General features: G+C 34.8%; 3 protein-coding genes and 1 pseudogene across 6 annotated transcripts; 1 reads left to right on the top strand and 3 right to left on the bottom strand.

Moving 5' to 3' along the window:
* Positions 1-1,164: 1,164 nt before the first annotated feature.
* NRPB12 (DNA directed RNA polymerase, 7 kDa subunit) lies at positions 1,165-7,784 on the bottom strand. 3 transcript variants are annotated; one of them, XM_086439038.1, is made up of 5 exons: positions 7,685-7,784; positions 6,977-7,097; positions 5,235-5,318; positions 4,982-5,074; positions 1,165-1,524 (listed from the first exon to the last, which is right to left on the bottom strand). In XM_086439038.1, the coding sequence occupies exons 3-5, from the start codon at positions 5,272-5,274 to the stop codon at positions 1,502-1,504; spliced, it is 156 nt and encodes a 51-aa protein (XP_086295164.1). In that variant the 5' UTR covers positions 5,275-5,318; positions 6,977-7,097; positions 7,685-7,784; the 3' UTR covers positions 1,165-1,501. The 3 variants fall into 3 exon arrangements, with proteins under 3 accessions (XP_086295164.1, XP_086295163.1, XP_086295165.1); XM_086439037.1 differs by lacking the exon at positions 7,685-7,784 and adding an exon at positions 7,200-7,359; XM_086439039.1 differs by lacking the exons at positions 6,977-7,097; positions 7,685-7,784 and adding an exon at positions 5,494-5,556.
* Positions 7,785-15,866: 8,082 nt separating this feature from the next.
* LOC147403444 (E3 ubiquitin protein ligase DRIP2-like) lies at positions 15,867-32,839 on the top strand. 2 transcript variants are annotated; one of them, XR_015177489.1, is made up of 9 exons: positions 15,867-16,106; positions 16,198-16,434; positions 18,287-18,386; positions 21,259-21,592; positions 22,106-22,554; positions 22,812-22,862; positions 30,173-30,245; positions 30,424-30,521; positions 32,308-32,445. XR_015177489.1 is itself a non-coding variant. In XM_086439032.1 (8 exons), exons 2-8 carry the CDS (start codon positions 16,320-16,322, stop codon positions 32,488-32,490), a joined length of 1,305 nt encoding a protein of 434 aa, XP_086295158.1. In that variant the 5' UTR covers positions 15,869-16,106; positions 16,198-16,319; the 3' UTR covers positions 32,491-32,839. The 2 variants fall into 2 exon arrangements, 1 of the variants encoding a protein (XP_086295158.1); XM_086439032.1 differs by lacking the exon at positions 30,424-30,521 and having other exon boundaries at positions 15,869-16,106; positions 32,308-32,839.
* Positions 32,840-36,519: 3,680 nt separating this feature from the next.
* On the bottom strand, positions 36,520-37,757 carry LOC147403443 (PRA1 family protein F3 pseudogene; annotated as a pseudogene).
* Positions 37,758-40,398: 2,641 nt separating this feature from the next.
* LOC147403442 (putative sugar phosphate/phosphate translocator At3g17430) lies at positions 40,399-64,009 on the bottom strand. The gene is made up of 10 exons (XM_086439031.1): positions 63,828-64,009; positions 62,068-62,362; positions 53,931-54,038; positions 49,677-49,708; positions 49,545-49,595; positions 47,342-47,403; positions 46,984-47,245; positions 41,549-41,814; positions 41,349-41,443; positions 40,399-40,972 (listed from the first exon to the last, which is right to left on the bottom strand). Exons 2-10 carry the CDS (start codon positions 62,149-62,151, stop codon positions 40,799-40,801), a joined length of 1,134 nt encoding a protein of 377 aa, XP_086295157.1. The 5' UTR covers positions 62,152-62,362; positions 63,828-64,009; the 3' UTR covers positions 40,399-40,798.
* Between the last annotated feature and the right edge of the window lie 718 nt (positions 64,010-64,727).

Genomic DNA, 64,727 nt, shown 5'->3' with positions numbered 1-64,727 from the left:
ATGCAACATATAGGTTTGTCCGGTAAATCTCTCTAAAGCTGGATGTAAACTTCAAGAATTGGATTTAGGAATCAACTTGCTCGAATCCAGTTTGAACCACCGAATCAGTCTCCCCCAGGCCCTAACATGATTGGCATAAATTGGGATTTAAAAATAATAATAATAATAATAATAATCATTTTATTATAAGTTAAATAAATAGATGCTACACACAAAAAATTTTGATAAAGGAATTTAAAGTCATTGGTGCAATCTTATCGTTCTTTTTTTTTTGTAAGTTAATATAAGGTGGTTGATCAGTATTGAACCTAAGTTGTAGGAATTGGGATTAACACTCCACACATCTCACCAACTTGACTACATGCAAAGAAAAAAAAGGAAAAAAATCAAATGATGTAAAATGAAAGAGCGTGAGAAGTCATGGATTTTTGTTTTTTAATTTATGAAAAATTGCTTAATGAACCTCTACTGAGGGATTTATTTATAAACACCCCATAATTTTCCTTGGTAACCTTTTTTTTAAAAAAATTTTCCGATGACCTCAAAGTTGCTTTGCAATGTGTCAAACCAACTAATCTATGGGTCTAAACCCTACTTCAGTAACTAGAAAATCTAGTTAATTAACATTTTTTCTTTCTTGATGTCCCTTCACCCCACTTTCAATTGGCTGAAATCGATGATTCAAATTGTTAAGATAGACAATTCAAATCATTACAATAATCAATCCCGATATTTGAAAATGAATCACTGAGATCAATTATTTAAATGTCAAGATCAATGATTTGAATGGTTGATCTTAACGATTTGAATGGTTGATTTCAACTCACAGTATATCCACAAATTCTGTGTCACTCCATGAGTAAGAGAAGCCATCTCACTTGCACTTTCATGCCACCCAAGTGCCTCAGCCTACGAAAATACTGTGAGAGACCACCAAGAGCCAATAAACCCAGCTATTTATAATCCAACGATTCTCATTCTTATCAGTTGTAGGTGAAACACTTTGTTTGACCCATTGATACATGCCCGAGAAGAAGAATCAAGCAATCATTTTGACAAAAAATTTGATTGAGCAACTGATAGATTAGAAGTTCCAAACTAGTGAGGTTCTACCTTGCAAGATCATCCTCACCTTAAATCAGCACACTAAGTCACATCTCCGTGTAAGTTCCAACAAATCTACGTAAATATTTATATGAAAAGCATTCAAATACATGAGTTGATGCCAGAATAGTGTAATACCAACTTGGCTGTTTTCGATAACTGAAATATTAAGTGTTCATAGACCTCAAATTTTAAGACACCACACACAAGCTGCCTTTCCAAATATAGACCATATGGTTTTATATTAAGTGTTGTGTAGAAGTCTTCTAGCTACATATACCATCTGCATGACTGCAATAGACAAAATAAACTATCATGGGCTTAGTAGGACTGGGCATACTCAATAAAACTATTGTTCAAGAAAATTTGTATGCTCCAGCCTATCCCAATCTCTTCTTTAGCGTGCTTCATACTGAACAACTGCAACAAATATAAGGGGAAATTGTCAATGAAATGTTTAACAAGTGTAGTAAAAAAAAAACAAATACAGTTAAAGTTGGGAAGGCAGGTAAAAATAAAACAGTGCAGATAGGGAGCAGGGATAACTATAACGAAACCATGAATCAAAACTAATCAATAAGGAGCTTTGTAGGAGGCATCTGAGATGCAAAGAGGTTTCACACTGATGTATAGCACCCAGTGTCTTCAACAAATCTTTCCTCATTACCTCCCAACAATTATTGAAGAAAGAAAAGAAAAGCCAATCAAGACTAGTAGCTTTGTCACCTTATACCTCTTCAATTACATTCAAGATTTGTTTTATGATTAGATCATCCAACCAAGAGCGCTAGTCTAAACTAATATAATTGAACTCCAACCATCCTGCTTGAGTCTGAAAATGTGACACTCTGTACAACTCAATAGATTTTAACCCCCTTATCTTTGATTTCACCATCATATAAAATCTACTCATGACCAATTTGGAAAAGAAAATTTCCGTTGCTCCCCAAGTTCATGATACAATGGATGAAGTTGGCATTCTTGTCCCCATCCAACCATCTGATTCTAGATTTCTACCTTCAACCAATTTCCTACCCTCTTAGCTAATTTATGATATTTTACTTTCTAGTCTGTCATTTTCCTTCGATACTATAACTCAATCAAGCTCCTTTCCTCCTATCTATATACTAAAAAAAATGTCCTCAAAAAACAACTCTATTTTGCCATCCTTCCAAGCTCTTCTTTGTTCCATTTCTTAATCCTTGTTTGAGAGCTTTTAGTGTCCTAAAAATCCCAACAGCTCTGCGCTATTTTAAATAGAACATAATGAGATTTTAAGCATCACTTGGGATGTTAACCTCAGAATAAATTTTAATGTAGTCTCCTCTTAGCTATACACCCATTTTCCCCATGGATGCCAACAAGTGATTGCAGTTTACAAGATTTGATTTCCCTGCTATTTTTTTTAGGGGCCCAAAATCACTTCAAATGTGACATTTTTCGCCTAGACTGATTCCAGTGAGAAGTTCTGACAATTGATCATTTGTTTAGTCATCGTGAAATCATTATCATCTTGTTTTTGTAAAGCCAATGATGAATCCATTAGCCATCTTTTGCTAAATCATGATTTAGCTAGAGTTATATGGGATTCTTTCTTCAAATGTTTAGGGATTTGTACGACTTTGCATTGGTCAATATTTTCCCTATTTCATAGTTAGAAGTTAGACACCATTGCTTTCAAATGTATAAGTAATCTAACCTAGTTAAAGGGTAGGATGCTATTTTTCAAGGACTTTATATTCAGACGGAATCCAACAATATTGGGTAGGGTATTCCTTTTTACCTCTTTTGAGGTCTCTTACATGTCTCCTTGACCTCCTCGGCTCTCTTTTATATCTTTGCTTTCTAATAAAAATTATAAGAGTCCTGATAATATGACTCGCCAGTTGGCATATTCAATCAACTCCCTGATTTGGACAAGTTCGGGAACCGTAGATCTGTATGCCTCAGGATACACTTTACGGGGAAGTGCAATCATGTATCCAGAGGAGTAGAGATCTACGGTTGCCGGACTTGTCACGTCAGGCAGTCAATTGAGTATGCCAACTGGCAAGTCATATTATCACGACTCAACTTATAATTGTCAAAAAAAAATAAAAATTGTGGTAATGTGCAAATCATGATGATGATGGTAATATAAGCTATAAAGTATAAAGGGCAGGTTATTTGTGAATGTGGTTCACGATAGTTAAGAGAAATAGGATTCCTGTAAGAATGAAATAATTCTAAAATTCTAACCATATAACCTATTGATCTCACCAAAAAACTTTGAACCAATTGTTGGTAGATATGTAAGGATGGTCTCCATGATTAGGAAAATGTTATTAAAATTAAAAAAATCATCCCTCAATGTAGTGTAAAAAAAAAAACTAGGCAGTGCCTAGGTAACAAAGGTCCTTCAGGCAAATTGACAAGAATAATAAACAAAAAAAAGATTAAAGAAGGAAGGTATAAAGCACATAGTCATAGAATGATAAAGTAAAAATGGAAGGGAAAATTTAAATGCAGAAGCCCAGTAAGAAAGCTACAAAGAAAAGAGGATTATTTGCATATTTCATAGAAAATCCCTACATTGAAACTAGAAAAAGGGAAAAAGAAAGTAATCCGTTCACAAGTTATTTACCAATCCAGGGAGAAACAATCTTTGTGTTGTACATAAAATCTCTCTATCATGAAGACAGAGACTAGCCGCCAATTCTAGTCCTAGGTAAGAAAGAGATATGCAAGTTCACTCAAGAAAGGTGGTTAACAAAGTAGGAGCGAATGGTTGGACCCTATCAATTAAGCCTGAGAGAAAGAATAGGGCGAGAACAATCAAAACTATAAATAGAAGTGAGAGAAGATTGTTTGTGAGCTGAACACAAACTCTCCTAAAACTGGAAAAATGAGATACGTATCACTTCAAAACATAAACAAAGGTGAGAACTAAGTTAAAAGTAATCTATTGAAACTATTTATAGATAAGGTTAAAGTGAACGGAAGAAAGAAACTGGTTGAATCTATTCAAACTATTTATAAAAATTCTACTTGTGTATAGAGTACAAACTATATTGAGTTGCACGTAACACTTAGCACCCAGGTGACCACCATGGTTTTAAAACTTGTTTTGACGTCTCGTCCGTGAACGAGACCGAATTGTCTCGGACGAGTTTTTCGATACATTTGAGTCGTCTCATACAAAAATGAGAAAAATGAACCATGGTTTTAAATCTCGTCCGATATATTTGACTTGTCTATCCGTCTCATTGGTGGACAATACCGAGATGTACGGACGAGATTTAAAACCACGGTGACCACCTGATGATTGGCACATGCCGAAGGGCTGACCTCAACCAAGTTTTAACTACAATGCCCTCAAATCATCTCCATGGTAGCCCTACCAAAACATGTAAAAAATAGTGCATGGCAAAACAGTCTACAAATATCCCTATCATCCCAAAAAATATAATATTAGGTAACAATAACCTTTTTGAACTTCAACACTACATCTAAGAAACATGCAACTTCAAAAATAAAGTGAGACATATATTCTAGTAAGTATTTCTTAAAAATCCGTAACCCAAATTTCGCACATTTAAAAGGATAATTACCACCCTTTTTAGTTCTAGGGGAGTATGATCATGTGAACAAGAAAATCTCTAGTGGACTAAACGTGTATTGTACGTCTTTTACTCAAAAACTCAAGACCATTTCTCAACCATGAATCATATGAGTTCTGAAGAATCTGTCAAACTCGTCATATAATACACAAATTTATAAGCGAGTTCATCAAAGGGGCTACGGTCAAATCATAAAGTGACAAATTTTTTGCCTTGAAACTATATGGCAGAACCAATAAATATATAAAATAGATAAATTAATCAATTAGATTGCTTACTTCTGCGGGTACGCTTCTTGTACAAGATGCGGTAACCACATTCTCGGCACTGAATCACATCACCTGGTTTCAAAGTGTTCTCCATTCCACATTCTAATCATCCAAACAAGATACTTCAGAACAAGAGAAATGGACCACCAAAAAACATTTTAAAAAAACTCATTGACTTGGAACTACGGACATGAATATATACAAATTAATAACAAGAAATTCACTTTAATCAAAGAAAAATAAATTAAAAGATCAATATTACCTCCGCAGATGTAGCTTACTGGTTCAGGTTGAGGATCCATTTATGGAAAAACAGAAATTAGGGTTTTTGCACCTTGAACAAAAACTGATCAAGAAGAATGAATTAGAGCTTATCAAGGACAGTTCGTCCAAAGAAATCTACACAGGAATAATGAAATTTAAACAGAGCAATCGAAAAAGTAGAAAAAATCTCGATCTAATATTCAAGAATTTTAATTTTAAGAAAAAATAAGAGGATCAATATATGGAAATCTTCTCACCTTTGAAGAGGAGAGAATAAAGTCTTGAGCTTTAGGGTTTAGTTGTTGGGTATTTATTTATTTATTTATAGAGGACTAGTAACATTACGACTAATATTCTTTTAGAAAATACTTAAAACAACTATATTGCAAAATTAGTTATATTTTTTAATGTTTACAAAAATAGTTATATAGCCGATTTCGTAAGAACAATTTGACGAATTTACCTTTATACCCTTATACTCTGTTTGGATTGAGAGAAGAGAAAGGAAGAGAAACTCATTAAGAGAAGAGAAGACTAGTTTCTCTTCACCCTATTTAGATTGAAAGAGGAGAAGAGAAAGAACCAAGTTTCTCTTGTTTGGTTATGATTCATAAGAGAAGAGAAGATAAATTATTCTTGTCAAATGACTATTATACCCTTCATGGTCTAAAAAACAAAGTTCTACTTGTACAATGATACAAAATATAAACACCTAAACTCATTTATAAAGAACATGATAAATATTCATCTTCCAACCAAATATCATACCAACAATAGTATTTTTAATCCAAATAACTATTATACCCTTCATAGTCTAAAGAACAAAATTCTACTTGTATAATAATACAAAATATAATAAACACCTAAACTTATTTATAAAGAACATGATAAATATTCATCGAGAGCCGTTCGGCATCAATTTGTTTATCAGACGTTTTATCCTACAAACCATAGTCGTTCGATCGGGCGTAATCCAACGAACGAGATGACTTCAAAATCAAAAAACCATGTTTACTTAATAACTTTACAAAATTGTAAATGCTTCTCTACGCGACCTCTCTCTCTCTCTCTCTCTCTCTCTCTCTCTCTCTCTCTCCACATGCCGAGACATTTCGAAACTATATGAAACTTTAAACCATGGTACTGACTAAATCATATAATGGACTCAAAAAGCATGGCTTGGTAACTATGATCCATATTCATCATTCTCTTTAGTAATCATCTTTAAACTGTTTTGTCATGTGATAAAATTAGATAATATTTGCTGATTAGCTCAAATAAAATCCAAAAACTAAAATTCTCCAATCAAATAAAACTCAAAAACCTTCCAACTAAACCACTTAACACATTCTTAACCAAGGTGGAAACTTTCACATCGCAGAGTTTTCTGACAGAACTCTCCGCTTATAAATTTCTCCAAACCAAGCAAAACCTAAATTCGACAAAACTAGACTACATTAAACTCATAAAAATATTCAATTTACAGAGACAATCAAACTAAGTAAAACTAGCTTCTAATAAGAAAGAACAATAACCATAAATTCTCGAAGCAAAATTCAAGCCAAAAGAAAACTCAAACAAAACCCAAATTCGGATTGTCTCCTTAGTTTCTCATAGATGTCTTCACCTTCCACAATATTCACATGATTTACGATTATCTGAACCAATAATTAACCTCTAATTCACAATAACTGTAAAATCGAGGAACTTCAAACAATTCTATCATTCTAAGAAACAAACCTTTTCGCCTCTTTCAATATAGTTCACGGCAACTAGCTCTTTGGTCTGCTTATCTCGCATCAACCTCGCCACACCAAAATTACCTCTTGATGACCTTGAGATCGAAGATGATGACTTCCAACTGTTAAAAAAAAAAAATCGCGTGTGAGGGTTTGAAAGGTGTGTGCCGTTGAAAAGGGTTTCTTGAAGAAAATCGGAAGAATGAGAGAGAGAGAGAGGATACCCCAGGTCGTCTCCTACTCGAGTTCGGATCCTTCGCTCTACACCACTAGGGGTTAATTTATTTGTTTACTTGGGGTGTAACTAGCTAGGGCTGTCAACGGATAGATATCCTATCGGATATTACTATATCCGAATTCGAATCCGAAAAAAAATGATGATATCCAAATTCGAATTCGAATCCGATCGGATATCACTAGCAAACATTCGAATTCGAATTCGAAAAATGTATCGGATATTCGATAATATCCGATTCGAAAAAAAAAATTTGTTATAAAATACCATCATTCCCAATCGGTAAAAAAAACAAATCGATTTTCATTTTGTTTTTCTTCTGACTATTTCAGTCTTTAAATCAGATAAAATAGGGTTTTATTGTGTGTGTGTGAGAGAGAAGGGGTGTGTATCTTTGGAAGCTTGTCGGTCACGATGGTTATGGTCCGTCATTCGGATTTTACCGAGAGAGAAAGAGAGAAAGAAAATGTGTACCTGGATGTCGCCGGGCGGAGAAGATGATGGGTATGGAACTCACAGTCGAAACCCCCCCCCCTCACCGATCGTTAATGGCTACTGGATCTTGTGTGGTGAGCATGGTTTTAAAACTCGTCCGAGACCGAGACGTATCGCCCGAGTTAACTCGGTATCGGCTGTGAACGAGACCAACTCACAATGAGTTATGAGACGAACGCGTCTCGTGAGTTATGCGAGTCGTCTCGGACGATATTTTCGCAAAACTCGTCCAAGACAAACGAGATATTACAGATTTTACATTAACTCGCGAGACAAACGAGTTGTATCGGACGAGATTTTCAAAATCTCGTCCGAGTTAACCGAGACAACCGAGTTTTGTGAAAAAAAAGTTAAAAATGAAAATTTCTATTTTATTTTTACAAGCAATAGCTATTGAGTGATATTATTACTTTCTTGTGATAAATACTTAAATGTATTTTGATAATTTGTTTTATTTTTTCTTTAGAAGTTTTTTGATGAAAATTTCATTAGAAATATATACTAATCTTTAGGAAACATGTGTTTTATTTAATGGATAGCATTCAATGACTAACTTTTTGGCAAAACATTTTTCAAAACATGAGTTAGAAGTTTTGGAATGGGCTGATTTTTGGTGAGGATGATCTCTATGGTGAGGAGATCATCCTCACAAAAAATCAGCCCATTCCAAAACTTCTAACCCTTGTTTACAAGTTGAAAAATCGTGGACCGTCCATTTTTTGTAAACTATTTTTATGGGGTTAGAAGTTTTGGATTGGGCTGATTTTTGGTGATGATAATCTCCTCACCGTAGAGATCATCTTCACCAAAAATCAGCCCATTCCAAAACTTCTAACTCATGTTTTGAAAAATGTTTTGTCAAAAAGTTAGTCATTGAACGGGATCCTTATTTAATTACCTTGAATTTGATTGATAGGTATATTATAATTTTTTTTTAATTTTATATTTTTTGAGGGGTTCATTTTTTTTAATAGGAATCAATTCTGAATTTTTCCTGAATTTTTCAGATTTTTTCAGATTTTTTAAATGGTTAAAAATCATTGTTTTAATGTTGAACGAGACGACTCGACGAGACGAGACGTATCGTCCGAGTCAACTCGGTATCAGAGGTGAACGAGACGAGACCAAATACCGAGTTTAAAAACCATGGTGGTGAGACGTGAGAGAAGATAAAGTTAAAAAGTTTTGTTTTGTTGTATAACATGCATACACGACACTTATATATACATATATAAAAGTTTTGTTGTAAAACATGAATACATAATATGTATATTATATCGGACCGGATATTATCGAATCGGATTTTGCAATATCCGAATTCGTATCCGAAAGTCATTCGAATTATAAAATAACATCCGAATCCGAATCCGATATCCGAAAATTTCGGATAATATCCAGATTTTCGAATTCGAATTCGGATTTCGGCTATCCATTGACACCCCTATAAGTAGCAATAGCTGACTTATCAATATTAATTATCTTTGAAAATTTTGAAATTCATGAGGGTAAATTTGAAACATAAAATTTATTTCTCTTTTCTTCCCTCTTCGTCTCTCCACTTTTCGAAAGAACGAAATACATGTTTTTCCCATTTCTTCCATCCACTTTTCTTCTCTTATTTCCCACTAACAATCCAAACAGGAGAAAGAAAGATTAAATATTCTTTTAGAAAATACTAAAACAGTCGTATTGCGAAATTAGTTATATTTTTTACTATTTACGAAAATAGTTATATGGTCGACTTCCTAAAAACAATTTGATGAATTTACCTTTATACCCTTAGATTCAAGTAAATAGAAAATGTTAATTAAACAACAATATATATATAAATAGAAAATGTAATAAAATTGTTATACACTTGATTTCCATGTTTTTGTACTTTTTTTTCACCAAAAAGAGTGACTATATGTTGTAAAGGTATCCAACTTACCTCTAGAATCAAATGAAACATCAAGGCATCAAGTTTTATTTAAGAGATTTTATCTCCACATCAACTTTTGCTAATAGCACACCAATTTATAGAACTTGCTCAAGCTGAGTTGACTCGACTAATTGGATTTTAAGACTAGAGTTCAATCGTGCCTAGGCATCTTCTTTGGGGGTAAGTGGGGTAAAATTGAAAAAATAAAATAAAAGTGGAGAGAAAAACATTGAGGTTAAGAGGGTAAAAAATGAAAAACAATAAAATCAATTAAAGATGAGATATAATTAAATTACAAATAATGAAGAGGAAAGACAAAAAAGTGTGATATAGGTCAATGAGACATTTGTTATATTATAAACTATAACTAAAGAGTTGTTTGTCTCCACTTCAAATAAATACAAAAATGTAGCAACTCAGTTATGTTTTATTATATAGATTTTAAATAACAAAAATTAAATATTTAAAAATAAAAAATATTTTCAATATATATTTATACATATGAGTAGTCAACACTTAGTAAGCCAACGTTTTGTCTTATATAGATTAAAAGTTTTGGAATGGGTTGATTTTTTGTGAATATGATCTCTTCTAATAATGATCTCTACGGTGAGGAATCATCTCACAAAAAATCAATTTATTCTGAAACTTCCAACCCGATTAAAAGTGGTTTCCAAGTTGAAGATCAACGGACTCATCCATTTTTTGTGAGGAGATCATCCTTGCAAAAAATGAATTCATCCCGAAACTTTTAATCCATATAGGACGGAATGGTTGGCTCTTTAATGTTGACTATTGAACAAGACTTTATATATATATATAATATATATATATATATATATATATATATATATATATATATATATATATATATATATATATATATATATAGAGAGAGAGAGAGAGAGAGAGAGAGAGAGAGCAAGCAAGCCGTACTAGAGTGACCTCAAGCTAGAACCTCATATTGCACTTCTTAATGTGAAAGTGGACAGGAACCATAGATGCTTTTTCATTTGTATCTCAATGAAAAGCATCTATGATTCACATACACTTTCACATCGAGAAATGTGATATAAGGTTCTAACCTGAGGTCACTTCATCATTATTCATATATATATATATATATACAAAGACTTAAAATCACGATAAATGGACTCGAAAAAAGCCACTAAAAATGACTCACTAGTCACTAACATGGCATATGCACAAATTGACTCAAAAGTTGAGTGATTTTTCCAAGTCAATTTGTCATTAGTCAAAGATTTAGTATTTTTTTAACAATAATGCTGGAGTGACCTCAGTGTAGAAGTGATTTTTTCAAGTCAGTTTGCCATTAGTCAAAGATTTAGTATATTTTTTTACAATAATGCTGAAGCGACCTCAGCCCAAAACCTCATATGGCATTTATTGACGTGAAAGTGTACGAGAGTCATATATGCTTTTCATCAAGATACGAGTGAAGCAGCATCTATGATTCCTATCCACTTTCACGTCAAGAAGTAAAATATGAGGTTCCAGCACTACTTTGGTTTTTTTTTTTTTTTGACCCATTCAAGTCAACTTGCATGTTGTCTACTTGACTTGACTCCATGGACATTGGTCAAGTCTTTAAGTAAAAACTATGATTTTTAATTTTGGAGGTGAGGGTAATCATGAGACAATAGCATTAGGAGGTGAAAAAATCATTCTCTCAAGGGGAAGGATGAAAATTCATTATCCCTTCTAGGGTGGAAAATCACTTGGATGAAGGTTGAAAAATGAGGATATTTTAGTGATATCACATTAGTCTTTCATGAATGGCCAAATTCAAGAGGCGTGTGTCATCAATTTGAGAAAGAAGGGCACTCAATTTTCCCAAAACCTAGAGTTCTTCTCAAAATTATGCAGGCGTTGATTTAATTTTAAAAATATTTAGATTTTTTCTTTTTGTAAAATTGAATCAACATAAAGTTTTGATCAAATATTTAAATTCTTAAAAATCATATTTAGGCAAAAAAGGAATGGAGTAATACCCTAATTGACAATAAACTAAAGGAAGGTTTTCTAAGATGATTTGGGCATATAAACTCAAGGAAAATCAATTACAACCTCAAAAGAAAAATTCAAGTCAAAGATTCTAAAAAAGTGAGAGAGAGACCCATAACAACATGAGCAGAGATGATAAAAGCTTATGTAACCTCACTATACTTCATTTTTGTTGAGGTAGCTACTAAAGCATTCAAAGTCAAGGCACCCCCACCAAATGCAAAACTATGTCCTCGTTTGTTGACTGAAAATCAATGTACTTGATTATCGGAGAAATGATGCCAATTTTTTTTTTCCAAAATGATTTTTCGTAAGTTAAATTACCAAAATGCTAGTACTACAAAATAAATAATAATAATAATAATAATAATAATAAAAAAAAAATAAAATTGGAAGTACTTATTTTGTCTTATCAAGATCGACAGCTAGACTTTGTCTGCTCATCTAGACAAAGATTTTAGTCAAGCTTCTTCCTCATTTTTATAAGATTTTATGTTCTTCGATCTTCTTCATTGTGTAGAAGAAAATTCAACTCATTTCTTCCTTTTCACCCTTCAATATTCTTATTTTTCCCATTCCATCCATTAATGACCTAATATCATCTTCAATGAATCCATTTCGAATAGAACTTAAAATCATTCATTTTATGCGGTGGGTGAGAATTAAAGACTTCGGAGGTGCATTTTGGGGGTTAGTTTACACGCAAAAAAGTTAATTTCTTTATCTAACATATGATAGAAGGGATAGGGTTATTTTCTCATCTTGCTTGTATGAAGGGGTAACACTCTTGATCACAAATGAACTTGACCACTTCAATTCAATTTTAGATAACTTTATAATGTTACTATCCTTACAATGTTCCACTAATAACATCCCCTCGATATTTCCAAGGAAATAATTGCGTATCTAGCTTGTGTTTAACGTTGTCAATTCTACCACAAATCATATTAGGATCTTATTATAGGTGGATTTGTTGGAGTGGGTCATAAAAATCGTTTGGTGAAAACCCCTTTTTGACTTTGTTTCATTATTCCACTATTCTATTATTAGTGATTAATAATGGGGAAAATTCTTTATATTCATAGAGATAAGGGACGTAATTCACATGGATATAGTAAGACTTGTTTGGCCTGCTTTAACGGTAATCTTTACATTTTTCCTCTCACTCATAGTACGGGGACAAAAGTGGACTCCAAAGGTACTAGTACTACTAGTTTAATTCGGTATAGTATTGAGTTGAGTGATCAAACTATATCAATTGTTTCTTGCATCGTTCTGCAAAGTGTTTTAAATAAAAATGTCAAAATGCTTCGTAAAATTACATAATATGTAAAGTTCTATAATAATTCAAAACACTAAATGGATTATCATCTACAAAAATAATTCACACCACCTTTCAATTGCAATAATGATCATCGAGATCAATGGAAAATATTATTTTGCCAATATTTGGACCCGGATCTGAATCAACATGACCGAAAGAGCAAATGCGATAGCTTTACCCCAATCCTTACACATGACTTAGAAATGTGGGAGAAAATTGGAAAATTGATAGTGCGTAAGCGGTGGATGGCTATCAGTATATATATTATTTTTCTTTCTCCCGATCGATATAAAAAATCACACCCTACTATTAGTAATTGGGATCCTCGTAAGTTTAGAATAGAATAATTCTAGTTTTACCCTAATTGATCTTAAGCAACTGTACAACCCAAATTAAGAAACTGTACACCATGTCAAGGGTTTTATTTTACACTAATGCTGGAGTGACATTGGATTTATTATGATATTTACATTTCTAACGTGGAGGTGCGCACATAATCGTAGATGTGTTTACTCGTATCATTTACAGTTATGTGCGCATCTCCACATCAAAAATGTAAAAAACCGCAATCCAATGTCACTCCAATTCGTGAACATGCAAAATAACTACAACCAATTCGTGTCAATCCCTACCACACTTTTTTACAATACTTAATTGATAGGGTTATATGAGGCAATTTTTTTGGCCCTGAAAAGAGCCAACACTTTTTTCCTTATTTGGGCATACATATTGATCAAAAGCTACAACAATGGTGAGGAAATGAAAGACTAAGAGGGGGACACATAACCAAACATTGTTTTATTCAACGTCCAAGACTTAGGAAGGGTGACCCATTTGCACCATGCATTGGTTGTCACCCATAGACCAAGGAGCTTTGTCGTGAAGACAATCTTGTTTGTTTTTGAGAATTTATTGAACATTTCATACCCACCTTTCTCCCATACGATGGTTTTAGTGGAGAACATTCTATAACCTTCTCACCTACTATTGTTTGGCTTCAATCAGAGGCAGAGCTAGGATTTTATTGTTGTGGGGCAAGCTCTAGATTTTTTATTAGAAGTAGAAGAAAAATGATATTTAGGTAATTTCCAATTAATCTATGAAGGTGTGAGGGTGGGGTCAAATGAGAAGGGAGATGAGGGAGTGGGGTCAAATGGGGTATGTTATTAGTTGAAAATCAATAATGCTGAAGTGACCTCAAGTTGTATCTTACATCACACATCTTGATGTGAAAGCGTATAAGAGCCATATATACTTTTTTATTGAGATACAAGTGAAAAAGAATCAATGGCTCCTATGCACTTTCACATCAAGACGTGCAATACGAGGTACAATCTTGAAGTCACTCCAACACAACTCATTGAAAAATATAGGGGTATCGATATGAGGTACAATCTTGAAGTCACTCTAGCACGACTCATTGAAAAATATAGGGGTATCTCAAAATTCTTGGGCAGGGGGCATTGCAATTGCCTCCACAAGCTCCGCCTCTGGTTTCAATGGAACTACCACCCAACCAATCAAAGAAATTCATTTTTTAGTAACCACCACACCCATCACTGCAATGACAATATGCATGGGGATGTACATGCCTTATCCATATAATCCCATTCTTGTTGAGGGAAAATCCGAAGTTGTGAGCATTGACATCAATCCATGCCACCATGCCCACATCGAGCTTGTAGAGTACCTAAAAAAAAGAAAAGAAAAAGATGTGTAGCGCAATTGCCTCCACAAGCTCCGCCTCTGGTTTCAATGGAACTACCACCCATCCATTCAAAGAAATTCATTTTTTAGTAACCACCACACTCATCACTGCAATGACAATATGCATGGGGATGTACATGTCTTATCCATATAATCCCATTCTTGTTGAGGGAAAATCCAAAGTTGTGAGCATTGACATCAATCCATGCCACCATGCCCACGTTGAGCTTGTAGAGTACCTAGAAAAGAAAAAGATGTGTTTTGCATGATTTTTGGGGAACATGTCAAGAATCGACCCCTAGGTCCGTACATCATCAACTAAATATAGATCCATCAATCAGTTCTAATGAACCAAGCCAAATCAATATTCAACTAAAATAGAAAATTAACTTGAACGTCAAAGTATAATTTAATCGTGAAAGTGAAGAAATTGATCGTAAAAAATCCCGATAGCTCCTACTATGTCATACCAGGTATCACGAGGTCTAAGTGTGATGTTGACCCTTGTGAGTTAGTTGGGCTGATCAATACTTTTGTACAAACACAATCCTAATTTTAAATCTTAATCCAAACCCAAATTGGAAATTTGCCAATCCAAATCCTATTCATGATAGTACCAAGCCCTTATATTTTTCCGAGTTCTCAACGTTACGTGAACGCTATCACAACGCGCCTTTGCCAGGTAAATCTCGCTAACATGCGCCTAATGGACACGTTCAACAATAGTTGTTACCGTATCGTGTGCTAACCAGTTAGCGTTATGGATCGTGTACTCCACAGTTATATTTTGCAATCCAACTCCCAATATCATTGTCTTACCACGTGGCATTAATAATCTGACCAATACGTGTCTCTCTAGTTGATGAACTTAGATTGAGAGAATCTCCATGATAGGTGATTTCATCATGGGCTTAAAATATATCTATATGCAATACAGTACATGATATTAAAAAAAATTAATCTCATCCACAAATCACCGATCTTAATATTATTTTCAAAGAAGTTTCATTAAGTGGTGGTCCAACTCCAAACGTTTCTAAGAAAATATGCACTGAAAAGCCACGTGTCTCCTAAAAGTCTCTGAGTAACTTTAAAATATTACTCCTGGAGGTACAAGATATAGTACCCAACTGTATGGGTTCTCATGCGTGCAGGTTAACGATAGGTCAATCAACGGCGCACTTTATCTCAAAGCCTTTAACTCTAACGAAGCTCCCGAACAGTAGAACTCGTCTTTCGTAAAGAAAAAACCTCTCTTCGGTCGTCAAATCTCTCGATTCCAAGCCTCGAATACACCATCCACTACTCTCGTGTCCAAATCCAACAAAAATCCACGTTAATTCTTCGCAAATAATCGAAACCCATCTCCAAATTACCTCCAAAACGGATTTTTTTTTCCTTCAAATCTTCACAGATCAAGACCGGTTTGTGTCTCAAAATAAAAACCCAGTCTTTCTTGTTTATTTGCGCCTCGTCGTCTCTACTTTCTCTCATTGTTTTTCGTGTTGAATGCAGTTGTAAAGGGAGAGAGAGAAGAGGCATGGAAGCAAATTTGATTTTTCGTCGTTGTTTGTTGCTAACATGCACATTATGCGTACGTCCGTAAAGCTACGCCGAGGGATTGCGAAGTTGAGGAGATGGCGAGTCAGGTGGTGAAGGTTAAGAGGGAGACTCTTGCGGCTTGCATGACATGCCCTCTCTGCAATAAGTTGTTGAGGGAAGCTACGACCATATCTGAATGCCTTCACACGTGTAAGATTCTCCCCTCGCCTCTTACCCCTCATGTTCTCAATTTCGTCTCTTTCTGCTTGTTTTGATCTGGGTTTCGTATTTTTTCATGATCTGCGTCGTTTTTTGATCTGGGTATCTCGTATTTTTCATTTTTACGATCTGGGTTCTTCGTATTATGCGGTTTTATGATCTGGGTTGATCATATTTTGTGTTTTTGTGATCTGGGTTTCTCTCCGTCTATAAATTTATGATTTTGATAGATAAAGGAAAATAAATTATTATGGTTTGTGGTCTTGTTCTGATATTTGGTTTATCTCGTAAGGTTTGAGGTTGATGGTTACGGTTAGACTTACCAAAAATGGATTTTGTGGTTTGTTAGGCTTTAAAATATGTGTGTTTGGTTAATTAGTTGTCTTTTTAATTTTTGTGGTTCTTGATGTTATAAAGGTATGATGGATAATTAGACCAATGGATAGTTAGATTGTAAAAGAGATTGATTTATTGCTTCTTCTTTTTTTTTTTTTTTCCCCCTCCTTTTTAATGATCTTGTAACTGCCTTTGAGGTCTAGAAACAGAGTTTGTTGTTAAAACAATGTAGAAAGATTTGATTGAAGATGAAACAGTTCGTTGGGTGAGTTTTATTATGAGGAACAAAACTCTGTTTCTTCACAATTTATTCACATCTGTTGACTAAACATATTTTCATAATCTGAACATTTTCACTTCACTGTAGCTGTCACATATGAAGCTGCTTGAATCTGTACTTTTAGGGGCAATCTGCATTTTTTTTACTTGCATATGCATGGGTTTTAAACCTAGATCTGTCTAATTAAGCAATTCTGTGACATTTTGGTCATGGATGCTGTTCATAGATTTTGATTGAGAATGAGATTGGGTTCCTTGATGCATTTAACAGCTTTGATGAACTTTTGTGGGTTTTCTAGAAACTTCTGCATTTCATAGGGAAGAACATGGTTGTGGTTCAGTTTTCTTTTTTTGTTTAGAGGACTAATGCAGAAAAAAGAAGAGATTAACCAATAAAAGAAAAATTGTAGAATAATAAGTGTTCAATTCTATAAGTCTTCAATTTTATAAGCACTTCCCTTGGAAAATGTCTTACAGGAATGTGATTAGATCATTTTACTGGTTAGACAGCTGTCTTTAAATTTATCCATCTCTCACTCCTCTCACCTCTTTTGGGTTCCATAGTCTTTCTACTGTTTGATCTTTCATCACTTAATTGAGAAATCTTAGGCATGGTAGTGCTGTATTTCCCCAAAATGTTGGTGTACTTTTTAGAATGAATAAGCTGACATACAACTATTTTTTTTCAGTTATTAGTTATATATTATTATTATTATGATTTTAATTGGCAGTTGACTTTTCTAGAGAAGTTTCACCTAGTCCGTGGCACAAAAGGTCTTTTCATTCCTTCTTATTTTATAAAGTGAAGTGTGCCTGGATAAAATAAAATGGAGTTTAAAGATATTTGGTGTGCTGTTAGATATCAAATGTGATTCAGAAAAGTAAATTTCCTTTTTAACTTATGTCAGTGTCAATTTATCAAATACAAAACTACAAATTCTTGGAATTACCTTTGATGATGATGAGGATGATTATCAAAATTTACTATATGGTACACCTAACATTAGATAGAGTATTTTTATAGAGAATATAGTGCTTAATGTATGGAACTTGTCCCGGGACTTGTCGATTTTTCTGGGTTGTGGGATCATGTAGCTACACTTCTGTTGGTGAGAGACATTAACAGGCGTTTAGCGTTTATATTAAACAATTTTTGTAGAATCTCTTTAACTCTATCAATAGGATAAAGCTTTGTTGATGATGATGATTTTTTTTATTTTCAAACCAGTTTGCAGGAAATGCATATACGAGAAACTCACAGATGAGGAGGTAGATTGCTGTCCGATATGCAATCTCGATCTGGGCTGTGTTCCGGTGGAGAAGCTTAGGTAAAATCCTTCTTTCTGACCTCATGTACACATACCATATGGTCTCTCTCTCTTCGTGTGTATATATATATATTTTGGTTTTAGGAATTTATGTTTTGGTTATTTTCTTTATCTATACTATGAGCCTCTTTGCCATATGAAAGTGATTCTGTACTTGAAGGTGATATTGTTAGTTAAATAAAAGTTATTTTGAATTCTGATTACTCTTTATTCTATTTTAGTTTACCTTTAATCAGTTATAAGTGAATTTTATCACTAGGAAGAAAATATATTCAGGGATTGCACCAATATATATTTTTACTGTCTAAAAAAAAAATTTTTTGACCCTCTCAATTTTTTAAACCATTTCTGCCTTCTCAACAAAAAAAAAAAAAAAAAAAATCCCAAAAAATCTTATGGTCCTCCAAAAGGGCCATTACCTTAACTTCATTTGCATTTCACAACCCTAAACATTTGGAAAATTGTGTTGAATTTTAAATTGTGCTGAGTATACCAAACTCTTATTTTTGAACAAATTTTTGTTCTGAATGCAGTTACAAACACTACTTTTTCCCTAGCTTCCCTACCCAATATACGCATGGCCTAGATGTAGATTATGTGCTTCTACCTCATGCTCTCCATGCAGCGTATGGACTGGTGGTGCACAATTTCATCAAGCCTAGGAAATCCAATCACCATGACTGAGGCTACATATGCTTAGATTGTTTAATTTATTATAATACAGATATAGAACAGGATTTTTAAAGATATTTATAAAGTGAATATTCCTTTCTAAAGGCCCTAGTATTATCTGCATAGTAACTCATTTCCTTTATGCTTGAGGCTTCCACTGCGAAGGCTTTTGTAAAGACACTCAATTTTTCAGAAAGTTTGAGGTCTCGGACACTTGTTGGACTCGTGTCAACGCACACTTCTAAATAATCCCCAATTTCATCAAATATTTTGTTTTCAGCGATTATTTATTTTTTGTTATGTACATATTGTTTATCGGACATGAGCTAAAGTGTTTTTTTGAAAGTCTATCACAGCACAAATCAAACTCTTATTTTTTTGGAATCAGATTCGTGGGGGTGAGTGCTTCTCACACTTTGTATCAGTGTCTGACACCGCCACACTTGTCTGCTTCTATGCTACATGGCTAGATGATGTAGGGTAGCATGGGTTCTTAGATTTTGTTGGATATTTATTTTTATTTTTTATAAGAACTTCTAGGTTCTTCAATTATAAAATAATTACAAAAAAAGGGAAACATTGTGATGGATTAATGTAGATCTCTCGCTGGAATTGTCAACGTTTTGGATATCAAGTACGGACAAATTGGCTCCTCAATAATTGTGTGCTTACATGTTGCCTCAATAAACTTACAGAAGTATGGGAATGTCACAAAAGTATCACTATCGACTCACTAACTATTACTAACATAATAGAAAAGAACTATCTTTACCGTATATTTTCCCCAGTTCTGTTGCTACTGCAGGCCTTTGCAATCGATCGGATCTTATAGACATCCCTATTGCCTCAATAGAATTAGAGAAGTACGGGCATCTCGCAAAAATATCACTATCAACGATCCTTTCTAGCTTTCTTTCTTTTTGAGTTAAAAATTATGGGCTGAAGCATTTCAAACTAAACAGCACATGTCCTAGATTCTTTTTTGAGTGAGCTAGCTAATTAGGGTATGTTTGATTGCATGGAAAGTGACTTTCCATGGAATTTGAAATCCATGGAAAATTAGTTGTGGAAAATAGGTAGGGTTGAAAAATCAAATTCCATTGTTTGATTTCACTTGGATAAAATCATGGAAAAATATGAGAAAAAAGAAGAAGAGGAGAAAGAGGAAGAAGATGAGAGGAGGGGGAGAGGAAGAAGAAGATGATGAGGAAGAGGGAGGGGGGAGGATGTGGTGACGGTGGCGACGGCGAAAACGGCGATGGTGGCGGCGAAAACGGAGGTAAGTGAGGAAGATGGGGGGAGAACGTGGTGGTGGTGGTGGCGGAAGAGATGAGGGATGGAGAAGAAGGAGAAGAAGAAGAGAGAGAGAGAGAAGGTGGTTGGAGACGGAGCCGACGGCGACGGCGATGGTAACGACGGCGATGACGACGACGACGAGATTAGTGTAATGGTGGTGGTGGTAGGGAAGAATTGAGGATGGAAAATATGGGTGGATTTCATTTTCCCACCCATATGGGTGGGAAAGTGAAATCCATGATTTAGTGGACTTTTTGAATGGGGTGGAAAATGAATTTCCATTTCCACGTGCAATCAAACACTTGAAAAATGTCATTTTCCATGGAAATTGATTTTCCGCTCTATTTTCCATGTGCAATCAAACATACCCTTAGTTTTATGTGGAGGATCTGGTTATCCATTGGATATCCAAAGTTTGTTCCTTTTTACTTGAGATGAAAAATGGCTTGATCTAGAAACCTATCTACTTTTTTCTGGATAAAGAATCGCTAGTGAAATCAAGGCCTTATTTTCAATTTGTGCACAAGCCATTGTTTAACTATTAGAAATTGTGGAGCCTACTTTTGTGTACCATGTGCATGTCCATTATTAGAATTGTTGGTGACTTGGTGCTGTAGGCTTGTTTCACTTGCCACTTTGGGGCTAATAATAAATCCAAGATGGTACATCGACAAGCTTGTGAAGTTTTCCTTATGAAGGGTAAGCATTGAAAGATAGTTTGTATTGGTTGCAGCTCTCTGATCATTTTCAAATATCTTCATAGCCCGGCCGGGTCTGTTTAGATGTTCTTTTATTGCAGGCCGGTTTGCCTATTCGTCTATACTTAATTATGTCCAAAGTCTTCCATGATTCGAAGATAGCACACATTGTTCAAGAAAGTGCTTTGTTTTTTGGTAATGTGCAGGCCAGACCACAATTTAGAAGATGTAAGGGCCAAGATTTTCCCTTTCAAAAGAAGAAAGGTGAAGGGACCCGAAGTTGTGCCTTCAATTTCATTGCCAGTTAGAAGAAAGGAAAGATCACTCTCATCACTGGTGGTCAGCACTCCCCGAGTGTCGACGCAGACGGGTTTTACTGGAAGAAGAACAAAAGCTGTTGCTAGAAAAGCTGCTGCTTTACGGGGATCTAGTTTTTCCATTGATGAATCTATTAAAAAAGAACAAGATTCTCTGGATGATCGCCCAGAGAGCTCAAGCTCACCTGAGACTTTAAACAAGTTTGCGCAAAATCGAAGGCAGGTAAAAGAGGATGCACGTTGGTTTGTTTTGCCTTGTATTAGTGACTTTTTTCCTTTTTTAAGATGCAAATATCATTCTGTTTCAGATTGTGTCACATAACAGTTCTGCCTTTACTTTATTTTAGAGAGCTCCTAACTGCACCTCAACTTTTACTTATTACACCCCAATTAAAAATAAAGAAAATAAAGGAATGTTTGAGACTAAGTAAAAGTTGGGGTGCCAATCAAAGCTCTCTTGTTTTTAATTCAAGATTCCTATTTTTTGGGTTTAGGATTTTGTATGAGCCTAATCATAATTGTAAACAACTACTGAAGTTGTTTGACCGAGTGGTATTATGTTTTGTAATGTTGAGATTATAATTTGTGCCAAACGTTGGTAATGTTTGAAGAGTGTGTTTTAATCTTTAATTGGGGTATGATAAATAATTTAAGAAAAGGTGTAATTTGAAGTGCGAATAGCAGTTCTCTTATTTTACTAAGATTTTTTTGCATGCATAATTATTGTCCTGTGCAGAATTTTTCCAGTGCCGAGCCATCTGACCATCACACACCAAATAAAGGTACAGACAACGGTTCCGAACCATGGGAAGGGAAAGTCGATCTCTGGAAACCCTTAAACTGCTTAGTTGAGGCTGCAAATAGAACAAAGTCTTTTAAGTACAATTCACAAGGTTCTGTTGTCAAATCAGAACCGACCAATGCCCCAGACAATGAAGTACATGTGCCTAAAACCAAAGTTAGAGAGCATGTTCACAAGATTAAAGGCCAGGATGACAAGAAAGGCACAACTCAAGCCATTCCAGGGTTGGTGAAGCCTAAAAAGTTGCATAGGATGGGCCGAAAAAGGACAGCCGCTTCAAAGGATTTAGGCTTCTCGGCTCAAGCTGTACTTGATGCTAAGGGTGTTAAACGTGACAGAAGAACTAGTCCAATTTGGTTCACATTGGTGGCTTCTGAAGAACAGTAAGAAACTATTTCAAGTCTGAAATTTAATTTTTATTTTTTATTTTTTTGGGATGTCAAATCAAATTTTAGAGAGCTTCTATTGTCACACCAAATTTTACTAACCACACCCCAAGATGATTGCTAATTCTATGGTGATTTACACATGAATTGGGGTGCTGTTAGCAAAACTTGGTGAGGCAATAGAATCTCTCAAATTTTATTGTCATATCTTTTTCTTCTATGTTGTTTCATGATGCCATTGTAAATGGTTTCAGGGAAGGAGATACACGCTTACCACAGATATCTGCATGTTACTTGAGGATAAAGTTAGTTCCTTGAAACCCCTACCCACTTTGTAGATATAGTTTGACTTCTTTTTCTGCTTAAATATGTTGTTTAATTTGGCCCCTTAAACTTTATTTCTAAATGATATCATAGTAATACATGTATATTGACTCATGCATGGATATATATGGTATCGTATACTTATTTTTCTGTTTGTATGTAAGTTTCTATGTCTCAAGTGGATTGTTTGGTTCACTCTAGAATCAAGTATACCATGTTAATCAATTTTGGTAGGGATTATTTAGTGATATTAATACATTAGAGAAAATATGGTAACTTTTGGCTATGTTTTACTTGACACCATTGGATAAGATATCAACACAGTTTTCTGTAGGCACATATCTTGTATTGAGTATAGTGTAAATGTTTGACTTCTTCTAGATGATAGGGATACCATTTCCCAGAAAATGTTGCATTTTAGATGTTTATTCTGCATTGCCTGGATCCTTCACCCCCTAAGATACTTATGTTGACATGACCATGGGTATGGGTTAGCCCTAGCCAGATATTTATAATCAAATAATAATAAAAAAGGCATAACTTATTTTAAGAGTTTAACCATGTTGTCTTGGGCTTGGCACACTAAGATTAGGGTGTTGAGCAAGTCTAGCACTTGGACTCATACCATTCCCAAGTAATATAGCATTCGTTGGATAGAAGCTGCTATGTTTATCAGGAAAATTCTGATCTAATTTTTCCTTATTCTCCTCAATTATTACTCATACAATATGCATCTAAGAACTTACCGAGCAAACCATTTATCTAAGTGAAACTGTTACTAGCTTGGTAAGGATAAAAACGAACATTACAAAATGATGATGTTAAGATGGATAAGTGGAAAGACCACGAAAGACAAAATCAGGAATGAGTGTACTAAATGAATGACTCTGATAGGAGATAAATAAGAGAGAGTCGTTTTAGATGGGTTGGACATGCACAAGTAAAGGATTTAAAGGGCTAGAGGAAGGTCGATAAAAGATATGAACAGAGGAATATGAAATGATAGGAAGAAACATACCTTTACTAAAGATATGGTTCATGATAGAGTTAAATGGCAAAATAGAATATGTTGTCAACCTCCATAGTTTAGACAAGGAAAAAAAAATCTTCTTCATGTTAAAAAAGAACCCATCTCAGAACACTTTGTACTTGTGGTAAATGGTTACTATTAAGGTTTAAACCGAAATGGTCTTGATCAGAACCGGAATGCCCTGCTGAAACAATCCGAAATGACGCGTGAGACTTTGAATCGTGGTTAGGATCATATTGTATATTAGTGCTTAAAATCAAAATACCATCACATATACTTTGATGAATAACCAATAAAGAGGTGTTGGTCTTGATTCATCATGTGCATAAAGATTCTTGATGCTTTAGATAATCGAATAACTTCACCAACCATTCATACAAGTCATTTTCGAGTTTGCCGGCTGTTTTCTATTTGTCCACAAGATGAATTTAAATCTGATGGTACCCACTTCGCAAATCTATCTTCAAAAAGATGCTTGCCCCAATGCAACATGTCCATCATGTCATCCATGAGAGGAATCAAAAACTGATATTTGATGGTTGTCCGATTAGTAGCTCTACTGTCAATGCAAATCCTCTTATGAATTATCCTTTCTCTCTGTAAAGAATGCATGGATAGCACATGTGCTCATTCTTCCTTCGCTAACCCCTCTTATAGTAGCTCTTCAACCCGGTTTGCGATTCATCACCTTCTTTGGGATTCACCTTGTAACATGACAAATTGGGTAGCGATGATGCCAATTCAAAATCAATGTGATGCTAGATTGTGCAAGCGGGTGCTTTTTTTTTGGAAAGATAATCTTGAGGTTAGGCAAACCCCCAACCAGCTATATTATGTAAGAAATATTTACTTTCTTACATAGACTTCCTCAATGATGTTAACGAGATCATTGGGAAGAGAACCAAGGAGAAGGACTATTTCACTCTCAGAATTGAGGATAGAAGCAAGGTAGTCCACAATCTTGTTAGTCTCCCACTATACAAAACAAAAGGAAACATTTACAATTCTTGCTCCTAATTCTTTAATCTCTTTAACTATTAAATATTAAACAGTAGATTTCAATTTTTATATACTTTTCTATTTCAGGACTTTAATTTTATGTTTTTTGAGCTTGTTTTGATGTTTTATTAGCCTATGATGTTAGTATAGGTGTTAGGGGGCAATTTGATAACTTTATGTTGATTTTTTTAATGAGTTTTCATCGGTTGAAAATTCAAGGGAAATAAAGTTACGGGATTGGGACATAGATGGTATTTCTATCTTTATTTTATTTAAGTTGTTTTAAGTTTATTTACAACCATTGGATCTCTTTATTCTAGTTGGATGGTTGAGATTAGATTTAGGGTTTAGAGAACATTATAAATACTTGCTTCTTGCTGTAATTTTCTTCAATGATGAATAAAATTGTAATTGAAGTTTTGATATTTCCATTGACGGTGTGGTGTGAGGTCATTTTGGAGTGAGTCCAATATAATATTTTTTTTTTTCTTGATTTTCTTTTAGTTCCTTGTTCTTGATTTTCGTAATTCTTGATTCTTGAAACCCTTTCTTGATTTTTGATTCTTGAATCATTTATCCTTTCTCTTAATCTTTAACTTTTTTCATCTATCCTATTGAAATTGTCGTAATTGCAAGAAAAATATATTTTACTTTTGGGTTTACCTATCCTTACTCAATCCTAAACCAAATCTTTAACTCAATCCCAACTAGATTTCCCTAAATCCCCTATTTTGACTAAATTAAATTCCATTTTCTTATCTCTTCTTATCGTACTGCATCACTATCCCTTTAACTAGCCAAGGAATAGCGTTTTTCCCCTCAACACAATTGACACCCTGGGAGTCTGATGTAGCTGAAGTGTCTGAATCAATAGATTTAATTGATAAACAAGCAATAGCTTGAAAAAGATAAAGGGAAGAGATAGAAATTAAGTAACTAAAAGTGAATAAAGTTTGCAAAAGAGAATTGAATTGATATGTTATGTATTGAATTTCGTTTTTGAATCTCCTTGTATAGATAATTTCATCATAACAACTTAAAAACCTTCTAAAATACTAAAAAGTAATTTTCCTAACTATCAATAACATAATAACAATTTTCTAAACCTATTACAACTCAATTTGGACACTTCTAAGTACTTATAATTATAGTTTAAAGAATAAAAACGAATTTAGACAAAAAATAGAAACTAAACAAGGAATAGTACTCCTAAAGTAACTATGAAATAGAAATCCTACTAGAACTAGAAAATAGAAAAAAGTTTTGCTAAAATTAAGAGACTACTTAAGACTCTCTAAGTAGAATTGTAGATGTCCTACTTCAGAGTCAAAAGCCACTCTTAGTCTTTGGCATTCATGGTTCAAAAGAATGATCTTCTAGCCGGTCTTTCTTTCTTTTTTCCCCTTTGTGAGTGTTCATGTGTGTGTGATTTCCATCTATCCCCATGGTATCATACCACTCTTTATTTGTGTAATGTATAATTATTTCCAAAAGAAGATTAGACTAAACAACATGTAGCTGGTACCTCTCCACCCTGTTTGAACCATTGGATGTGGTATTGCCTCAGGTGTGGTTCTTCTCTGAGACCAAGCTTCACAGCCATATCTACTGACAAATAAAAGCTTCATAATTATCTCTTTATAGACGATATTCTATCCACTATGATAACTAGGAATTGGTTTCCATTTGAAGTATGTTGAGTGTCGATAATATTGGATTGGATCCAACCATTCTTGCCCAAAACCTTGGGTGAAGTCAATATCCCCTTTTGGATATTCGCACGCACTATTTCCCCGTCACCGATCCTTTGGAATCATACACATACTCTCCTTTTTGTAGGCATGGTTCAAAGTTTTGTTCCATTTCAGAATGTTTCGACCTGTTTTGATCGAGACTGCAACGAAACATTGAATGATTCAGAAGTGTTTTTGATTGTTTCATAAATGTTTTGTTTGAGACCATCTTGGTTTTTCTCCTGACCAAAACATTGCCCCAAGGCAAGATTTTAAACCTTGTTTGCACAGGTAACATTCTCCTCCTTCATATTTCTCTTCCTTACCTTTCTCCATGTGATTAGAGTGGGTGATGTTCTGTGTGGGACACACAAAAGTAATGCCTGGATTCTTAGCAATAGAAACATACTTTGCCTTGAATGTTTCTAGTAGTTGAATTGAACAATTTTTAACTTATATTAAATAAAAGAAAATAAAAAAAGAATTGAACATTTAGAACTATTACTTGGATCACCTGTTAGGCCATGCATTTCCCTGAAGGTTTTGTGTGCCTTGTCAACCTTAATCCGCACTAGGGATGTCTTGGGTACTGGTGTATTCTGTGCTTGCAACCTTATCCTCTGTAGGTTCTCATCCAATTTCCGTGATAGCTTGTAAACTTCATTAACATCCCATACCATCTGGCATTAAATTTTTTTTTAACTAATGCCTTTCAGACTGGTGAGAAAATGACCCAGAAGTATTATGTTCACCTATTGTAACCCTGCTTACGTGCACAATGTATGGAATTTTGTGTAAGCTCTCACATCATATTTTTCTATCTTAAATTCAAACACATTTGCTAAAAATTTAGTTTCATGAGGACGGAAGAAATCTTGTTCACAAGGGAATTCTTTAATTTCATGCCCCGAATCAATTTTTTTCCTTCCCTTCCCAAATCTTAACTGTTTGGAGGTCTAAGCACCATCTCAAGGAAATATGATAAATCGAGATGCATCTAGCTTTACCTTTTGGGGATTCAAGACACCAAATAAATCAAATGTAAATTATATTTATTCTATCCTCTCAATGGAACTATCTATGTCCAAGTGTCCGTGAAATTCTTGAAACTTTGACTGAAAAATATTAAACATTATTCAGATTTTCATCTTTACCAATAAATAAATAAACATTAAAAATTATTCCCACGATCACTGCGGTTGCCTAGATATCAATGTCACCTGTCATTTCTCTGATAATCCCCTTTGATTACTGTAAAAATCCATCAAGTCCGCCCCTTTCATGAATTTCCCAGAAATCTGCGATCTCCATGGAAATCATTGAAACCACTGTTTGCATCATCCCTATAAAATTTGATGCCATCACTACCCCATCTTGTCAAATCATTCCCACGGTCATTACCCCAATTTCGAGGGTGCTTGCAACCTCCTTGGAGTTCATGGAAAACACAATCACTTTCTTCATTGTGGTATCTTGTCTTTGATCTCGTCTATGGGTGATCATCGCCTTCTCGTTACACCGAGGATTTCCTAATGGGGATACCTTCAATAGAAGTGTCCTCATCTAATTTTGGCTGATCTTCATCTTCCCAATTTTGGCTTCTATGTTGCTCCAAAAGTTGCATAAGCCTGATAGAACTTATGCAACTCATTTCAGTCGCACGTCAAACTCTTTTATTTGATCCATGCGATTGATGAGGTCTTGATTGTTTTCTCTCCTTGGCAACACTTTTTGTCGATCAAAGTCGGAGCTCCAAGCCTTAGAGCACACTCTCATACCAAAATGATGCAAGCCCTAACAAAACTGAAGTAAAGTCAACAAATCAAAAAATGGATTGCCGAGCAAAAAATGACTCACAAAAGCCTAGAATAACTGCCAAAAGGTCACGTAGGGTTTCAACTTTCGACCACCTAAACTCACAAAACAGTAACATGAATAGCCTTCCATTCTTACATGATTTTGGCTCCTTTTATTCTAAAAAATGTAAAATGTCTAAACTACCCCTCATTAATGGCATAAAACATAAGTACTCCTATATTAGTTAGTAATGTATCAAATTACTCTCGTTATTAATTCTTCCTCAACTTTAAAAAGAAATAAAACAAATAAATCCCTAACTACCTTTGCCTATTAAATCTGTTTTCACTTCGAGTACCTTAATTCTACAAGTGTAGGAATACTCTCAGCATGGCCCATGTATCTCCTCTTATTCCTATGCCTCAAGTGTATTCTTCATTGAACAATGTTTAAAAATAACTCCGCCATCTTTTCATAGTCTCTTCATTTTTTACCAAAATTCTCTCATCATCGCCCATAATGCTTCTAACATGATCCGGGTCTTCAGTTTTTCTCATTGTACTTGTGCCAGCCTATAGCTTTTTAATACTTGTATAAATGTCTGTTGAATTCTATTCATTTTGCATATGTTACTTTAAATTAATTTTTTTCCCAAAATAATGGGTTGAGTGTTCTGACCATGATTGTTCTATCACTTCCTGCCATATCAGTGCATTTTCCAATGTCGAGGCGATCATTCTCCAAACTTCTATAAGTTGGTTAATTTTTTTTTTTAACTTTTCCATGTCGAACTAAACTTCCTTGAATTTATTTTGTATTTTAATTGACTAAGTTTAGAGCTAATACAAAGTTTACAAACCTTTTAGTCTTCTGTTGGATAGAAAAAACACCACCCTTTTGTGGGCTTCTCACCCACAAAACACGGCAGCTTTGCTTAACTGCCAATTTAATAAATTGAACTTCAACACTACTAACAAGATTAGTGATTGACAATGATTTAGGGACTCCAAAGCAGCTTTGATTTCTCTTTCTAATATCCTCCAACTTATTACATTATTTTATAACTTTTTATAATGTGATGTTAAAACTACAGAATTGTGTTAAGATATTTAACATTCAAGTCAGATGAAATAACAACTTCCCAAATGATATAGTTGCTTCAAATATATAAATGGCACTCAAATTGGAAAGCTGAGCTAGACAATAGAAACTTAAGTGAGACTCAACTAAGAAACCTTTCTGAGCCCATCATGGACTCAACTAAGGTATATTGGCTGGATCATGGGCCTCTGGGCTGTTTTTAGTGGGCCTGTAGATTATCTGCATATGAACTGTCCAGCATTCCATTCTTCCTTACGGCCTTTTCCATGGCTTCTATAATTGATGCTTATTCTCTTTTCCCAATCAATGGCCAATTCTTCATTATCTTTTGCTAAAAAGATAGCTCAGGAGCATATTTAGCTATTCATTTTCCTTCTTTTTTTCAACCTTAGCTTCTTATTGGTTCTTCGCAGCTTGTTCGAATGATAGATTTCAATGTTATTTGATTGCCAAGAGATGAAAATGAGCTGGTTTATGAATCTATTTCACCAAATTTTAGCTAATAATATCTCTTGCAACTTTGTTATTTTAAAAGTTTAGAGATGGATTTGGTATTGGCTTTAATGGACATTCCTCAAACTGTCCACAAATATCTTATTTCATATTGACTTTTTTTGTTTCTTGATCATAGGGATGGTAATTTACCCGTTTCATTCATCCAAAAGTATCTAATGAAGAAACTTAATCTTACAAGTGAAGCTGAGGTGAGTTCATCTTTCTCTTTTCAAAAATCAAATAATAATTATTAATATTTAGTATTTTTCTGTACTGCAAGCCCAGTAACATCTAATGAAATAGCTGGAAAATGGTTGATATTTTGTTTTGTTGTTAAGATGCATTGTGACCTCAGATTTATTGCTTTTCCACCATTATTTTAACCAGGGACGGAACCAGGATTTTCTTCTAGGGACGGCAAAAGTATAGTAAACTGGTGATATTGAAGAGCTTGAAGATGACTTGTTTTGGGGAGGAAATTCAAGGTTTTTTTTTTTTGTTAGAGGTTAAAGAAAAGGGCATTTAAGTCAGTTTTCATTAGTATACAAGAGAAGACCTGTGTCAATGGGACAAGGTCAACGGTTTAAAAACACAGGGTATCTCAAAGATTCAACAGAATGCATACATGCCCCCTTCACTTCATTCTTCTCTAATAGACTAATGCATAATGACCCAAATACCATCGTCTTTAATCTGAAACCAAAAACCCTTCTCTCCCTGAATCCAGTCATCTTTAACCTCCTATGTATAATCTTTTAGCCTAGTCTTCAACCGTGTCAATTTAGCCTTCAAACCAAAAGAACAAGATAGAATTTTTAAAGTAGAAGATGATGAAAATTTTTGATAAAAAAATGTAGGATTTTCTACGAGGATTAAGGCAAGGTTAAAACAATTGATTGAAGATAAAGCTAAATAGATTAGAGCTTGAAGATGACTGATGTTAGTAAGAATACTTATGGATTTTTGGTTGTAGATTGGAAATAAGGGTATTTAGGGCTTTTTGTTGTCACTTTAAAGAGAAGAAAAATGTCAAAGGAGCTATATCATTAGTTTGATAACACATGGGTATATCAAATATTCACCTAAATATAGAGGGGTGTCTAAATCATCCATAAAATTGAAGGGAGGGGAGCATGTATCAGCAATTTGAAAACAAAGGGGTATCTCAAATATTCACCAAAATGTCAGGGGTGTCTAAATCACCCAAAAAATGTGTGTGTGTGTGTGTGTGGTGGGGGGGAGGGACTGCTCCCACTCGCCTCCCCTGGCTCCACCCCTGGTTTTAACTTCTAATTACCCTGTTTTAACCATTTTTAGTGGCGTTATGGTGGTCTTAGGCATTGTTCTAGAAACTGGACTGAATCAGTGACCTGACTGGTTTCTGTAATAAAGTCGGTCAGTGGTTCAACCATTGAACTTCTGGTTTTTGCCGACGGTTTTAAATTACAAAATTTTGAAATGTTTCCTTCTTAAAATAAGTTGATTTAGGAAAGTCACATTATATTTTTCAATTCTTTAATAAATATAAGTTGGTCCAACCACTGACCATTTAATAAATATAAATGGGGTTAATGATACAAAATGAAATCTGGCAAATTAGGCTGTATTAGAACTTTGGCAAATTGGTCAACTCCATCTCAATGTGATTGACCAAAGTTTAGAAATTGTTCTGCTTGCCACTCAACTGGTTTTACATTGTATGAGTTTGCTGGGTTTCCTTAGCAGAAAAAAATTGACAAAATTTGAGATTAGTACATGTATGTGATGAGGCAGGTAATTTGTATATGGTTTTGCTTTTGGACCCACATTGAGATGATACCAGGGTTAATTTTTAGTGAAGATAACCTTCTCATAATGGAGATCATCCACAACAAAAATTAGCTGATTCTGAAATTTCTAACCATATCAAAAGTGATGGAAGGTTGAAACAATCTGGACTGACCATTTCAGCAGAAATTTTTTTTTTTGTTGTCACGATGATCTCAATTATGACCAAAAACCAGCTTTCCATTCATCTTGAAATGGGCCCTACAAGTAGTATTGACAGTTGCATCCCAACTCACTTGATGGCGTTGTGTGCACCAAGCACAACTGAGTCGACCTAGAGAGTCGATAAACCTAACTTAGTGAGTTTATCTGTAACAACCACGATTACTTTAGTTCTGCTGAATTAAAATCGGAGAAGAGATAATTCCATAAGTGGAATTGAGAAAATCGACAGTTTCTGTATGTTTCTGTTTTGATTGATGGGTTTGTATATTGTTTTTGTAGGTGGAGATAACATGTCAGGGTCAGCCAGTGGTACCCTCATTGCACTTACATAACTTAGTGGATTTCTGGCTACAGACCGCATCGACTTCACAGAGAGTACAGGCATCTGTGGGCACCTCTGCCAAGGATTTCCTGATGGTTCTGGCCTATGCTCGGAAGGTTCAGCCCCCCTTAAATATATAACTACTCGTCATTCTTTTCTCATCTACCTCTTCAATAATCTATATATATATATATATATATATATATATATATGGGGATTTGGATTTTACCTACTGGTCCCTTCAATCTAGGTGATTTGGTTAAGACACATATCTTCGTTGCATGGGTAAAATTTTTAAGTATTTACGTGTGTTTACGGCAAGAACATATACCTTGTGTGTGAGCTCTGATGTATGTTGTGTCATTGCGTGTGCATTTGCACATTTTCTTATACTGATCTGTCTATGGTTCCGCACATTCGACGTATTTGTAACCAAATGAATTATTATTACTATGAATACTAATTTACAGGCATTCATGCATTTAATTACACAGGACGCCGCCAATATAAGCTTCCATTTTCTTCTCTTCTTTCCTCTTTTAAGGTCTCTATGTATGATTGTAGGTGGATATATGATTATTACTCGTTTTAGTGGAAAATCACACTCCGAAAAGTTATTTTTTTTACATTTTGTCAGGAAAATATTCATGCCTAATTCCCCAGGAAAAAATGATTCTCATAATTGTGGGGAAATTTTAATGTGCTCCCATCCCCTAAAATCAACACCAATCTCTCTTTTTTCAGACTTTCAAGGTAGTCCATGAAGACAATTTCCTCGAGAAATTGATTTTTTGGATAAAATATTGACACCCCTAGAATATTTGTTTTTCTCTTTATGGGCATTCATTCCTCTTTAGATTCATGGAACTGATGGATGTTAATGCATATATGGTGTGATCTTGGTTGGTCCTGATTGAATATTGTTTCCGGTTAGCATTAGAGAGGTGGGTGGTGGGGTGTATGAAGAGGAATTCGGAAAGGTCATGTTTCCTCGGCCCTTCAACTCATGCATAGGGGTTGGGCCATGTTGTGGTAGGGCTGTCTAGGACTAAACTTGAAAACTAGTCCGTTTCAATCTAATACATCCAGTTTTGGATCAAGGATTTGGATTTTAATGACGAATCCATTGACAGTCCTAATGGGTGGTTTCAAGGAGGATTTTTGTGTGATCATCAAAAGCAATCCACTAAAAATTGTAGTTCCAATTTTAGAGCATTGGTTTAGATCTCATTTATTTCAATTTTTACCATATACAGGTATTATATGGTGTGGATCCTAAAACCCTTAACAAAGACTGAGGGAACTCAACATGGATCCAAATTTATTTTCGGACAATTTCCCCTCTAAATTTTGGTGAATAATTGAGGTACCCACATTTTCAAACTGATTATATCAATTGTAATGAAAATAACCTAAATAATCTGATTGTAATGAAAATAACCTAAATATTTTATTGATTTAATACTTCCCCAAACTAGTCATCTTCAAGCTCTTCAAACTCTAAAGGTAAATTATTTTTCAGAAAGAGAGAGGTCTTGAGTTCAAGTCTCTTGACCACTCAAAGATTTATACCTGCTGATACGTGTTGTTTGTAGGGTATTGCATGTAGCCAGGGGATTTGGGCAAGATATGGTGTTGCCTTGCCCATGCTAGTTGGTCCCTTTTTCATTTGATAAAGTAAAGTAAAGCACTTGACGTGGCATGTGAATAGAACCATAGATATTTTCCTTATGTATCCCAAAGAAAAAGAAGATCTATGATTCTATGCGCGGCAGTTTATCACGACTCTCTTCAAAACTGTCTTGGTTGTGGTTTTTGAGAAGGAAAATCAGGTTTTATTTCTTGGCTTAAGGTTGGGAGACAAATAGCATATATGAGCAGGAAAAAGAGTCAAGATGCACGTCATCAGTTTGATCTCAAATATTCACCAAAACACAACGGAAAATGATACGACTTTCCTCCATAAACGTGTCCCCAGAAGAATTACATTGACAGTTATTGAAAAACAATTTCATACGAGAGAAGAGTGTGTGTGGTTCTATTTCTGTATGGGAGGTGTAGGTCGAGTGTATATATATATATATCTATCTATAGGGATTAAAATCACTTATTTTGACTTTGTAACTCCATGTTTATGTGAACAGTAACTTTTCACATAATTCTATAGGTGATATAAGATCAATCTCCAAACCGTACATACAACTTTTCTCATAATTCCTTTGGTAATCTATAAGATCGATAATGAAATCTTATTTACTCACTCAAAATCATGTATTTTAATCATTGCTATTTTACAAAAACCCATTTTAAAAAAGTGAAGGTATTTCAAATTATGTTTTAAAAAAGTAGAGGTATTTCAAATTATTTTTGACACTGACAAAAAATCAGGGAAAACTTCTAAAAAGTTGTGGCATTTCCAATTCTGCTTGATTACGGCGTGTCTATGCACCATGGGCGGATCTCCCCACCTCATGTGTGTGTATGAGAGAGACCAAAATTTACAATGTACTCAATTATAGTCCCTACGAACTAACATAAAAAATAAAAATTTAATAGAGTGTATGGATGTAATTTTGAGATTCGAAAGGTTTATCAATGTCAGGGAGTATAGATCCATAACAGGCATATAAAAATTATTATACACCAAATAATATTGGAAATGTCAGCTTGAGAAAGATGGAATTCTAATGTTTTTTTACCCGGATAACTAATTGAATTGTTGCAAGCGAAATGAATGATCCAGGAGAGTTTTGGAAGAAGTGATATTTTACTAAGCTGTCCCATGAGGAATAAAGAGCGTCTATGCACATTAAAGTTTTCAGTGCAATCGAAGTGGTTCAGTCATATAGACAATTCGATCCAGCACCGAAGGTTGAAGCCTGTACCCAGCATAGTTTCTCTTCTGAGCTCAAGAGAGAACTAGTTATATTACCTTACAATACTCACAGAGATTCCTTGCAGACATCAAAGCCAAGATTTACTGCTCCGAGTCTCGTGGTTTCTGTCCGGTTTTGCACTTTTTCTGTATCATTGAATTCTTCACCAAAACAACATACAAATTGCACAAGAACAATATTTGCGACAGCGTGAACCAATAATCCCCCATTACTTCCATCAGTGAAGCAATGTGAGTGTATCGACACTTCATTCTCATTCTTACTAGTTTAATTTCATGTCACTTCATATGATGCATGTCCAAAAATGTCCATTGGCTGCTTTTTTACTGGAATCACATGAGAATTTGAAGGAACCGAGCAATAAGGTGATGATCACGGGTGAAGCGGTGGTGAACAAGGTTCAAAAATCTGGTCTTGAGACAATGTCTAAAGAAAGAAAACCGAAACATCACAAAACAACTCCGAAATATCGAACATTTCAGGATTGATATCTTTTTTTCTATTCCCAATTTGGGCAGTACAAATAGCACGCTTTCCGACTAGTAGACAACTAAGCAGGAGTTCTTCCAACATCCCTTAGAACTGATAAAGCAAGAAATCTAAAACATGGTTGTGAGGTTCCAAAAAGGAGGTTTTCACTCATAAACCCAGAGAAGAAGTAGAGATGAAGATATAACCCATGCGGTGTGTTGTTACCACATCCTACGTCCAAACCCCCTTGAACCCAACTTCATTTGTTAACCACTAACCCTATACCTATCAAAAAAATAAAATGAAAGAGGTGTCTTAGTAAAAACTTGGAAAAGCTGGAAGAAGAGATGGATTCAGTGCTTGTAGAGATGGTCCGACTAAATAAGATTTTGAATGGGAAATTCAAATATCCGAAATTGGAGGAGAACCAATCAGGTAAATGTTACTTCCCTCTCAGCTTCATTTCATGATTATCTTAAAGTTTAACATTAAGTTTCTTTTACAGAATCAAATACAGGAACATGATTCACTCAACCAACCCCTACTACTCAGGATCATCCTTTGATAATGATGATCTTTACATCTTCCATTTTCCTCCACCATTTCATGATCATCTTGAAAAGAACATTAATTTTCTATTCAAGGGTGAAAATGCTTAGTTGGAATCATCTTTAATCATGCAATCAGCCAAACACGTGGAATATATAGGCAGAGATTTCTTGCGTATATGTACAACACTAGAAAGAAATGGAATACTTAAAGATAGAACAAGAGCTTAACTTTCACATAAAGCTAATGCCGAAAGCATAATTTCCTCAAAAAATTAAAATTCATCCTTAAGGCTTGAATCAGAAGTACAGCAATTTCGTTTTAGATTGTCTAAAATAAAGATGCCTCATCACACAACATTTACAAGCAGAAATGAAGAACCAAAAACACACATAAAAAAAACAAAACTCAAATAAAGAAAAGATGAAGAAATACAACTTAGACTCGATGAATTCATATTAGAACTCAAATCCCCTGACAATTGGTTGAACAAATATTTAAAAAAATGCGCGTGGAGGAGAATCACACCTCTTTGAATCCGAAACATTTACAGCATAATCAAGGAATCACCACCGAAGATCGAATAAACAAGATTCAATGGCACTTGCATCAAATATAACCATGAAACAGTAAATTCAAACATGGTTATAAGCCGTTCGCATCTGACTACCAACAAAGGAATAAAGTCCTCCAGCGACAACTTCTTGTTCATCGTGAAACTGATCTTCTGTAACCCTAAATGCCGCATGTAAAGCAACCATCACAATTCCAATTATAAGCGAAACAAGAACATTGAATCCCACATGAGTAAAAGCTAGGGCAACAACCGTAACCACACTGAGACCAATCAAAAGTAAACGATCATCGAATGTCCGATTGAACACCATAAGCGGCCCGTCTCGGAAGAAATAGAGAAAGAACCAAGCCACAAACACGATCAAGAACACAATCATTGATATCGGATGCCATAAAAGACTCAAGAACAGTATAATTAAGACGATTAGGGCATAATTAACGCGGAAATAGCTGAGATTACTCTTGATTCGGGTCATCGCTTCGGTATAACCGTCCGGTCGACCAAACGAAGATGGATCTGCGAGTTCTCTCCATGGCCTTCGTGAGGCGATGAACGATTTTCCTCTCTCTTTTGCTAGAGAGATGAATTCGAACCCTCGATTCGAATTCGAAGTCGAAGCTGGTGATGCAGGGATGGTTCCGTAACCTGTTTGTGCAGTCGAAGACATTGTAGAAGAAACCCTAACCCTAGATTGGGTAAATTTCGATGATCGAAGAGAATTACTGCAGAGAAATAGCAGATGAGGTAGAAACCCTAAACATCGAATTTCAAAAACACGAATCCTAACCCTAGATCCAGATTTTTAAATAATCGATCTGAGACTGACAGATCACGAACTTGAATGTTTCGGGGGTTAGGATTTCCATTAGAGACGATCAAAAGTCTGGGTTTTAAACAAAGCGACGATAACTGGAAATTAGCCTAAAGTTTAATATGAAGTTAAGGTAACTCGACCGAGTTTTTGAGTCAACTCGGAAAACAAAATCTTTTTGACTGATTCAATAGGGCTGTCAATTGATCGGATCAGACAAAATCCAATCCAATCCGAATATGGATCGAGGATCCGATGTGACAAACTATCAAGTCGGTTCTAGATCAATCATGTCTCCTGTCGGCAGCAACGACCTCGATGCAAAGAAAACCATTGCTCTGATGTGGCAATACATAGAAAACCATTGAATTTTAAATTTATATGATTATCTATTTAAATATAGGTTGGGACAACTCATATGTTCACACACAATGATGATCGTATTCGTATACATGTGAGATTCAACTATTGAGATTTATCTAAGAGATCTGACATACATTTTTTATCCCAACTATTGGATCTCACATATACAAGGTCACGATTGTGTGTGAACATATGAATTCACTTTTCATGAGTCTATCGATCCCAACCTTTAAAATATTCAAATTCAATTAGTATCAATCTAATTGTTTAACGGATCATTTTTTTTATCTGAATAATGACGTTGAATAACAAAAAATGATCCTTAAAGATCCTTTCAATTCATGTTGAATTGGTTCGTGGTTTGATCCTATCCTCATGAGATTGATCCTGACCCCGATCTGGACCCAATGAATTGATAGCCCTCGGTTTGGCATGTATGTGAGATTTACCGCTAATCAAATTTAGTGTATGATTAATGAAACATATAAAATCTTAAAGCTTCATTATTACCATTATTATTAATTTAAATTACTAGAATTTAATAATTGAAAGACTAATAATCCTCCCATGTTGCTCATCTTCTTTTCCCATACCTTTCACCAAACCAAAACAAACTTTCCAGCTAATGCCCCGTACCCACCCACCTACCTATATGGGAAAACTAAAGGTGTCGTTTGCATGTGCTCGAAAAGGAAAATAGAAGGCCATCTTTGTAGTTTTACGAGGAAAAAGAGGGTATTTTGGGAATGTGATTATGGACTATGGTTTTGGGATCCAACCAAATTAAAGCGAGATCAAAGCAAAATCTGACCAATTTGAAAAAAAAATTGGTGCAATCATCCATTACATGTTTCAAAAATGGATATTATTGTATTTTTCAAGATAAAAAATAAAAAAATATTCGAATAGCAGTCAAGGTCAACAAGCAAAAACTACGGTCATCACCTTAAAAAAAGAGACTCACGGACTGCCCGTTAAAACTCCTGCAGTTGCCAAGCCTGGCCAAAAGTAGCACTAAAACGTAAAAATTAGATGGAGAATAACTTTGATGTGACATCTTCATAAAAAAAAAATGATATATGAAGAGCTCAGTGTCTAGATACCATCCTCTCTTGCATATTTTTTTTTAACACCTTTAACATTTCTTTTGAATCCTCTTAGAGTGAATTTACACCACACTAATCCTTAGGCTACGTGCAATCCCCTCCCCTCACATGTATCAAGTCTCATCAACCTTGACTGTTATCTTAAACGCTTGCGAGAATGGTAGAGAGCGTCATTGGAAAGGGTAAAACATCACATTCAAAGACCTTGAAAGTAGACGGCCACTAAACTCCCAAATCTAAAGAAAGTGTATTTTTCTTTTCTTTGCACTTTTTTTCCCCAACATGGCACTTTTAACTGTTTAAAATGCTTCAATGTGCTACAGAAAAAGTAGCACTGAGAAGTCGCTGTCACCCTTAGTGGGGTCACTAAGGTCAACCTACGTGAAACACCTCTTATTACGAAAGATGAAGAGAGAAAAAAAAATGGTAAAATCAATAATAAGAATCAACCATAAAAAATCATCAAAGCTAATAATAACTATCTTGGATAAAGCCTGTATGTTTGTACTCTGGATTAAAAAACAAAAAACAAAAATAGTTCACAGGGTAGCATTGCTCTCTATTATCTCCATGATGTAGATGATAAATTAGTGTCTGAGGCTTCATCTTGGTCCTTTCTATCTTTCTTTCAGGTGAAATTATTCTAATTTGTGATCACTAAATAAAGTTGGGCAAGAATAATAGCCCTAAGTTTTGAATTTTCTAGCCTACTCATATCTCCAATTTCATATGCATGCACACACACTTCAGTAGATAGCATCTTTAGGCACTTAAACCCATATTTCAGAACATAAATGTGTTCCATGCACATAACCCCAAGAACAAAAAAAAAACAAACTAAAAACTCAGACAAACCTTCAGGTTCACCCTTCTTAGTAAAATGTATTCTCTTGGCATACGTCCATGAGAGCTCGAACTGAAAGTGATGTAATCAAACTTATGGTTGACACTCCCATATGCAATGAGCTTGCTTGCAGGCAGGTCAATCGTCTCTTTCTTCCACTGGAGGTGGAATGGGGCGACATCAAGAAGCTACTCTGAAAGCTGGATTCGCTGTTTTATTTTTCCCAGAAAATGTTCCATACTAATGGATTCGGGTCCATAACCATGGGTTCCAATACACGAGATCTTGTTTTTCCAAACCGGTTAAGAACCACAATAGAAATGCAAGCTCAACAAAATACTTTCACGCATCAAAATTTCAGACCTATAATTCCATGAATCAACAAATTTCGGACCCTAACAGAAATATGTTGGGGTTGGCAACAGGAATCTCAACAATATTTCTTTACTATTTCAGATGCATGGAAGCAAACTCTTATATGTAATGTAAAAAACATCACCATGGATTTCTCGAGAACAGGAAACAACAGCTTCCCAACGTGTTTTATCCTCTCTTTCCTTTTAGCTTACTTAGCTAGGACATGTCTTCGTTAGGAGGAATACATTCATAATATCCAAGACTTCAAATGAAGTCCCAACAGGGAATTAATTTACCTTGTGATTTTCAATATCACAAAATATGAGCAGACTTTTAAGAATGCCTACAAGAAAGAGCTACACTGAAACTGGCTTTTGTTCGTTCTGTTTTTTTCCCCTCTTTCCTTCGGACAAATAAAACATGCTCTGAATGTGAGTGCATATTATATATTAATATTTGGACATTATCATGAATCATGCAGTATGGCTGCTAAGCTGGCTTCGCCCGATATGAGACAATCTAGAGGATGAAATTAGGGGTGCTTCTTCATCCACATTTTGATCATTGGCAGACCCTCCATTGCTTCCTCCATCGCTGCTGATATTGGGTGTGTACAGATCAGAGGACTTCTTCTCCAACTTCCAGTCCTACATTAACCCAAAAAAATTAAATATAAAAAAAAAAAACACTTAAGAACCCAAGCCGAATGAAGCCCCTGCAAATGATCTAAATTTCCAGTCATGCATAATTTTTCTTTTTAGTTAAGGTTCCACCTAACTTGCTCATATTTTAGTCATAATAAAAAAATAAAAAAGGCCTCCTAATAAGGTTTCATACTGATATAAATAACCAAAACTATTGTATACAGCTAAGGATTAAGAACGTGGGGTGAAAGCAGCCCATTGTATGTATCTAAAGTTACTGGCACAGTCTTTAACACACATTAACTAAACAAAGGAAATATTAATATAGCATAGACTATGGAATAATTTGTTATCATGAGAAGAGATGAGAAGAAATTACTTTTGCAACTCTTTCTGGGATACTTTCAGCAGGAAGTTGAGATGCACGAACATCCTTGACCTTCAAGTAGTTGTACATAACAACACCACATAGAGCTGCAAAAAAGAAAAAAAAGAGTTCAAATGTACATTATTGTGGATCATTCAGAAAGGTACACATATACAGTTGCGTTAAGAGTGTCTGAAGTTAAGATGGAGTACCAATTGCATAGCCAATAATATTCAGCCCAGTAATTGTGGACTCGGGAAAAATAACTGTTGAAAGAGCAATCAATATCCAGTCTTTCAAAACACCAGCAACTCTGATGGTGACTGCCCCAGTTCTACCAATTACTAAGAAAATTGTGAAGTTCAAGGCTAGAGCACTCATAGCATTCGAAAAAAATATCCAGAAATTGAACTGAATCTGTGAAACTTCCATTTCAGGCTTCTCCAGTAAATACCAAGGAACAAACAGAAACAAGAAACTGCACATGGCAAAATGTGAGAAGTGTGAGCATCTCAGGTCAATGGCATACTTTTAAAAGACATTGTCCACAAAGAGAAGGCATAATATTACTTATAGAAAAAAAGGTATAATATCATTGAGCTGATATAGAAGATGGAATTGACGAATAATGGTGGGTTACAGAAAGATGACATATTCTCATGGCATAATTGATATTTCATTATTTTATATTAATGAAGAGTTGGACAATGGTTAGACTTTCGATATATTAAAAATAATAATAATAATTTAAAGGTTACACATCCATATGATAAGTGAACAAAATCTACTAGAAAACAGAGAAAAACTATAACTAGTAAAAGACTAAAACTAATGTCAACTAATGTTAAGCATATAAATATAATGTTCTAGACAATAAGTTTCCGAGAAAAGTCCCGCTCAATTAATCTCCATATTCTGAAAGGTCTGAGTGTCGGTTTTCATTGTTTGAGATATCTTTGGTAAGGGAACTTCAACCAAAAAATCACCAGATCAAAGGGACCAGAAAACCAAGGCCACCAAGCAAATAAATGACCCAACCTAGTTCCCCATTGTAGTATTGTCCTATCACTTCCTGACAGTTTGTGAAGGAAAGGCCAAGGGTGTTTCACTACATCTATTTTGCATCAAGGTCATCAATGGTTGATTGCCGTATTGCTGGGCGATTCATATCTTCCTTGAAAATTGCATATATTGTACATGTGGCGCTCAGGATGCATCCCGACTCTAGGTGTGAGAATGATCTCTCAACCGATTTCTGATTCTATTCGGGCAATCTACAGACTCAGGGCCAGAGTCTTCCAATTGGAGATTGATAGCCTTCAGACTCGAGTAGTCTTCTGGTTAGTGATTGAATTGCCTAACTTTACAAATTTCATTTATAAGGTATGCGAATCTCGAGGATAATTCTTTTAGTATTACAGTTGGGTTGGGTCTTTTTCACTTACGAGGTGCCATGTGTCCAGTTTAGAGTAAGTGTAGTTTATTGCATTTGCACCCACAAATAGTCATTTCTTATTTTGTCTTTGTAAGGCTTACCACTTATCTATCTCAACATCCTCATCTCTACTACCACTCACTCATTCTATGAGCACATTTATTGATTGCCCAACATTTTGTTTACTTCTTAAAGATAATTGATCCTAAATAATGGAAGTGATCGGGTATTTCTTGTCCCCAATTCTTAACTAGAGCCCCATCCTGTTAAGTGCCCTACTAAAGTTGCATTACACACATTCTATCTTGGTCCTACTTATCTAAAAACTTAGTTTTTAAGGTATGTCTCCATAGTTCTAATTTTGCATATACTCCCCCTCACTAACAACCCACACTACATCTTACCACATTATATAAACCAAGGTACATCTTTTGAATATGAGCAATTTACCAATAAGTAGCTCATGAAAATACGAAGTTAAATGATGTGTAAACCCAATGTAACTATAAATTCCCTTGTTTCACCGCCAATTATTTAAGTCAGTGCTCCAACATATAATAATGTCAATATACACATTTAAGACACTTTTTTTTCCTAGTATCCATCAAATTAACTTCATGCCAACTCTCTATCTTGTGTTTTTCTTAGCCAATTAAGATCCTGTGGAGATTCCTCCATATTACATCTTCTTCCCTCCTGTCCTACATCACTCTTTCCCCATAAATTTATGTTAATTAAAGAAGGTAACAATCTGGTGATTTAATAACCACTCTCGAATGCTAGTGATAAAATCCATGACCAATAAGTACGAAGGACTAGGAAGAAAAAAAAAACCCTTATTTGTCTAAGTTAAAAAATCCTTAACTTAAAAAACCCTCATATGCCCAAGTATGAAGGAGTGGAAAACTAATCCAAGTAGTTAAGATCACTAGATGACATGAACAAGTTCTATTAATAATACTTGATGACGAAGGTGGTAATATGTTCCATCATATAACATTATTCATTTAGCCCGTGTTCACAAGTATCACCCATACTTGGTCTCCATTCTTACTTTTGATATATGCCTTAAGAAAAACTAGTCATGTTATCAAACACTTGTAAATTCCTTTAAGATGTGTCTTGTAATTCAAGAGATATGCTAGGTAGCATTTCACAAATATTAGTCATCCTTGTCATCAAAACCTTAACTTTAATATTTCGTGTGCTTTGAACAAATCTTGATCCTCCTTTTCATTCTGTCTAATCCCATGTCCAACATTAATTTAAGGGTTTTCACACTTATAATAACGATGACAAAGCCTTATTGTAAAAAAATTGGGGCAGAATATGTTGTTGGTAGTGTTATATCCATAAGAATGGATAATACAAACCCATGTGTAGAAAAAGGCCATTTAGAGATATTTCTTAGCATTTTTTAATTACCCTTTCCCTCTACGAGTCTTGTTAATACGTCGGCCATGAACAATGCCCAACTATGTACAATATTGTGATTTGACAAGGGAACTAATATTTCCAAATGGCAGTCAGAAGTCAAATGTCAAATTAATTTATAGGTGTGCTAACATGTTCACTTCGTTAGGACAAAAGCCAAAAGAAAGAACAAAGACCAACCATGGGTGACACTCGTCAACATTGGTTAAATATAAATTATTTGTCATTTAATGATCTTTATTTAGTTGGAATAATTAAGACCTTCATAATACCTAGGGCATCAAAGGGTCTCACAAACATGTGTGAAACATCACAGACTCCAAGGAGCAATGGTCATCATCACCAACATTTGAGATTATAAAATCACTAGGATTGGATTACAATAGGTTTTGTACTCAAGATTGTCTTAGTAAGAAAACAGCTTCGATGATTGACTTATCTAACATGAAGCCAATTGGCTCTCCAATATTTAATCTCTTTAATTAACATTTTCTCCATCATTTCCTCTCATAATCTTTTTTTTTTTTTTTTTTTTTTTTGTGATGAATCTCTCCCATAATTTCATAATGAGACTCAAGTTCTACCAAACAAAAACCAGTGCAATTTTGAACATCCCAATAAGTAGAGCATAATACTACTCCATTGTTGAAGATCTTAGTTAACCATCAAAATCCAAAGTTTCCTCCACGCCCTTCCCAAGATCTATTGGAAAATCTTTTAGACAAAAACATTTCCTATGCTCAACTTAAACAAAGATTTTTTATCCTCTCATATCCACACCAGATCGAACTGGTATCATAACTTACGCCCCTTTCGAATTAGTGCTTCTTTCTAATTTTAAGTTGCCTATGTGTTCTTCATTTAATTAAGTTTGAAGATAGGCTCTCCATCTTTCCTTAATCTCCTCAGAATCTCAGACCTTCACTCTTAATGCATCCAACTTCATTCAAGTATCGAATTTTCCTCTCTCTCTCTCTCGCCCTCCCTCTCAAGATTGCGAGTTTGTAAATATCGTTCTCATGTCCTCTAGTAGTCAACCTATAGTGAAAGCCGTGATATGTCTATGTTTTGCCGTGATACCTTTCTACTTCATTTTTAACACTTCTATTCAAGGTCTAAAATCTCATTTCAAGGCAATTTTCAGTCAGGAAAAAAAAATAGTTTGACAGAAAGATTCTGAGAATCTGAAACATTACCAAAACGTTCAAAAGTTTCTAGGACAATTTTCATTCTAGTTTTGCCCAAAACTGGAATGTTTCACCAAATCCATTCTGAAACGACATGAAATTTTGAACCATGCTTCTATATTTTTCAAAGTTCTGTTCCCTTTTAGTTCGTTTTCAAGTCCTATAATAATTTTTTTCAATAAATGAAAATTATATTAAAGGGAGGACAAGATGGCCTCCAAGAGGAACAAAGAATGACTAACTAGAACCTTTAGAAACCAAAGCCCATCTAAAGAAGAACAAGGAAAAAATAAACTAATAAAAGAAACAGAAATGATAACATCCTACATAGAACGCTCATCCCCTAAAAAATCATGCCATTCATTTCCATCTAAAGACCCAAACAAACCACAAAGGGCAGAAAACTTCCAAAGAATCCTCTCCCTATCAGCAGTGGCAGTGGGTCTCCAGCTTTGGAATAATTTAATTAACAAGTGAGAAAAGCACCGAGAAATATGAAACAGAGATAGAAATGAAACCAAACCATATGAGCAAAGTCACAATGAACAAGGAGGTGATTTAAAAATCCCCATTGGATTTACACATAAAACAATAATTGACAAATGTTATTCTCCTAAGAAATAGACAATTTATTTCCAGAGTTTGTCCGAGGCCAAAGTACAAACAAAAAATGCCACATTGGAAGAAGTTTTAGGAACACAAATCACAGAAGCAGGAAAATTGTGATCATCATCACCCTCGATAACAAAATAGAAAGATTTGATCAAAAACATCTCATCCCGACTACAAGCCCATAACCTTTGATCATCCTCAAGACCCACACTAGGCATCGTACATAAAAGATTGATAAGGGAAGCAACATCCTGAATCTCCTAAGTCTTATAACATGACCTCTCTTTTTGCAAAATTTAAAAAAAAAAATTAACATTAACTTTAAAAGATTATCCCAAAATTTCGAGGTTGGGTGAACAAATCGTGTTCCTATTTTCAACTTTGTCCAAAGCCATATCTCTTGTCAATTCAAGCATTCATATCAAGTCTCGCTACCTCAAGTATCAAAACACGAAATCTCTGAAGCAATAAATCAAAAGAGACATAAGTTGACCAAATGGCATGCCATACACCCCAACACGTTTGACTAATACACTGAGCAATCAGTGCCACGTGGAGAAAGGACATGGGTAGCCAGAATGCAAAATAAAGAACAATTGAAGTTGATAGTGTTATAAAGTTCATACACAGGGAATATCCTAGGAAATTAAGTAAAAACCTGTGACCAACTACATGTATCATTGGCTTCAACCAACTTATAGAAATGCCACATCTTGAATTAAGCAAAGGATTTGAAATTAAAGTCCCCTTCTTTCATGATATGATAAAAAATGTATCTGGCCTACACAGTTTTTCTCCTTTTTGAGTTTAAACCAGACAGATAAAAAAGAATAGGATAAAGTTACTCATTCTCAGTTCAGGCATACAAATTCCATAACTAGCAAGATTTGTACATATAACATAAAATGTAAAAAATAAATAATAAAAATAAAACAAAACAAAAAGGGAAAAAATGCCCTACAACATCAAAATAAGATACCTGCATGGAGCTATGTAATATAAGCTAGTGATAGGATTTAGCGTCAAGCCCTTCTTTTGGAGAAGGACTTGAGTTAAGACCAGTCTAAGAGCTTCAGCGAATATGCCGGTAACCTGGTAAACTGTACCAACTACATTAAAATGAATTTCCCCGTATGAAGAAATGACAACTCCAACGCTGACCAGCAACATGTTCAAGAATACGTCACACCTTAATTTGTCAGTGCCGCATATAACAGCCATGAAAAATGTTGCCACTGGCACTGTACATCCAACATTTTAAGACTAATCAGTCATTTAGTAATTTCAAGGGATGATCATGAAATTAGATAAAATACTTGCATATAATACCAACATACTTAGAGCTTTGAGCATCTGAATGAAGGCCACAGAGATGTGCAAATAAGCAGTGTTACCAAACCTGTAATGGCATAAAACATGCTTTTCTGAATAAAAACAGTATTGCAATGCAAAAGTTCAATATAAAATGCTTGTCACCACAGATAGGGGGGGATGTTACAAAGGGAATCTAGATAGAGACGACAGACATTATCCTTCAAAACATACACTGATACCATGTGGAAAGAGTTGAAAATTAAGTAGTAGAAGTCATGATCATATCAAGGTAAAAAAAAAGGATGTAGAAGACTGGGGCAGTGTGTATTTGTTACCCCAGGACAGTTTTTTTTTTATCAGTTACCCCAGGACAATGTTGATAACCATTTACCCCAAAAGACCGATCTGATGGAGAAGGTGCAACTATGAATGTAAGAGGATCATGGGTTGAACTAGGGCATGATACGTGAGCATGTGTAATGCGGAATGCAAATCAAGTCAACCATCAAGAGTTCCAATGGAAAATTCGTAATTATTTAAGTTTTCGTTTATTTGGGTATAAATTTATTGTTTTATCGTTCGAGATTATTTTAGATTAGTTATTTATTTAGCCTTCTGTTTTAGAACTTTATTTTTATGTTTGTTGAGCTTATTCTCATATTTTATTGGCTCATGACCTTAGTATAATATTTAGGGGTAATTTGGTAACTTTAGGATGTGTTTTATTTAAGTTTATTAAGATTAAAAATTTAGAAAAGAGAAAGTTACGAGAATTAGGTATTTTAGTTTTATTAGGACTCTGGGTTGATTTTCCTTATTTATAGATTGTATTGGATTTATTGACAGAGAATGAATGAAATAGACAAGAAGTTTTTATTTTCTTTTGAATGTTAGTGCATTCAACATGATTGATGTCATGGAAATCATCGAGTTGATTCCAAGATAAATATCATTTTTTTTTCTTTAATCCTCTTCTTATCCACTTTCTTTTCTAATTATTTAATTTTTATTATTATTCCTGAGAGATCAAGAACCTTTAATCCTTTCAAGAAACCAATTCATAAATTATGTTTTTTTATTTCTTGATTCTTGTAACCCCCTTCTTGATCTTGATTCTTGATTCTTGATTCTTGAAACCTACAAACCCCAACCCTTAATCATTTCTCCATTCTCTTAATGTTTAATCATTTCCTTACCCTATAAACCTTAATCCTATCCTCCCATTGTAATTGCAAAAAAAAAAAATATTTTAAATGTTGGGTTTTCCTATCCTAACCCAAATCGTTAACCTAATCCCTAACCAAATTTTTCAAAACCCCATATTTCTTTCTTTCTCCCTCACCATCCTGCATTTACATGACACCCAGGAACGAAGGCGGATAACACAACACTCAACACTACCCCTTACCCATAAGGGTGGAAAATTCCTTCGAGGAAACTTAAACCTGTGAACTATACGAACCTAGTGCTCTAATAGCATTCTGACAACCATTTACCCCAAAAGACCAATCAGATGGGGAAGGCGCAACTATGAACGTAAGAGGGTCATGAGTCGAACTGGGGCACGATACGTGAGCACGTGACACCCGGGAGCGGAGGCGGGTAACACAAAACTCAATAGATAGATAGATGCTTCATCAAATTCAAAAGCCTATTTAAGAACTATCTTTCACCCAATAAATTTTGACCGGAGCCCAAATAAAGCATGTACAAGCATGGGAGAACATATCATCCCAACCACAAAGCATTTAAATTTTGACTGGAGCCCCAAACAAAGACCGTAGAAACATGGTACGTGCCTTGTTTTTGGAGGAAAGTTGTCATCCTATTTGCGGTGTTTTGGGCCATTTGGAGAGATTGTAATGATAATATCTTGAAAAATAGGGAAGGGTCTTTAAAGTCTGATGTAAAAGAGAAAAACTCCTCCATCATTTATTTTTATTCCTGTGAGTTTCTCCCCCTTAGTTCCCCCTTTATTTCTCCTTAACCTATTTTTTTTTAACCAATAAAGAATGGGCGCTTTTCCAAATTCTAAAGGAATGCACCAAACATTGAACTAAGCACCATCTGGACATAAACATAACAAACACCAAATCATGCATTGCTTACGAAAGAAACAAAATGTCACAAACAAAAGCACACACCAGATCATGCATTATTACAAAAGAAACACCATATTGTACACCAAACAAAAAAATGTCCAGTTCTGACACATTAAATGCTTACCAAAGGCTTGATGCAAAGAAGGCACTTATAGGAATCACACACGTGGCATATCTGCAAAAACAAGAAAAAAAATTTAGGCAAAAAACGTTGGGAAAAATTACGTAAAAGGAGAAAAGATTTCAATTGCCTTACATTTCAAATGTCATTTTGACTGGTGAAACAACCTGCACAATTAAACCATTGATGCTAAAACACAAGTAAATAAGAATAGGAAAACAAAATCTGAAAGAAAAAAATAATAATAAACTTGCGGAGACCTAACAAAAATTTTATTTTTGAAGGAAATAATAAATATAAAACGAAGAAAGATGGTCGAGAAGACCAGCTTAGTACAAAGAAAATAGGGAAAAAAGAAAGCAACCCTTGAAATCCCCATGGTGCTAAGGATCAATCACAACCTCTTAAAATTTACAAAAGATGTAGTAAAGGATTGAACAGTGAAGCTCAACCTTTATTTGGTGGGATGGTAACTAAGTGGTATTTTGGGGGGTTTTAAGTAGAGTTGATGAATAAAAAATTGCAGCTTGCTCTTTCCTCTCTTGAATGTGTAAAGCTTTGAGACATCCTAGGTGTGATTAGGATCATATTGGTGTGAGTTGTAGAGGATCTGTTTGAACATATTCCCACCATGCTAGTGCGTAAGCCAAGAGTTCGGCGGGCACAAACTTCACTCTCAGAAGAAAACTAGGCAGCCAAACAAATAAATAAAATAATCACCTACTTCCTCAATAAAGAACCTTGAATCCACAAGGAAAGGCTAGAGAGATAATTCTCTAAGAAAATTAAAATTAATTTAAAAAATCATATGAATTCTAGATAATGTCTACTACAATGGCTTAAATAGATTTGTGGACTTCTAATTTAACTCCCTTTTACTCCCATTGCACTTTCCTGAAATAGAAAAAGCCTAATTCAACTAAAACTCCTCTACTAAACTTAAAATATTTAATATTACTTTCTTAAACAAATTAAGACTCAAAATTATCCAAAAATTAACCTAAAAACATGAAAAATAAGACTAATCAATTTGTGACCTACTATAGACGGAAATTTGAATTGTATCATTATGTGTGGAAACATGCTATTACGCGTAGATATTCAATTTTTTTCTCAAAATATATTAGAAAGTTAGAATAAGTGTCTAATGCACTATATATATATCACATATTTTAATATATATTTTATTATTTATATTTCTCTTTTTCCCCCTTTTTCTCATTTCTATCTCTCTCTTTTTTTATATACTTTCTTCGAAGTTTTTCCTTGCCATTTTAAACCCATGTTCTAATTGGGTAACTATGCTCCTCCCCAACGAAAAACATGCTTTGTTACTTCAATGAGCCAACAAATAGTAAAAAAGAGCCAATGATCATAGAATTATCTCCTGGCAATTAAGTCGCATACTGCCAACTTTGAAAGAGAACTGATACTAAAGTAGGGAAAACGCATCAAATGCAAAATCAGGAAATAGTTATAAATAAATAAAAAAATGTGAAATGAGGAAATGAAATGAAAAAATTATCAAACGAACAAGGGTAAAACCCCAAACGACAATATGATATGCGATCAGAATCCTAAGGCAGCCAGTCGAATAAAAAGTCGCCTTCCCTAAATAACATGGGCAAAAAGCTTTGAAAACAAAGCATTATCTATGGTACGATAGAATTGAGAATGCATAATTCTGACTACACACGCATTCAATTGTTTTCCTCTCCAAGGGAGATAGAAACAATAGACCCACAACTAATAAAGCTAGAAATATATGTAGACACCCCAAAATTGTATAACATTTCTTTTAATCTTCAATTCAAGGAAATCCGGGTAGAATCACCAAATAGACCTTAGGAACCAGGAGTTAAAATCATCCCCCTACATAGCCAAGTTCATTTAAAAAAGAAATGATTGATCACGATCATTATTGTTAAACAGCCAATCCTGCTAATCAAGAGACGAAATAGGTTTTATCATCATCTTTGGATCAGACTCAAACGTTAGGCTGATAGATGGCTTGTCCAAAATCCTCCATCAAAAGGCAATGCATTCAGGGAACACAGAGCATGAAAGTAGCATTCATTAGATTGTTGGTTTTCGTACTCCTAATGGTCAACCGGAGTTTTCTATGCTTTTGTTGACATCTAAAACCTCTAGATATTGAGTGGCTTCTTCAGCCTCCATGGATTGATCCTTCATTAGACCACCTGGGCCTTACATCAATCATTCCATTACATCGATCTCATACCCAGAAACCCACTTTTCAATTTGGTCATTGTGTCTACATAATCAAAATTTGAACCCAAGTATGTCAAAAATGTCAATAATTACCTAACTGCATCCTTGTTCTGATAAATTCAAACAATAATTTTTTCTTGATCAATTGGAGTTTTTGACAAAAATCCAAGAAACTGTTTTTAAACAGGATCTATCTATTAAATCGACCCATGGTTGAAAAAATCGGATTCTTCATATCGAATACCTCTAGTTAGCAGATATGATCACGATTGGATTCACCAAAATAGATGAACTTAAAGAGTTCGCAATTTGGCAAATGTGTGTGTGTATGTCGAACCATGTCCCGTAAAGCAACAAAATATAAAACTTACATTTTTATTACTTTTTTAAGTCCCACATTAATCGTGGAATAAAAATTTGACCTCCTAACCTTTTATAAATAAAGCCCCCCTTCTTAGATAAATTCACACAATCACAACAAACCCCCTCCAAGTTTGGTTAATTTCTAAAAAAGTCCAAATTTTAGAAACTACTAAAAATCCCAAAAAAAATTCAAAACCTTACTAAGCCTCACAGTCTTTAGGAATTCCTGAAAAACCTCCTCAAATTTTGAAGAAATTCCAAAAAAAACATCTTCAACCTTTTAAGGCCACGGCCCTTAGGAAATTTCAAAAACCTCCGCAGGTTTTGAAAAGTACTAAAATACTCTTTTAGGCCCCAAAAGTCCCCAACCCTTGGAGAATTATACATTTCTTAAAACCTAGGGAGGTTTTTTAAGAATTCCTTAAGTTCAGGGGGTTTAAGAGAGATCTGGGGAAAATTGATTTTTTGGAAAATTTTAAAATCCGGAGGAATTTTAAAAATTAACCAAACTTGGATTGGATTGGTTATAATTGTGCGAATTGAAGAAAGGGAGAACCTTTATTTATAAAATGTCGTGATACCAAATTTCTAGCCCCTAATCAATGTGGAACTAAAAAAAAATTATGCAAAGGTAAATTTTGCATTAATTATTTTAAGAGGCATGATTTGATACATACACGCGCATTCATGGTGTACAAACCAGTCAATATGTAAGCTAGTTTCACCCACTACAAATAGTATAATCGTTACTCCTTTTCCTATTGATATGTATATTATCAACATTAAACTTAGAAAAAGTGAACAAACGACCCAACCACGGGACAGATCCGACAGACTTTGGTAGAGTTATATCAGTTTTTGCATACTGGAAATCCCCTCTTAGTAGACGGCGTGAAAAGGAATAAATCCCAGCAAGAGAATGCATCTGTCTACACTGGAAGTTTTTTCCTTTTGGTTGATACGTAAACCTGTTTTTAATGAGAGCAGTAATCCAGGTGACGGCAGGTTTTAAAGCCAGGTCTATGTTATCAACCGTTGAAGTTCCTACAAACAATGTAGAAGAAGTCCTCCAGTACGAACTCCCGACCGATATGAACCTTGAGTCTCCGAGCTAACCAGTACAACTCTAGGAAGACGAAAACTCTCTTCTTAGACCACAATTTAGGTCAGAAAAATCTGCTGTAAACTCCAGGCAACCTCGTCTTCTTAGTTTTATATTTACACACCAAAGCCTCTTTTTTTATTACAATAGATTCCTTAACTACAAGAGAACCTTCCCAAAATGACCACACAGATCACACACCTCTTTATTCCAGATTTAAGCCAACTCAAAATAAAACTAAGGATTCTTATGGAATGCATGGTACATCTTAACTTAATACCTTAAAAACCATTTATAAACTTGCTCCAACCACAAGTCATGTTATTACAATGTATCACAATCACTGACCTTATTTCTAAAAATACAATCAGTCCAGCCTCTTGAAAAAATCAGAAGGTTTTGAACAGTTTTAAACTAATTTATTTATTTACGACATCGTCAATGACCCAGATCAACCAGGATGTAAACCATCATTCAAGCCAGACCTTACCAGTTTTACGGTCCGACGAACAATATGAATTTCAAAGCATTGCTTAAACAACAGTCAGAAAAGAAAGAATCCGCAACAAAGTAAGATTAGGGCAAGAGTGAGCAAGAGCAGGTCTAATAAACTGTAAAATTAGTTTCATATAATCGAATATAGCAATCATGTTGATAAGCAGAATGTGTCAAAAATTTAAACATAAGCATACCTTAAAGACACGAATTAGAAGGAATGCTACCCCGCCAGAAAACCCCATATGAATCATAGTAAGGGTTATGGGAAACGGAAAATTGAAGTATTTTGGAGATAGAACCCACTGCAAATGAATGATAACAGACCATGTTTAAATCTATTTTGCTGAAATAGACAGGCTATGAAAGCATAAAAAGAGTTTCAACAATAGAAATTACAGACTGAAAATGTAACCTCAACATAAATACTACAATGAGAGAAATGTTGTATTATAGAAATAAGGACAAAATAAAGCCAGACAAAATTAAGCAACCATTTCTTAGATAGAGAAATTGATTTACACCAAGCAGTAGAATCAATGGCTCTTTGATACACATCCAGATTATAGGTGTTCAAATTCACTAAACTCATACGTAATTATATTATTCAAATGGAGGCATAACTTACTGTGATGGCTTATGGAACTATAGAAACATGTGTTCAATTTGACATTCTTACTCAAGTATACTCCACAAAACCAAAATACCTAAAATTGAAATTCTTATTCAATTAAACTCAACCATACCAAATTATCTTCAATAACAATAAAACCAACTACATAATTTGGGGATGAACCAGTTGGTAAATGACTCTAATTAGAACTTGTACTTTGAGATATTTCGAAGGAATTCACTACTTAACCTTGATTAATGGAACACGGAAAAGCTTCTGATTTTTTAAAGTATTTATCCTCCAAAACTTCAGAATTTTGTAAATAGGAAATGCCACCAATAGCCGTAGTTCCCTGACATGCTGTTCTCAGGTTCAGCAGTCTTCAACATTACTATTTACTTTTCAAATAATTGGCCTTCGCATGCAGAATTGTCTCATTGGGCATTACAATTCATAGAGAAAGAAATCACTCATCATTTTCAGAGTCTATTATCTATAATTTTTTGATAATATAATGGGCAGCATGATGTACGCTATAAAGCATAGCGGGCACACAGGATTGTCTAAATTGTCCATTATTCTGTATTGAGACTGAAATTACTAATTGTTTTACATATCCCTTATTCCAAATATTCCTGTACCGTAATAAAAAATAGTTTGCATAATTGCAGATAGATCAGACAAGAACTGGGCACCAAAGTCAGGCCCACTTGGAGCCAGTCCTCATTAGATGCACTCAAAATTGGCAACTCAAGGGCTGAATGCCTGATACATAGTTGGGGAAGGCAAGAGCCTGACTTTAAACAAAATGAGAGGGAGGCAAAACCATCAAAATATTTTCACAATAAGAACCAATTATACCCCCCAGTCTTACATTGGCCTTAACATATTTGTATAATGTATTTTAGGAGATGCACTTCAGCACCGCCGGGGTAATGTGTTGTAAGCCTCTTGCCTTCTGAGGCTAGCCTTATGCAACGTCAGTCAATTCATCTCAGCAGCAACCATGGGCAAGCATGGTGCATGCCTCCTCCATATGTTAGAATACATAGCTTATGATCACATTGCGCTGCCAAGCTGCAACAGAAGGCCTAATAGGGATGGTTGGATTAGTGGCCACAAGGATTAGCATTGGCAAGTTTAAAGAAGTTTGAACTGAATCACTATGACGTTTCTTGAAAGCAATTTTCTTTTTTTTTACTTATCATGGGTATCCCCACACTTCGGGTGAGACTAATCCCACTGTCACACGCACCACCCCCTTAGAAAGTCCTACATGCAACTAGTTGAGTCAAGGGATAACAAACCCTAGAGGGTGGCCCCAAGGAATTCATTGCTTCGTGGGGTTTCGAACACTTGACCTACCCTTCCTAAGGAGCTAATCAAGGCTCGGCTTGCCTCTAGGCCAACCCCTTGGAGTTGAACTTTTCTTTTAAATGGCTATCTTTTCTTTTATACTTAAAATTCAAATCTTTTGGATGTTTTGGCGAGATGATGATTGCTTTTTGAAAGTTAAATGAATTTGAATTAAACTATATGTTTGTTTTGACAATATGGTGATGGTTGAAAATCATGAAAAGTTGGATTTTATGCGTTTCACATTACACAAATCATATAATATTTAAGACTTTTAATATGATGAAATTTAAAATGGTGGTGTATATATTATTAGTATTTGTATGTCGTGTTGTGTAGCTTGTGCTGCCTTAGAGATCCACAATGAACACATTCATCTCCAATGAAGATGTTAAAATTTACACGTTAAAGGTGCCACAAAGGCACCTTTATCACATGCAAGCCACCTTTTAACAAATAAGTTTGTTTAACAAACTCAACACCTCCAATGTACACACTAGTGTACACTTTATTTCGCACTTGCAACGGCTATCCTAACAGTTATATTTTTAATTATATTTATTGAATTAAAACACTACATTACATATATTGAATTACAACACTACCTTTTACATATATTAAAATAAAATACTCTACCTAATACATTGATGAGGGAAAAAACACCACCTATTATATGTATTAAGTTAAACTCCACTACCACATTGATATTGACTCTCTTCCTTTGAGCAATCTTTTTTTTTTTTTTTTTTTCATATTGTTTGATATAGTAAACCATTTTGAGAAGTCTTTAAGTATCCAACAACCATCTCACTTAAAATGGTGCTCCTCTTTTTTATAATGCATTTATTTTATGGCCCTTATCTATAAATAACAAATCAAATTAGTCACATTTTAAATATATCCATATCAGAAAAAACAAAAAAACAAAATATGTGAACTAATTAACTTACCAAATCTTCAACATTATAGTCACTTGACAAATACTTCTCTACCATGCGAACGTATCCAAAATATTTGTTGAGGTGAGATTGAACGCTCAACCAACAATTGATCAAACTTAAGCTAATTTTATTCGTCGCATAACCTAAGACATTACTAAACTCATCCCCAGGTGATGAAGAGCCAACATCGAAGTGCCGTCGATGTGAACTCTTGGGGTCCCATAACTTTTCTCTCGCTTGATTTGTACCCGTGACTACATTTTTTGAGACACGCAACCAAGCCTTGCACAGTGCTTCGTTTTCTTTTTTTGTCCAATTAAGATTACTTGACCTTCTGTTGCATTTGACTTTCTTCTTCTTTTAGGTTGTGAGAGATTTCATATTCTTAGTTTGAGAAGGGAAAATGGGGGAATGAAGAAATTAAAGACATTTGATAGTGTATATCAGATTTTATAGCATATAGAAAATTTGGAGAATTTTATAATGTATAGGAAATTTGGAGGAAATGAAACACAAAGGTCAATTTCCAATGGTTGATTTTTTTTTAATTTTAAACTAATATTTTTTTATTTAAATATAGTCATAGAGCCAGAAGTAAAGAAATTAACACGCTGACATGGCTAGCCAAACGACTAGCCACAATTAACAAAAATTTTAACGTCTGACAAAGTTAACAAAGACTTCAACAAGTCCATTGGAGAAATTTCACTAGCGAAAATTAGTGGGTCTAACACTAACAGATCTACTAATGTGTTTATTGTGAATGCTCTTAGTGGGTCTGTTAGCGTCAAACCCACTAACTTTAGCTAATGAAACATCTCCAATGGACTAGTTTTAGTCTTTGTTAACTATAGCTAGTCGTTTGGCTAGCCACGACATTGTTGATTCATTTGCTTTGGTATAACAACTATATTTTAATAAAAAATATTAAAGTTTCAAAAAAAAAAAAAATCAACCGATGGAAATTGACTACACTATCAAATTTCCTCCATTCTTTTATTTCTCTATTTCTCATTCCCCCACTATGGATCCTCCACCTTCATTCTTCAACTCTAATTTCAATCAATACAACTCCCAACCACCACCACAATTTGATTCTTTGTATATGTTCAATCCATCTTAATTTTTTCTGATTAATTGCGATTCTTATCCCATCAACCTTCTCAAACTAATAACGTGCAACCTCCGACAACCTAGAAGAAAATGAGTAAATGCAACAGAAGGGGAAGTAAATCCTAATTGGATCAAGGCGGAAGATGAAGCACTGTGTAAAGCATGGTTGTAATTTTTGAAAGATGTAGCCACGGATACGGATCAAGTGAGAAAAATTATGGGATCGAATTCGTGCTAAGTTTAATATTATCGTGGGCTATGCGACAGATAGAATTAACTCAAGTTTGATGAACAGTTGGTCGAAAATCAATCCCATCTCAACAAATATTTTGGATACGTTCATGGTATAAAGGTATCCATCAAGTAGCTATAAGTTGAGACATTTTTTCTCACGTGATATTTTATTTGAAATGTAATTAATTTCATTTGTTATTTTATAGATAGGGACTATAAACAAATGTATTATGAAAAAAAGAGCACTATTTGAAGTGGAATAGTTGTTAGAACTTTCTTAAAGATATCTCAAAATGGTTTACCTATACCAAATAACATGAACAAAAAAATAAAAGATTGCACAAAGGAAGAGAAGTTGTATCAATGTGGTAGTGGAGTTTAACTTAATATATGTAATAGGTAGTGTTTTAATTCAATAAAATGAATTAAAAATATAGTCGTTGGAAGTGGAAGATAACACGTACTGATACACACTAGTGTGTACATTGGAGGCGTTGAATTTGTTAAACAAACTTGTTAAAAGGTGGGTAGCATGTGATAAAGGTGCGTACGTAACACTTTTAACGTATAAATTTTAACGTATCCATTGGAGTTGCTCTCATGAAATTTTCAGAGATTGTTGGATCGAACACTTTTGGGCACCTTGACAATTGGCACCTATGCTACATGACAAGGTAAACCTGTTGAGCATCCAAGGTATCTTTGAAGCACCTTGTGTCCTGTATCCAATGAGATAGCAGCAACATTTTGGAAAAAACATTTCAGAGAGCTCACAGGATGCCGATAGGCATTGTACTGTTTCAAAGCAGTTGGTACACCCGAAACCCACCATAACTACATCTGACATAGTAAAGATTAACCAGCCAGAAATAAGACTATCGATGGAGTGTCCAAGGCCAATGGCTCCACACCAAGAGCTCAACCCTCCTAGTCCTAATAAAGAGATCTATAAGTATCCCTAATCTGCACCTTAGAAGAAGTTCTAATAACCATTCTTCTTTGGGACTGTTACCCTTTAAAAGACTTAAGTCACACTTGAGCTACTTCTTTGGCAAAGCAAAAGTGATTCTTGGTTTAGAAGGCCACCGGAGTCAACTCGACATCTTATCTCACCTTCCGTCTACAATAAAATTATCATTTGTTGTTGTTTCCTATATTTTCTTTTGTCTGCCCTTCACATAAAATGAGTAAGTTTGATACAAACAGAGCAGAAAGCCAAGCATTGTTTGTTTCTTCCAACACAATTTTCATGAAAACAATCCAACTGAACATAAGACATTTTACACATGTTAATCCTACAGCATGTGATCGTAGGCATGCTAAATATTTTAAATGCACCCACAGTGCATACATAGACACAATTAGATGACAATACCTACTAAAGTCATGGAATTGGCAGCAATCAAGAGTATTACTTTAGAGATAGGATCAGGGAAACAGTACATCCAACGTGATAATAAAGCGCTATTGGAAGAGATCAAGGGTCTCTAAAGATTCTCTGACCATCTTTAAGAATTTGTGGTATATAGTGTGAGATGATTTGATGCTAGTGATTAAGGACTTTCAAGATAGGTGTTTTGGATTATTGTTTTTGAATAGCACATTTGTTTGTGGCCTTGATCCCAAAAAAGTCAAGTGCAAATAATATTTTAGATGCTAGGACAATTAGTCTTGTGGGTTGAACATATAAAGTCAATGCAGAGGTTCTAGCATCTAGATTAAGGGAGATCACACACACTATTATTGGCCCTAAAAGAAATAAGAAATTCTATATGAAGTTTTGATCACAAATGAATGCAATCATTTGAGAATCCGTTTGGGGAAATCGGGGATTTAGTGGAAAAGAGATTTAGAAAAAAATTATACGATCACGTGAGCTAGGAATTTTTTAAATATTTGTTAAGTTGGATAGGCTTCGACAAGAAATGGATGGGTTGAGTCAAGAAATGTATCTTCAACTTCCTTCTTGATCCTCTAGTTAATGGCAACCCAACTAGATTCTTCAAGAGCTCAAGAGGATTAAGGCAACAGGTTCCACTATCACCATTCTTGTTTGTCATTATAATGGAGGCATTGGATCGTCAAGTGTCCAAAGCAATGTCAATTGAATCCTTGACTAGTTCCTCAGTAAAGGTAAAGGATCTAAAGGTATCTTATTTACAATTTGCCAATGACACACTAGTTTTATGGATGAGTCAATTGACCAATTGAGATTCCTGAGAAAATTGATTTGTTGTTTTATTCAATTTCAAGACTACCCATAAATGTAAGGAAAAGCACAAATGGACATCTTTCCAGCAAAATAATTTGGACTCTATATATGAGCAAAAACATTTGGGACCCAATCAATGAAAGGGTAAGAGAGAGAAAGTCAAATGCCTTTTGAAAGGGGAAAAAATGACACTGATAAAAAAAAACCCTATCAAGTATCATGGTCATTCCCTACCCTTATTTTGATCACTTGAAGTGTAAAACTTAGACTGGAAAGCTTATTAGAAATTTCATATGATACGATAAGGAAGGAAATTGAAAATTTCATCTCGTCAAGTGGAAACTTATTTGTTCAATAAAGAATAATTAGGGACAAGTGTCACGGGCTTTAGAGACACAAATTCAATTATGTTATGCAAAAGGCTCTAGAGATATGGGATTGACCAAGTGAGTCGTGGAGGAGGATAATCAAGGTATAGTATGGTGAGAAGGTATTTGGTTGGGAGAATGTAGTGAAGTTGTTTTAAGGATGCAACAAGGCACTCTCAAAATTTCGAAGCAGGATAGCATTCAAGGTGGGTAGAGATAATAGGGTAAGGCTCTAGGAGGATATATAGTGTGGTGCTTCACCCTTATCTTTTTCCATCATTATATACCATATCCCTATTAGGATCTTCCATCGGAGGCTTTCATGAATCCTATTGGGGGTGAACTATTATGGGATTGTGGCCCTAGGAGAGGTTTTAATAATTGGGAGGTACAAGACAAGCTAAATCTCAACAATAAACTATCTTTCATCTCAACTATACCTTCAGAAGAAAATTGAAGGGAATGGGCATGTAACCAGGAGAGACCTTTCACTGTCAAATCATTCTAGTTGTTTTTAGTCCCTCCTTGGAACCACAACGTGGAGTCACGAAGTTCCATCAAAGGGGTTTTTCTCATATGGTTCATCAAGTTGAACAGGTTCTTACTTATGACCAGTGTTGTCAAATGTGGCCGCATATTCGCATATGCTAGAATCGAATACCCCAAATTATGCTATCTACCAATATGCGATGGCATGCGATTTGTGTGATGGCATTTTTTTTCAAAAAAAATTCTTACAACATATGCCGCTGCATATGCGATGTGCAAAATCACAATGTGAACAGCAAGTGCTTGTCGCACATGCTATTTAACAACATTGCTTATGACCACCTAATTAATTGGGGAATCTTTTGCCCAACATTTGTTTCCTTTATAGAGCTAACGGGGAATCAGTAGATCATTGGTTGATCGATTGCTTTTTTCTTCTTATTGTTATTCCAAGGTTCGCAAATAAAGGCTTTTGTGCATAGAAAGAGAATCATGTGAGCACTAACACCCTTTGCAACTCGTTAGAAAGTTAGGAAGGAAAAGATAGAAGAATGTTTGAAGGGAATGAGCAGACACTCCAAGAGATGATCATTAGCGTATTAGGGCTATTTTTTATTTTATTTTTTGGTGTAAGGTTTTTGATAAAGTTAAAAGTGTATTTTTTGAGGAATTTGTGTTAAATGGGACATGATGCGTTCGGTCCTAGAGTAGTTTTTGTTGTACCCTTTCGTACTCCCCTCGACCTCCGTTTTTTTCTAAATATATTTATATCTACCAAAAACAATGCAGGTATCCACATATCATATAAGAAAATTCATTAAAAACCCCTATGTCAAGAAAAGATAAATAACCATAACAACAAAAAAAATAGTTTTCCAACTATTACATCCCAGCCCAGATAATCCAATAGACTCTCTAAGCTAAATTGAGAAAGAATATTGAAATATATAATTAAAGGAGTCAAGATGTGTGTGTATTTACAAGACACAGAAAATATCAATGTGTTACCTTGTTGTACAAAATAACTCCCGATGAAAGCAATATGTAGATTAATAGGTATAGATAGGTCAACAGAAGTGGTTTTCCAATCATTGTGTCTACTTTTTATTTCAATCAATTCCTGGCTTGTCGACCATATGACAAGTTGAGATTTCCAATTGAAACCAGAAAAATTAAGATTCCAGGCATGTTTCAACAGAAATATGCTGCAGTTATCTAAATCCAGAATTGATATCCATCTCCTCAACCATTAATCATCAGAATAATGATCAATTCATACAAAGCTACTTCTGTACTTCTGAATCTGCAGGGATAAGAACCAGGAAAACCATGAGAAAAAATAAGAAAGGTTCCACATAATCTCATCATGATACAATCATGCTACATTCAGAATAACTTATCTACAAATTGGAAAACTCGCAAGTCTACATTTGAAATGGTGATGTAAGCTAATCACAGAATTTTGGTGTATATACATATATATATAATGAAAAATGCATAAAACAAGCATTTCAATATAAAATCCTCCTTTCAAATGACAGAGTGAACGTTAAAATGAACTATTATCCTTGCATTGTAAAATAATACAAGGATGGCCAATCATAATAACAACAATGAGAATTGAGCGCTTTGATGGAAGACAAGGTATCCAAAAGGGAAAGAATAAGGATGAAAATACATGGATGGAGGTAGTAAGAAGATACGAAAGACATGCCTCGATTGAGAATATGGTTGGTGATAGAGTTACATAAGGATTCTTACAATGTCGACCCAAGTAGTTAGGATAAGGTCTACTCAATGATGATGACAGATACATTTCCAACAAGTCGAAGGAGGTGCTTCAAAGTCACAAACAATTTGGATGATAAGAAAGACATCATGTGAAAGATCTTCACATCATCCAATGGGAAGGAACATTTCCTTGCGTGAAGTTCTCATGTCCATCCATCCTCGGATTGATTTTCTATTAGAGCAAGGTCTTCGAGGAATTCAAAGGAGTCTTTTTTTATGATTTTTTTTTTTTTTTCAAATGGGATTCTTTATGTGATTCATGAAGCTTTTGTTGTTAGTTGTTTGTCAAGTCTTCGGTCCTTGTAAGTTTGGTGGGTGGCTGCCTTGCCCTCCCTCCCTTTTCTCTTTCAACAAAAACTGCATTTTTATCTATCGAAAATAAAACATGCACGTATCTAAATCGCATCAAAGCCTAAAATACACAATAGAAAAAAAAATACACTAAATGAAATATGATTATAATTAAAATTAAAAAAATAATTTTATTCAGAACATTTACATTTTGAATCTTTATTGTAATTAATTTATCTTCTTTTTTCTTTAGCTCCTCCACAGCTGTGAACCCTCCAGAACGAACTTGACTCCCATATGTGTTCTTATATAGAGGGACAGAACGAATGTTCAAACCCTCTTAACTCCAAGAACCTTTCACCATTACAATAAGTTTAAAAAATCACAAATCCATACATTACCATTAGCCGATCCGATCAAACAACAACAAATATATCCGTACAAACTCGAAAAATCAGATTTTGCGAGAAACAAAGGTGGAATGTCACTTTCACATTAATAAGTCGTTGAACAAAAGTAGAAATGGTAACACATCAACATCAAAATTCCATAAAACATGCATCTGATAAGAAGATTTACAGATCCGTGAGTCGAAACACCAGATCTGAGTTCAAATGGATAAAAAGAAGTCTCCAAGATATACAAAAACAATTTGCAGGTAGAATGAGATGGGAAGAGAAACTCACTGTAGATCTGAAGTCCAAAAAAGATGGATTTTAATCGAAGAAAAAGGCCGAAATTCTGTGATTCTCACGTGAAAGTGTCCTGATTCGAAGACCCAAGCTGAAGGAGATTGGATTCGCAGAGGACCAACACGATGACGAAGAGTGAGGGTTTACCCTCCACTGTTTAATCAACTAAGCACTGAGTTACAAGTCACGACTCCCAAACTCATCCAGGATTAGGGGCAGATGGGTCGACTCGAAACAGGTCCAACCCAACCCGATCCATTTCAATATATATATATATAGAAATTTCGGAATGGGCTGATTTTTTGTGATGATAATCTTCTAACCGTAGAGATCATCCTCATCAAAAATCAGCCCATTCCAAAATTCTAACCCATGTAGAACAAAACACACATAGGGTAAAGTGTAGGGTGCCGAACATTTCTCATACATCTTACATTTTTTCCCTACATGTTTTGTCCTACATGGGTTGAAATTTTGGAATTAGCTGATTTTTTATGAGGATGATCTCTACCGTTAGAAGATCCTCCTCACAAAAAATCAGTCCATTCCGAAATTTCTAGTCCCATGTTTACAAGTTGAAAAATTGTGAACCGTCCATTTTTTTAAACCATTTTTTATGTGGTTAGAAGTTTTGGAATTGGTTGATTTTTGATGAGGATGATCTCCTCACCATAGATATCATCCTTACCAAAAATCAGCCTATTCTAAAACTTCTAACCCATGTAAGACAAAACACGTAGGGTGTTGAACAGGACCCATATATATATATATATATATATATGGTGGCGTTCGGAGGTCCTAAAGATAGCCAAACATTTTTCAAAATAGGGGTTAGAAGTTTTAGAATTGACTGATTTTTTGTGAAGATGATCTCTAACATTCCAAAACTTTTTA

The sequence above is a fragment of the Akebia trifoliata genome, chromosome 4 (genome assembly GCF_017979445.1).
Source record: "Akebia trifoliata isolate Shusen 1 chromosome 4, ASM1797944v1, whole genome shotgun sequence".
Lineage (NCBI taxonomy): Eukaryota > Viridiplantae > Streptophyta > Magnoliopsida > Ranunculales > Lardizabalaceae > Akebia > Akebia trifoliata.
This window is presented reverse-complemented; position numbering and strand designations above follow the sequence as displayed.

Bases quoted from the DNA above. Each gene is read 5' to 3' on its own strand.
- NRPB12 (XM_086439038.1), bottom strand. From the start codon at position 5,274: ATGGATCCTCAACCTGAACCAGTAAGCTACATCTGCGGAG. The intron at 5,075-5,234 runs GTAATATTGATC...TTGGATGATTAG, and splicing joins AGTAAGCTACATCTGCGGAG to AATGTGGAATGGAGAACACT. The intron at 1,525-4,981 runs GTAAGCAATCTA...TATTTGTTGCAG, and splicing joins CAAGAAGCGTACCCGCAGAA to TTGTTCAGTATGAAGCACGC.
- LOC147403444 (XM_086439032.1), top strand. From the start codon at position 16,320: ATGGCGAGTCAGGTGGTGAAGGTTAAGAGGGAGACTCTTGCGGCTTGC. The intron at 18,387-21,258 runs GTAAAATCCTTC...GGTAATGTGCAG, and splicing joins GTTCCGGTGGAGAAGCTTAG to GCCAGACCACAATTTAGAAG. The intron at 21,593-22,105 runs GTAAAAGAGGAT...TGTCCTGTGCAG, and splicing joins TTGCGCAAAATCGAAGGCAG to AATTTTTCCAGTGCCGAGCC.
- LOC147403442 (XM_086439031.1), bottom strand. From the start codon at position 62,151: ATGATTGGAAAACCACTTCTGTTGACCTATCTATACCTATTAATCTAC. The intron at 49,709-53,930 runs GTATGCTTATGT...TTAATTGTGCAG, and splicing joins TTCTAATTCGTGTCTTTAAG to GTTGTTTCACCAGTCAAAAT. The intron at 41,815-46,983 runs GTATCTTATTTT...TGCCATGTGCAG, and splicing joins TATTACATAGCTCCATGCAG to TTTCTTGTTTCTGTTTGTTC.